The sequence below is a fragment of the Glycine max genome, chromosome 2 (genome assembly GCF_000004515.6).
Source record: "Glycine max cultivar Williams 82 chromosome 2, Glycine_max_v4.0, whole genome shotgun sequence".
NCBI classification, from domain to species: domain Eukaryota; kingdom Viridiplantae; phylum Streptophyta; class Magnoliopsida; order Fabales; family Fabaceae; genus Glycine; species Glycine max.
This window is the reverse complement of record NC_016089.4, coordinates 14,265,535-14,337,415: the sequence shown is the minus strand read 5'-3', so window position 1 is coordinate 14,337,415 and position 71,881 is coordinate 14,265,535. Positions and strand designations below refer to the sequence as shown.

At 32.7% G+C, this 71,881-nt stretch overlaps 9 protein-coding genes across 10 annotated transcripts; 7 read left to right on the top strand and 2 right to left on the bottom strand.

Annotated features, from left to right (window-relative positions):
• Nucleotides 1-2,408: 2,408 nt before the first annotated feature.
• On the bottom strand, nt 2,409-7,056 carry LOC100798089 (polyadenylate-binding protein RBP47). Its single transcript, XM_003518798.5, has 6 exons — nt 6,417-7,056; nt 5,365-5,848; nt 4,732-4,814; nt 4,522-4,652; nt 3,041-3,137; nt 2,409-2,790 (listed from the first exon to the last, which is right to left on the bottom strand). The coding sequence occupies exons 1-6, from the start codon at nt 6,789-6,791 to the stop codon at nt 2,665-2,667; spliced, it is 1,296 nt and encodes a 431-aa protein (XP_003518846.1). The 5' UTR covers nt 6,792-7,056; the 3' UTR covers nt 2,409-2,664.
• A 7,995-nt stretch (nt 7,057-15,051) lies between these two features.
• LOC100799665 (nodulation protein H) lies at nt 15,052-19,899 on the bottom strand. The gene is made up of 6 exons (XM_003518801.5): nt 19,453-19,899; nt 18,891-19,126; nt 18,535-18,793; nt 15,932-16,111; nt 15,606-15,761; nt 15,052-15,515 (listed from the first exon to the last, which is right to left on the bottom strand). Exons 1-6 carry the CDS (start codon nt 19,480-19,482, stop codon nt 15,342-15,344), a joined length of 1,035 nt encoding a protein of 344 aa, XP_003518849.1. The 5' UTR covers nt 19,483-19,899; the 3' UTR covers nt 15,052-15,341.
• Nucleotides 19,900-33,255: 13,356 nt separating this feature from the next.
• Nucleotides 33,256-34,508, top strand: LOC100800199 (probable carboxylesterase 2). The gene has a single exon (XM_003518802.5). The coding sequence runs from the start codon at nt 33,433-33,435 to the stop codon at nt 34,345-34,347; it is 915 nt and encodes a 304-aa protein (XP_003518850.1). The 5' UTR covers nt 33,256-33,432; the 3' UTR covers nt 34,348-34,508.
• A 1,075-nt stretch (nt 34,509-35,583) lies between these two features.
• Nucleotides 35,584-36,942, top strand: LOC100806608 (probable carboxylesterase 12). Its single transcript, XM_003520120.5, has one exon. The coding sequence runs from the start codon at nt 35,827-35,829 to the stop codon at nt 36,733-36,735; it is 909 nt and encodes a 302-aa protein (XP_003520168.1). The 5' UTR covers nt 35,584-35,826; the 3' UTR covers nt 36,736-36,942.
• Nucleotides 36,943-41,689: 4,747 nt separating this feature from the next.
• LOC100801816 (probable carboxylesterase 12) lies at nt 41,690-44,253 on the top strand. 2 transcript variants are annotated; one of them, XM_003518805.5, is made up of 3 exons: nt 41,690-42,420; nt 42,701-43,131; nt 43,630-44,253. In XM_003518805.5, the coding sequence occupies exons 1-3, from the start codon at nt 41,855-41,857 to the stop codon at nt 43,665-43,667; spliced, it is 1,035 nt and encodes a 344-aa protein (XP_003518853.2). In that variant the 5' UTR covers nt 41,690-41,854; the 3' UTR covers nt 43,668-44,253. The 2 variants fall into 2 exon arrangements, with proteins under 2 accessions (XP_003518853.2, XP_040862643.1); XM_041006709.1 differs by having other exon boundaries at nt 42,701-43,143; nt 43,630-43,766.
• A 3,427-nt stretch (nt 44,254-47,680) lies between these two features.
• LOC100801271 (probable carboxylesterase 2) lies at nt 47,681-49,000 on the top strand. Its single transcript, XM_041006711.1, has one exon. The coding sequence runs from the start codon at nt 47,892-47,894 to the stop codon at nt 48,858-48,860; it is 969 nt and encodes a 322-aa protein (XP_040862645.1). The 5' UTR covers nt 47,681-47,891; the 3' UTR covers nt 48,861-49,000.
• A 1,442-nt stretch (nt 49,001-50,442) lies between these two features.
• LOC100800733 (probable carboxylesterase 2) lies at nt 50,443-51,774 on the top strand. Its single transcript, XM_003518803.5, has one exon. The coding sequence runs from the start codon at nt 50,494-50,496 to the stop codon at nt 51,673-51,675; it is 1,182 nt and encodes a 393-aa protein (XP_003518851.1). The 5' UTR covers nt 50,443-50,493; the 3' UTR covers nt 51,676-51,774.
• An 11,616-nt stretch (nt 51,775-63,390) lies between these two features.
• Nucleotides 63,391-64,693, top strand: LOC100306496 (uncharacterized). The gene is made up of 4 exons (NM_001248949.2): nt 63,391-63,699; nt 63,843-63,898; nt 64,052-64,195; nt 64,359-64,693. Exons 1-4 carry the CDS (start codon nt 63,436-63,438, stop codon nt 64,423-64,425), a joined length of 531 nt encoding a protein of 176 aa, NP_001235878.1. The 5' UTR covers nt 63,391-63,435; the 3' UTR covers nt 64,426-64,693.
• Nucleotides 64,694-70,064: 5,371 nt separating this feature from the next.
• Nucleotides 70,065-70,418, top strand: LOC102659920 (purine permease 1-like). Its single transcript, XM_006575796.1, has one exon. It carries the CDS (start codon nt 70,065-70,067, stop codon nt 70,416-70,418), a length of 354 nt encoding a protein of 117 aa, XP_006575859.1.
• The last annotated feature ends 1,463 nt before the right edge of the window (nt 70,419-71,881 follow it).

Below are 71,881 nucleotides of genomic sequence, written 5' to 3'. Positions count from 1 at the left end.
AGTTAGATGGGCTAGACAGCCAAGGCCTAGCCAATGAAATATAAGACCAAATATTAGGGAACTGCTTGGGGCACCCACATTTTTGCTGAAAAATGCCCTTAGAGTATTTTCAGTTATAAATAGCAGATTAATTTTTTCATTTTTGCAGCGTCTCATTTTTGTAAAATCACACTTTCTTAGTGTAACCTGCTTCCGTTAACGTCCTTTTGTAAGTGTTTGTTGTTGCCAGTGGTGTACATGCGTTGTTTACAGATATACGGTGAAGTTCGATAATTTTTTATCGTCGGAGAAGAAGAGGTATGTATTAAAAAAATTCAAAAAAAATGAATTGACAATTCTTATGATTCATACGGTTTAATAATCCGTATGTTTTGAATTTTTCTTAAAAACTATAATTTTTATATTTTTTATATATTTAATTTATTTACACAATTTATAATTAAACAAATTTGATATTTAATTGAATGTTGTATTTAGATGTTTATTACACTAATTAATAGTTAAACAAATTTGATATTTAATTTAATGATGTATTTGAATATTTATTACCGTGATTAAAAATTATACAAATATGATATTTAATTGAATGATGTATTTAAATGTTTATTGCAACAATTGATAATTAAATAAATTTGATATTTTTTTACATATTTAAATTTTTATTAAACTTATGATTTTTATTTACAATTTATATATGTAAACAAATTAATTATTAGATAAAAATTAATTATCACAAAATTTATTATATAAATTTACATGTGCATTGAATATATATTAGAAATTTTAGTTTTATATATAGCGACATTAATTATTTTATAACAATTAATCTATTAGCTCAGTTGATTAGAACATTATGCTAATAACTATGAAAGTCATAGGTTCGATTCTTGCTTGGATCATTAATTTCAAATTAATTCATAAATTATAGTTTTGAAAGAAAAAGAAAATCCTATAGACCACTTATGGATGGACAAATTTCACATGTTAGCTGAGTACAAAAATGTTGGGTGCCACTATCAGTTTCCTAAAATGGAGTGTATATATTGAGCCATGTTATACTTCCCTTGGTGCATGCTTCCTTTAACTCAAGTTCATGTGGATGTCATAACCTGTCACTAGCACAAGTTCTTGCACCTTATTGACTACCACATTTCACTTTCTTCATCTCAAACATGCCAAACCAAGGAGTAGAGAAGTTGGGAAGTTCAAGCAAAGAACCAATGTATTGGATTTAACCACCAAATGGACAAGATGATTAAAGGGTGGATGAAAGGTGTCAATCTCAATTATTGCACAAGGGACTTTGTTGTTCGTCATGGAGTCAGCATCAAAGAGGCTATAGGTGTAACCTTCTGTAGTGATGACACCACTCTTGGCTTGTGATCAAACTTGTATTCATCCACTACTAGTCTTAATAGAAACGTAGATTCAAGATGGTCAAGTATCTTTCCATCACAATCAAGATCCCCATCATTGTCTTTCTATAATTGTGTTGCATTCGGTTTCATGGCAAAAAGAATGCTTATACCTTAGCAAACATCCTTGCCCCATGCTTGGTCCAGTTGTTCCAGCCGAATTTGAAGGTTTCATTGGCTAGAAATCTTGACATTAATTGTACTGGACACAAGATCTAAGTGATGGCGATGAATTCAGAAGTGAATGAGGCATGGATTTCATTGTTGTGCCTAAGACACTTGTTTTAAGGAGAACTAATCTCATTGTCTATGATAGTCCCTCTTCTGAAAGTATCTTCGTCTCCACACGAATGGTCATGAATTTAGTATTTTCCTCGTAACCTTTTTCAATGCTTTCTTCATCCATACGAAGATCAAAAGACTCTAATATCACAACAAAACTTTAAGAAAAGATATATGCTACCCCCACCTCCCCCCCCCCCCCCCCCCCCCCCCCCCAAAAAAAAAAAAAAGCTTAATTAGGTAATAACACTATAGAGCTCAAAATGGAAAAATGGACTTCCATAAAAGAATACAACTATTGGTTGAATGAAAATATATTGAAACAAGAAAAAACTCTAATATCATACCAAAACTTTAAGGTACATGCTACCCCCAACTTAATGAGGTCAAAACCCCATAGAGCTCAAAATAGAAAAGTGAACTTTCATAAATACCATTGTTATTGATTGAATGAGAAGTATTGAAAATAAAAGGAAAATACTTACATTTTTTTCTACCGCTTAAGCAGCATACACAGTTGTTAATTTAAAAAAAATAATTTTTATTGTCTTTTACTTCAAACTATGATTTTAATTATTTCTCCTTCAAAAAATGATTTAAATTATTTCACAATTATATATATTGGAATCGTATTCATAGATGCCAGTGAGAAACTAGGAATTAAAATCAGTTTCAGATTCAGCCTCTATGTAGTTTTTGCAAGCAGTAACATTGTACTGTAAAGATAAGTATTTAAATAATCTTAGCTGTCTGCTACCAATATGTTTTGAGGGTTTAAAAAAAAAACAAAAATACCCGAATCATATATTATATGGTCGGGTTCAATCCAAAATTTCAGACATTTTAATACAATCTTAAGAACCTGGCATACCTTAACCCAGCTACAAATTTAAAAATAATACTACAGTTTAGGGGAGAGCAATAAAATCCATCCTACTTCAACACACAGTTCTGCTAATAAGCCCCGTTAGGAAGCACCTTGAATTGCAGCAGCAGGTTGCATGGCTATATCCTGATTCTGTCTCACAGCAAATCCATGGCCACCATAACCCTGATGACCACCATAATGGCCTCCATTGGAATCAGATCTCCACTGCGTCATCCCAAGAAATTAAATTTGAGATGGATTTCAATAATGAAATTAGAAATTTTATTAGAAATGCCATTTTTTCTTCCCTTGAATAATGCGAGATTTCATTTTGGTGCCTTCAAAATCTAAATATAGATTAAAAAAGAAAAATGCTAAAAAGAGAATGCCATACAAGCAATTTTCCCACTATATAGACAAAGGTAAGTAAAATATAGTATTAAACAATTAAGTGAAACCACAAAAACAAACTCACATGCTTATTTCCTGGACTGCGACCCCAAGAAAGACGCACTGTCTGCTTCCCAATTACTGTCCCATTCAATCCCTGAATTGCTTCCTCAGCATTCTTTCTGTTACAGAGACAGCATGTAGCATAAAACATAGTTAATTCACTCAGAAACCAAAAATAAGACAGCATTATTTATGTTGGCAATGGCAATCAGAATCAAAAAATTATATGTACTGGTCCTCAGAAACTTTATAAGATATTTGTATCCACGGATGATTTCAAAAGCATTAGAAGTTGGCATATTCGAGGATTCCTTACCCATCATAAGAATACATATGTATCCTTAGCAGCAGTGTTATTAGTATCGCACAATTCATGATACAATACATACAATTCGATACAATTCAAGTAACTGGCAATAGGAATCAGTGAGCAAATCGTTTTGGTGCTTGAATCGCATCACGAATCACATGAATTGAACCTGAATCGTGACCTTAAGAAGAATCACATGATTCTTGCATAGATTCTATGCAGCCTCAGAAGGAGTTGTGGCACCTTGCCGCTCCTCCAAGGACTATCACAGCTGGAGCAGGGCTCCTCCAATGGCAGCCAGAACAGGCAAATCACCGCAATCCAGTTCTAACTTCTGTTCTGCCCATGGCTGCACTTGTATCTAGCTGTGGTCATCAGAGAAGAGAGATGACCGAATTCACAACCCTAACCCTAAATGACATTTTTTTTACTTTAGCAACTTTTGTGTTTTAGTTGCAACACAGACTCTGTTTCAGCTTTGGACCATCAGTTTTAACTATTGACGTGATATTTAAGTATTGTCTAATATCGAATAAAAAATATTTAATTGATGTGATAATTCTTTTGTATCAATTACTGTTTAATATCTTTTTATCATACAATCTATTATAAAACACTGTAAATTCTGTTATAGATTTTCAAAATCAATCTTATAGCAAAATATTTATTATAAATTTTAACATTATTCTATATTAACAAATTTTAACCGAACTCATGCATCTCAGGCTCCTCCTAGAGTTATTTTTAGTTATTGGTCATAAATATGTGTTTTAATGTCTTTGTTAGTTGCATATTCGATGTTTATTGTGAATCTTTAAATTCACGGTACAATTCAATTTGCAATTCCGAAAATGGGTATTCTGATACACAATTTGAATCCTGATTCTACTAACATGATGATCCTTAGGGCCTATTTGGATAAACTTCTTATAGGAGAAGAGAATAAGGAAAAATGAAATAAACTTCTACAAGTGTTTATTTAGAAGTTTATCCAAACAAACGTTTAGATGATTTCAAAAGCATAGAAGTTGGCATATCCAAGGATTCCTATCCTTACCCATCATAAGAATACAAATGCCACTTCCCATTTCACAGGAAACCACCCACAACACAGCAGAGGGGCAGCGGTTTCACTAGCATGAAAATTATAATCTATGACATCATTTTAAGAGATACTACCAAGAGTAAAGTACCTGTCAGCAAATTGAACAAATCCACACCCTTTACCAACTGGAATTTTCACAGAGACAACCTCACCAAATTGCAAAAATGGTTGTCTGAGATCCTCATCACTGGTATCAGAATCAAGCCCTCCAACAAATATCTACAGCAGAGATCAGTTACTGAGATGTGAACAAAGCAAGGTGATTAACATGTGCAAAAAATTACAAAATCAGACTCACAGTAGTGTTGTTTATATCCCCTTCAGAATGGGAACCTTGGGCCACAGCACCATTAGCTGAGTGTCCCCCAGCCAATACCACAGCTAGTTTAAAGAAATAAAAGATCAGATTTTGAGGTTTCTAATTGGAAGCATGATAAATAATTCATTCCAGTGAGAACCTTCTGGTGTTATTAAACATAAGCAAGCCTGGCAATATATACATTTTAAAACAATGAACAATGAATATTACTACCTTATTCTGGATTCAAGTTTCTAAATTGTAAAAATATATCTACCAATTGAAATGCAATGATAATTGAAGTGGGTGAGAAACAACAGACTTGTGACTTAGTATTGGCTAACATGAAATGGGCAGGGGAATAGAACAAAGAGCAAAAGCCTGTCAGTTAATCTATGTATAATCTGCAATGAGCAACTGCCAACAAAAACAAGAAAGAAAGCCCATTCAAGCTGAAACAAGAAAAATTTTAGGGATTTCCTTTCAGTTAACAGTAAAGATTAGAGGTAGATGCAGAATATAAGATGGATGCTGGTTTAAGTGGCACTGATAAATTACAAACTGAACATTAAGATAGCATAATTGAATAAACTACTTCACAAGAACTCATAATAAGAATTACAAATGACAAACCTTGAGAAGAATATTGTTGTTGGAAGCCATAAGTTTTCTTGGGAGTTGCAACACCTATTCGCATGGGCCTACTAGAACAATAAACGCCATTCATTTCGGTCATTGCCCTCGTTCTCTCGTTTTCATCACCAAACCTAACAAAACCATAGCCTTTTGAGCGGCCAGTATTAGAATCAATGACAACTTTTGCTCCCTTAATAGACGAATATCGGCCAGCAAAAGTATCCTGCAGCATAGCATCGGTAACATCAATGGCCAAGTCCCCAACAAATATAGAGAGATCCGAAGTAGCATCGGAGGAACGTCTTTCCCCGGCACTGAATGTGGCCCAATTCAGACGGAATGCCTGATCTGTATTGGGCATCATCGTGCCATTATAGTTCTGCAAGACTTTCTCAGCCGTCCCTCGCGAATAGAACTCCACGAATCCATATCCCTCGGACTGACCAGTTTGCTTATTCCGAATGACCTTGGCCGAAACAACCTGCATATAAGGCAACACATCATCAAAAAGCAACATGGAAGCTCACAAGCAAAAAGGTTCAAACTTCACAAATGCCCGTAAATTGAATCGGCTGATTGTCAACGAGGGATCTTCAAGATGCAAATATTTTTTTTTTAAAAAAAAAAAAAGGACAGGTTTTATTAGCCGCTTTTTTCCAGTGTACAATTGAGAGATCTTGAATGTATTAATTTGATGAAAATTAGGTCAACAGTGATGAACCCTCAGATTAGGGGACCACTTAGGCCGCCCAAAGTACTGCCTCCTTCGATTCGCAATCCCAAGGATAGAAATTTGAAACAGAAAACTCACTTTATTATAGCATCAATTTCAGTTCATCAAAACCCAAATCACACACACACATACACAAAAGAGAGAGAGAGAGATCAAGGAACTTCAGATGCCACCCTAAGTAACCGGTAATTAATCATGAGAAGTAACTTCCAGCTACAAATCAAGCTTATTCAAACTAAAAAAACACATTCAAGCTGGTAAAATTAATCATGCTAATTCGCATCTTATTGAAAAAGTATCAGAATTTGCAAGGTACCTCGCCGGTGTGAGCAAAGCAGTTGTGGAGGTAGTTCTCGTCCATCCAATGGTGGAGGTCGCCGAGCCAGACGGTCCTGATCTCGTCGGAGGAGGCCGCGGCCTGTTTGTGGTGGTGGTGGTGGTGGGAGGAGGGAGGAGGCGGCGGCGGCGGCGGGTAATGAGGGTGAGCATAGGGCATATAATGCTGCGGGTACATCAACATCTGTTGCTGCATCATGGCCATGGCGGTGGCCGGGTACTGCATAGCCATCCATTGCTGCTGATACTGATGCGGCTGCGCCGCCGCCGCCCACTGACCCTGCTGCTGTTGTTGCTGAACCTGACCCTGCTGCTGGTTATTATTCAGATCCCCGTTGGAACTGGGTTGAGCCATGTCTTACTATTAAAAGCTTAATGTTAGTTGTTTTTTTTTTTCTTTTTTCTCTTTCTCTCTAGAGAGAGAGAGGACCTGGTCTAAGCAGGGTGGTGGGTGGTGGTGCTGCGGAGATGCCAAGACCAGGCGAAGAGAGAAAGAGAAAAAGAGCAAAGAGAAGAGCGCAAATTGGTAGGGTTGGTTCTATATAATAAGGGAACGCGACACACGCCACCACACTGCTAAAAAACGCAAGTGTGTGTGTGTGTGTGTGTCGACACAACTACGCAAATGGGTTGGATCTGGGGGGTAAAAGCGTAAAAAACTATATATAAAAATAAAAATAAAAATAACGAAAACCTTCTTTGCAAGTTTGCAAATTGCAACCCTTCCTTCCTTGGCCGTCCGTGACTATCTCTTCTCGTGCTCTGGGACCCACCTCACTGCATCAACGGTTCTCGCTAACCCTGCACTTCTCTTCCCACTTGCCTTAACCCTTCCCACTCGCACTCATTGTTTTTATTCACGCTTACTATTTTATTGCTTTTTCTTTTTTATAAACAAATCTTTTTAATATGACAATTATCGTTTGTAATTTACTATTTTCTTTTTCCTGATTACTACACTCTTCTCCAAAATTTATTTTTCCTTTTTTATAATATTTTTTTCTAAATATTAGTAAAAAATAATTAAGTGAATAGAGAGATTAAAAAAGATAAGTTTGAAATGATAGTATAAATAATTAAAATTAGTAATATAATTAATTCAATTAATTATTTTTTTTAAGTGACGTAATTAGAAATGAAAAAAATACATGTTTGTTTGGTTTAAATTGTTAACTTAATGATGTAGTACTTTATTATGAATTTAAAGTTAAGGGCAGGTTATATTGTATGGTCAGATCTTTTTATTGTGGCATTTTGTATGGTCAGATCTAATTGTGCGCGTTCAATGAAATTCTTTAATAAGCTTTTCATGAATTACTTAAGATTCTAAATCTTATTTAAGTAATTATTGTCAATATTGATAAGATAATTATGTAATTTCCTAATTTAAAATAGATTTTAATCAGTTATTCATGTTTGCCACCCCATGTGCGTGTATACATTTAAGACTGACTAGTCGGTTTCTTTTTCAATATAGTTGTTTTAATAAAAATTAAATGATGCTGAAAAAAAGTATTAAATAGTATTAATTATTTTTTAAAAATTTGTATTAATTATTAATCCTCCTTTTTCTTTAACAAAAATTAATAAAGACAGAGTAATATTTATTTACAATGTTTTTAAGAATAAGAAATGTTGGTACTTGGATTGGTTTCTTCGGGCAAGTGGTTGATCTCAACATGGTCAACCATGGAGGAAGTGATTTGATTTACTACACTCTAAGACAAATTTTACATGGATTCAAAATCTAACAAAGTCGTCATTATTGGTAGAAGTTTAACAAAACCATCAATGTCAAAGGTCTGAATCTTAGGATATCTGATCAATACTTTGAGAAATAGTTTACTTAATCCTTATTTTTAATTTAAAAGTTTAGTCTCACAATTCTATTTGTGTAAAATACTAAGACAGTGACAAAAAAATTAACTTCTTTGAATTGTAACTGTGTATGATATATATTAAAAGACATATAAACTGGGAAACATAATATATAAATAGTTGAATCATAACACTTTTGTTTATTCACTGTTTAGTGATTAATATACAACGCAAGTAATTTTAGAGGTGAAACAGGGGATCGTACTAACTACAAATTTCATTGAACTTGCTGGTTCCTCTAATTAGTTGATGTTAATAAGGTTTGATTAAATTGATGAGTATATTTGACTTTTTGTTTGCGCTGTGGCTGTTATAAAAGTTCACCCTCTAATTAGTTTATCGTATAACAAATATTTAGACTTCTGTTTTGTAATTTTCTCTTTTGTTTTGTTTTATCTCACAATACTTTTGAAGTCAAAACGAGATGAAAGAAGTACTTTTATGTTGTTGAATCTTTTATTTATTTATTTTTCTAACAAACCAGTCGGAACGAAGTTAAATACTAACTCAACCCTCTTTCTTGAAAGAATATTTTAAGAATTTGATTTTCATATTTTTATATTGGTAACTGTGGCGTCCCCAAAATAATGACTGGTTTAATAGTAATGATTTAATTAACAAAAATCATGGTAAAATTTTTTTTTTCTTCTTTTTCTTTTTCATTTCTTTCTCTTTTCACCAAAACAAGGTTTCGAAGGAAAATCCTCACTACAGAGTCTTGAATGGCCAGTTCACAACTCTATTCGGAGTCATTTCTTTCTTACCGCTCATAATTCTCTAAATTATTTTGCTGTTTCAAAAGGAAGAATATACTAGCCATTACTTTAGGTCGTCACGTGAAAAAAAAGGGTAAAATACAGTCGATAAACTCTTTTACAAATAAAGTTGCTAATGATTTCTTTTCAGATAACAAGATCGATCATAAATGCATTCATCATTTAAAGCTGTCCAAAATATGGGAGTTTTACAAAATATATAGTGTCATCCAGAGCAAAGGTGTCCATAGTGGTGGCTTCAGCCACAAGTATACAATCATCAAATTCCTATACATCAGGTCTACCCATACAAAACAAAAGAGTAAACCTAACAGTCAGTCCTAAATACACCCACCCTAAAAAATACACAAAACTAATCCAAGGAGTTGTCCACTCCACCGTGCGCTGAAGCGTCCGTGCAGGTTCATCTGGATGCACCAAAGAAGTAGCCGTGAATCGAATGGTGCCCCGAAATCGGCACCTCGTGTTGCCTTTGAGGGTCTCCCAAGCTCCCTCTAAGCACTCCATCTCTACTCGATCACGGATTAGCTGCGCCGCCATCACGATCTACAAGAAAGAAAAGAAAGGGGTAGACTCTTTCACAAGAATCTAGCTATGCCGCTACACAATGCATCTCATAACCACTACATGCAATTAAAAGGGGTATTTTAAGGCTTTTCATCTCTGGTAATCGATTACACAGCCTTGGTAATCGATTACCAGAGGCTAAACTTGAATTACACAGCCTCAGGACATGAAATATGCAATAATGCACTGTGTAATCGATTACACATGCCTGGTAATCGATTACCAGTGACCCATTCCTCTGTGTAATCGATTACACAGGCTGGTAATCGATTACCAGAGGCTTCCACCATCTCCCAGTTCCCTTTTTAAGCCTGGTAATCGATTACACCCCTTGGTAATCGATTACCAGAGGCTTCCTTAGCTTCCTGACCTCGTTTTCAAGCCTGGTAATCGATTACACCCCGTGGTAATCGATTACCAGAGACCATCCTAGTCTCCTGTCTTCATTTTTAAGCCTTGTAATCGATTACCCACCCTTGGTAATCGATTACCAGAGGCCATACTCCACATATCACACAAAATTCACAGCTGGCCAGCCACCACAAGCCTCCTTGCTTTGTGGTCTTGTTTTCCTTTTATCTGTTGACTGCCAGGAGCTCGCCTGCTTAGGTACATCACAGGTTCTCACTGACCGACTATGCCCGGGTTGGGTCGGGATTGGTCAAGCTTGGTTTTGGGCAATAGCACCCCACCTGACGTCCCCAAGGTCTCCTGACCCCCGCGACATATCTCCAGGTACCACTCTGTGGTCAACAATAAAAGCAGGAAGTTTCACCCTTCAACACTTCCTCATCTCAAGCTTGTAGGATTATGGGGTACCCATCACATGTGGTACTAGGTGGCGGTCGGGCGATGGTGCACAACAAGTTTTCCACATCCACAATGCGCGCATAAACCCACCATCCCCTGTTGCCCACCTCCAACTGAGCTCACGCACTCCCACGTAGCCCATATCCTCGTTTCTCTCAACACCGGGTCCCCATCAATCCTCCCAAGCTTCCACAACATCCAAGCAAAACAACATTCAAACAGCACAAGCTATCACAGCCAAGCAAAACAGAGCAAAGGCAGAGAACTCTGCTCAACACATCAACCAAAATCACAGCTTTTCTCACTTAAAGACCACAGTAACAATTCCTTCGATCCAATTCGTTAACCGTTGGATCGACTCCAAAATTTTACTGGAAGTCTCTAGTGCATAAGCCTACATTTTGACCGTTGGGATCTACTAGCAAACATCCAGAACTCATTCTGCACTGCTCTTTCCACAACCAGCAAATGCCTAGTATTTTTCTGCACTTGTGCAAAATCCTGCTGCACAATTTCACAGCAAAAATCTGCACAAAATGCAGATTTCGAAAACCACACTTCCCCTCATCCAATCTTGCCCAAATCAAATCCTACAAGTCCCAAATCATGTATCAATCATGTCTAAACCAAGGTCAAGCTTCAAACCACAGCAACAAAAAATCTAGGTGTCCAAAACCCCTCAATTCAATGGGTTTTCTAGGTTTGAAAAGTGAAATTTAGAATGAGGTAAATTTGAGGCAAACTCTCACCTCACACCAGTCCATAACATCCATTTAGACTTGTTCAAACTGGATTTACACCTAAAATCTCACCGAATCAAAATTTGACTCTTCAACACCCAAATTTGCCCTAGCAATGGCTCTTTGTTCACTTTGGTCATTTGTTTTTCTCTCTAGCTCAGCCTAACCTTTCTCACATGTTCTAAATGACATTTCAAGCTAGTATTAACTCACTCTAACCTCCATTTACCACAGAATTCAGACTTAGCCTTCCAACTCTCAAAGTCTCACTCTTTTTCCACTCATAACATCACATTCTCACTTTCTAACCTTGGGTTAGTTCTACCCTTCATCTCTAACAGATTTCCATCAGCAATTTCAGCATATAAACATCACAAACATCATCACAAAAACCCTAAAACAGAATGGGTATGTCTAACTCACCCAAACATGGCAATTTCGACAAGCTTTCAACAAATGTCTTCACAAATAATCATCACACAACAGAAAACTAACAAAACTACCCCTCATATCTCCCAAAACCCCATACCCACGAAAATCAAGAGGGAAAGAAGTCCACCCAAACCTGAAATTTCGAAGTCCCACTCGTAGCCACGCACTTCACGACTCCAAAAATGCTCTCCTTTCACGATTTGGGGCAGAAATGGTGGCCAAAGGTTGAAGCTTTGCTTGAAGCTTCAATGGAGAATGAAGAAGAAGAAAGCTACGTGAGAGAGGGAGAGAAAAGGCTTCTGAATTTCTGCTTTGGCTGAGTGAGGAGAGAGAAAAGCTTTTTGGTTTTAAAAATAAAAAGGGTTTTCCCTTTTTTCCATTATTTTATTCAAGCTCTGCCACATGTCCCTATTTGATTGGAGCAAAAAGGGCCCACTTTCTCTTTTTGACTGTGACCCATACTCAGTCACAAAAGTGAGGAAAATCTGACCTTTGAAACGCTAGAAATCCTGCCTCGGTTTGCATGTCGTTTCTCTGATTCCAGTTTCTCGCGTTTCTCTGCGTCCGCCGGGGCCAGTTTTCGAAAGCAAGCAATATATATATCAAAACGCTCAGAATGAAACCCCGAGCGTGGTTTAGAGGTTTGTTTCGTTAAATTTTAAGTCGCACGCAAAACGATGATTTTTAAACTAATTAATTAGGAATTAACCCATAACCTCCCAGTTATGGATTTCTCCTCCTTAATTAGCCTAACCCGCATATCTTGCCCCCACTATTCCTACTTCTACCAAGAACATATAGGCATAGACACTGAATAATACTTATATATAATCATTCAAAATACATCGTTTCCAAAAATTCCGGGTAGTAATTTCCAGGATGTTACAGTAACTAATTATATATCACCTTCATATGACTTTTTAAGTAAAAACTTAATTTCTTAAAAAAAAGTAAAAACTTAATTAGAAAACACTTGCTCAAAGTTTTAACACAATCATCTATTATATATTTTTACTAAACTAGTTTATAAGCTAACCAAAATAGCTTATAATTAAGTTACTAGAGTGATTTATGAAACACTTTTATCATGAGATTATTAGCTTTTGCAAAAGGAGATTTTCAATTAGTTTGTCACAAAAAAAAATCTTTATTTGAAAAATAAAGTCTTAATGCAATTATAACAATAATTTAATTAGAATGAATTGATCTAATAGTTCTGTAAATGTATTTTACCATCATTTAATTATAAGTTATCTTATATAATAAGATTATTGACTTTTGTGATATATAATTTTTTTAAAAGTCTTACCTAAATAATTTCTAGTTAGTTGATATTAATTGTAAAAAAAAATGATAGTACATGAAAAATAAATTTCTAGTACAAAATTTAATAATCTTACTGCATATAACAATTTATAATTAGATGACAACATAAAAAAATATAGTTATAATGCATTCTAATTAAATTAAATTTCTTTGCCTAAAAAACTAAATTTAAATTCTAAACAAACAAATTAGGATATATTTTTATTAACAAACAAAACACGTGTCTATCTCATACATGATGCAACATGTAGATTGCTAAGATTTGTATCCCCTTGTTAAATAATAATATAATAAAATTTAATCTCCAATTCAAATATGGATCGCTGAATATAATTCTACTCAGCAAAAAAAAAAAAGCTGAGTATAATTCTATTAAAAGCAATGAAAGATATGAAGGTTGTGAATGAATTCAATCATTTGTTCACAGAATTTAATTAATTTAATTAATCAAATAAATTCAAGTATGCTTTGTACGTCGACTTCACTCTTCATCCTACTCCACAAAATTCATAGGCTACATTCCAAACGAAAAGCTCGATACAAGACAACTTCGGCTCCAGTTCAAAATATTAGCTGGTTATAATAATATTATTCCACAGGAATACATTAATTGATAAATCCTTTTGATGAATGATGACGCATAAATACAACTTGCTTTTATAAAAAAAAGTTTATAAAGTGGCTCTGATTTAAGGGTTCAATTTGCATCATTTAATTCAATTCAAAGGGTGCCTTGGTTCTAAATCTTATTGCAATGACTATAATCCATGTTTTTGAAAAGCAATAGTTGCGTTTGGTGGTGGCTTGGAACGTTGCACTTGCATATATTTGCATGATGTTTAAGAACGAGACCATGTCAAAACCTGTGAGAGATATTGAAGCCACCGTGTCACGTTTTGCCAGTCAACTTCGTACTTCTGGCCGGAAATTTTAGACTTTTAGCCTTTTAGTTAGGTGCTTCCCCCCTGACGCGGAAATTTGCCTACTTTATTTTTTACCTTATTTTAAATAATTTATCATCTTAAAAGTTAATATAGTAAACATTTAATTTTATTCTTATTTTAAAACTATTATTAAATGAAATGACATACATCAAAATAAGTGAATAATATGGTCATAATTTATTACTTTAGAAATTAATTGGCTTGTAGTACGTGTTTATGATTGACTAAGAAAATTTAAAAAAAAAATGATCATGAATTTATTCATTAAATAAATCATTTTTTAAATATAAACACAACGAGATATTCCCAACTACATCAATTTTATGGATCAAATGAGATACACAAATTTGTTGTAATGTTGATGATTTTATATTTTTATACTGTATTATAAAAAATAGTATCTTATTTGTCTTAGCAAACCCACTCAACACCGTTTTTGACAACATTTTTCTTTTTAAGGTCAACTTTTCTGTCGACTATCATGCACGAAATAGCCGAATATGATAGCCCATAGACTACACCGCGATTTCTGATAGATACTACAATACAACTCACTGACTCCGTTCTTTGTTTAAGGTGGTCATGACGAAAGTACCAGACTGTTTGAAATTGAGTACATAAATAATTATAGTATGTAATAAAAAACACGTGGTAGCGTGTGCCCACCTAAATTTTTTCAGGTCCAGCTGTTAGCAGCTAAACATATAACACTACCATTAATCTAAGAACAGTGATAAACGTTGAACAACTTGCAAGTAACTTTAATGATATACCCTTCAATTACTTTAAAAGACATTTGTGCTATCGTTTGACAATTTTAACTAGTACATTCGACGGACTCACTTTTTTTCAACTCATTTTTTAAATGCCTATATTAGTCTATCATAGGAAACAGTTTACACTCGATAAATATAATTTAATTAACAATACACACGAGAGAAAATCTGAGTTCAATCCCTGTAAAATACACTCTTACATAAAGATGAATAACTTTAAGTGTGACTAAACCCCAAATCGAAGATTAGTCTCATAATCCATCTAAACGACCAAAACTTATGGAAATATCTTATAATTCACCATGGAACCAAATATACAAAAGAAAAAAAAAAGAACAATTTACAATTAGATCTAAAAAAAATATCTTGCAGTTGAAATTGCAAATTTCCTTGATGCGCCAATACAAAGTGTTACTACCACACAACATGGTAGTTGCACGAGTACAAAGAATGAATTAAATATCAATTGAATGGGGAAGACAAAAAAAAAAATAGCATGAACTGAGTACAAAAATGAGAGAGAGGGCCGTGGCCAAAATTTCAACAGGGAGGTTGTATGTACTGTTGGCTCTTGCAGTAGTGACTTGTCAACAAAAGATTAGAGGGATGTTAAAAGGGAAAAAGGCAAAACGTGGTGTATGTACATACCCACCAGTTTACCTACGATAATCTTCATGGATGAAACTTTCATATGGTGTTCCTGTTAGCGCCTTGCTTATATCATTCCAATTCTCAACTTGGCTAGATAAGGACCCTTTGTGTATCTTCACTTGACGACTCTTTAACTTCATTTGAGGAACCCTTAGAAAATCCTGAACGTCCCTTAATTTCTGAAAACAAGAGAGACAATTGAAATGCCAAGATCCCTTTAAGGCATAAGATGAAGCATACATCATGCAACAACAAGTAGTGTGACTTACGGTGCGATTCTTGACGACGTCTTCGTAGTACAGGAGAATGTGCCGAGTGCTCTTGAAATATTCCAAAGCTTTGGTGGTGGTTTCATTCACTTGTTTAAGTTGTGCAATCAACAATGTTGAATTGATTGTTGGCTTGTATTTTGCAAGTATTTCTGCCTGAAAGCATAATCAGAATCCAGTAACATGAGTTGTTTTTAACTGTCTTTAGTAGGATAATACATCAACTAACTTGGGCATCTTGCATCACAATGAAGCACTCATGCAAATGTTCAACCATGAACATTCAAACTCAAAACAAGTACACATGCACAAAGAAAAATAAAGACCTCCTGGGGTGAATGCACATGAGATTTGTGAGTTCCATTCAATATCTTAGCATTCCTATCATATTCATTTGCAAGTACAGAAACCATCCGGCGCAAAAGATTCCTTCTGAAAAGAAATATGAGCGAAACACCATGTATTCTGAAGTACTCTGCAATTTGTTCATGATGCTGCATCAATCCCTGCATTGAAGTACGGATATTGTGATTATGTGATATCCTCGGGTCCTTATACGATTAAAAAAGTCAAAACTTACATGTTAGATATTGTTCGGTATGTACAAAATAAATAAATGCATTATATTGCAGGGGTGGCTTGTGATAGGCTTGTTTCTACTTTCTAGGTTGTTTTTTGTTTTCCTGGTATTAGTCCTATTTATATACCAAAAATTTCTTAACAATTGCAAGAAAGAAAAGACAAATATAGGTAACCACATGAACTAGCCTCGTATATTAAAATTTAATTTAGCATTATCAAGTGTCCTTTACAAAGAATGGGCAACATACATACAATAGTTGAGCAAGTGAAAAGGTATCAGTAGAGATTGATAAAACATAAGAAAATTGTGTTCACCAAACTGTATTGACGAACGTGGACTATACTTATCTTTATGTTTTCAAATATATGAGCTTATTTGAAAATCAACTTGCAGTAAGGAATATTTTTAGGAACTTAATAAGCAACTACACAAGAGATAAGTTCGAACTTAATTCTTAACCAAGTTCCACTGTTATACTTTCTTCTAATGTGGCTGTAGAATGATTCATATACTCTAGAGCTTTCTACCAACTTTCAAAGAAACTCCCAGAACCATCCATCTTATGCAAAAGCATTCAACTACAGAAAAGAACATCAATCTTCATTGAATCTTCATCAATATACGTTATGTCCAAATTTGTAAACACACACAAATCATCTAGGAAGCAGTAATAAAAAAAAACATGGCAAATACCAGAAGTAAAATTGGCACTGAAAAACTCAGCCAGCCAACCTGAGCTGATCCTTTATAACAGCAACAGCTTGATAAGAACAAATAGAAAAATGATATAAAGTAAACAACTTCATCTTGTACAGCATAACTCGTGTCTGTGCGACAAGTGAGAGATGATCATTCTTCTCCCTTACAACATATTTCTGTGATCCTTCAAAAACAATGGCAAACACATGCCTTCATCTCTCATAAGCAACAGTTTAGACCGTGAAAATGAATCACCTCCCTCTAAATTCCATATAAGTCAATAGATACATCAGTCAACTACTAGTTTGAAAGATACTGATAGGTTCTGGCAGGCACAAGCAATTAATGAATTGCATTCCAAATCATCATATTATTCTTCATTTAATCCATTACAAATTTTGGTAAGTTTCCTATCCGAAAGTTGCACCGAAAACACAACACAGGGAAATCAAACATAAATTACCCATCCCATATCTTGAATTTCTTGCATAGATGATAACTAACAAAATCATATCTAAAAGCTAGACTTCACCTGGGAAAATCCTCAATACCTGATACCCCACACCTTCTCCCATATCCCACAAGTTTTTTTACCACCATTTAAAGATAGTGTTACTCTAAATTAAAGTTTCCAATTCCATATTTCATTAGACTTATTCCAAGTAAATAATTTAAATAAGATTGCATTCCATTCTATCAATGACATTGATGAGATTATGGGGCCTGATAGTGTGACGGAGAGTAAGGGCCCAACAGAAGCAGCTTAGCCATGGCCCTAAGATATGGAAGGTATATTCAAAGAAACGGGAAAGAGGGACACATGGGAGAGTCGGTTATGCTCAATGGAAAAGGTGTGGGGTCCAATAGCAAGGAAAGGAGGAAGGTGATTATGAAAAGGGGAGGAACATGAATTGAGGGGGAATGGAGAAAAATACTCTGGTTTATGGTTCGACCTTTTGGCTTGGGCAAGGAGTAGCAATCATTAGCTTCTTCTTGTAGTCTTATTTTGTTTTGTCATCCTCGACATTTTGTTGTTTCTTCCATTACTGTTACATTTTCAGTTTAATAAAGTGTGTTTCTCTTTTAGCTGTGAGTATAATTTTGAACTGGCCCTGCATCATAATGTTCATTACTTTTTCATAATAAACCTTCTTATTGCACACTAGTTTAGTTTAGCTAGATCACCCCCAACAAGGCCGCAGTTTGTCTAAGAGGAACAAGGGGAAGTCACCAATCTAGGTAGGCAACCATAGCTTTATTGAAAATAACTTATAACGACATGGAGTTAATATACAATTTGGTCCTTCAAAATGACAACTAGGGTTGCTTGAATTTTTTAATATATACAAATTAGTACTTTGAGGGATGAAAATTGTTTACATGTTGACAACTTGATAGGGGAAAATTGTAAGCAAGTTGAGCCTTTTGGAGATCTATTACCATAGATGAGCATATTATGGGACTCAAGCGACACAAGTTGTCACCTTCAAGGACCAAATTGTATATTAACTCTAACAATCCTTTTGACACAAAAACAAAAATCGACTGTTGTCAGAAGGCGAAAGGGATACAAAAATGACTGTCAGGTAAGATAAATATTTATTAAAATAAACGGGCATCCATAACATAAATAAAAACAAACTTTACCTGATTAAGCATCCATTTCAAACCAACAGCAGTGGTGCACTCATTTTTCGAAGCACTACTTAGCCAGTCTAGATTATAAATTGTATCAAGAGTCTCTGTTATTGTTGACATGTTACTCCTTCTCACCTTAACCGAAAAGATTTCTCCATTCGAGCTTATGTTAGCGTGACTGTTCAAAAACGTCTCAAACCATCCACTCCCAGATCTCTGCATTGACAAAATAGCGAAATAGCGCACAGGGTGGCAAGCACATTCCGCCCTAACAAAGACATACCAAATGAAGCAATATAAATAAAATTCAAACAGATTCTGCAAAAATAACCTTAAATTTAAGCAGCAGTATATTATAATTTCACCTGCTGTAAGTTTTGGGGTTAGGGTAGTGCACATAAGGAATCTCCCAAGGTTCAATATTAGGTTCTGGACATGGCTTTTGAACAACCTTGATATCTAGAAAACCAATCTTGCTGCTAGTGCCTATCTGCTTCAGACAAATTGAACATATATACACGCCACATACCATTGCAAGGGTCAAAACAACAAGCCTCCACACCAAAGTGGAACTCTTCAAACCCTTCACAAGCAAAACATCCTGTAACCACAGATTTTAAATCGATTTTTATATTTATATAACAAAACACATAAAAACAAGTTGATCCAGCACATGAATAAGTTGAAACCCCACAGAATCTTACATCTCAAGGAAGCTACCCAATCAAATGCCAAATACCCATTGACCTCAAAAGCACACATATTCGTTGGGGTTATTTTAAGCAACCAGATCGGACAATTTCACGTGCCACCCCATGTTAAAACAAAATCAAAAATAGAATCTTCTACCCCATGTTTTGAGAGATTTGAAGGAACAAGACAACATGGCACATTTGAAAGGTAAAAAAAAAAAATAGAAAAACTTACCTTGGCTAAGGAAGAGAGATCATCGGCCATTGTAGACGAGCTCAAAAGGAATACGGATGAAAAGGCATTTTTCAGATACCCTTTTGAATTTCTTTCTCCGTTTTTTTTATTCTAAAGCTTATGTTTCAGCTCTCATTGCTGCAACCAGCAACGACCCAGGAAAAAAAATGTTTTTTTGAAGGAAAAAAGCAAAAGGGGTTCGATGATGCCTGTGCGTGACACTGAGCTTTTTCTTTTCTTTTTTTCTCCCTTTTTATATTTTTTTGAATTATTTTTCGGCCTCGTGAAGAACGAAATGATTTGAGGCTTCTAATATTAGACCGTTGCTTTCAGATAAACATAAATACTGCATTTTTTGCTATGCCATACTCTCTCTTCGTTTTGGAAGAGTTTCGTTTTTTCGAGTATCGTTCGGAGTAAGAAGGATTTGAGTACGACCAAATAAAAACGACGTCATTATGAGTGCGCTCCATGCCGCTTAAAACGACATGATCGTGACTTCCTTTGCAATCCATAGATCCAAACAAGTCTACACTAAATGAAAATACAAATTTTAATTACTTATATCTTATTTAATGAATTTTTTTTAAAAAAATATTTTTTATTTAATAAAAAAAATTATGTTTAATATCAAATTCAAATGAATGAAAAAAATATTTATTTTTAACTCAAAATAAATTTATTTAAGTTAACTAATTTTTTAATAAGTATGATCAATTCTATTGATTTCACACCCACGTGTCAGGTGCAGTCTTTTAAACCATTCAATTGATAGAGCGTACGGGTTATTAATAAACGTGTTTGAACTTTATAAGTATTGACATTTGTTTCTTGACTTTGGAGAAATAATTATTATCCATATGTTTTTTTCTTTTTTCAAATAAGCTATCATAACAATTAGGATGCTACGCTAAGTAAAAATGAGGTTAATTTGGTAGGGAATCCGTAACCAACTAACCATCGTGTTACTTTGTAGGACATTGATTTTTTTAAAGTGAATAAAAAAGGAATTTTTCTTGTTCTAAATTTTTTTATAAATCGTTAATATAACTGTTAAATGAAAATTTGAAGTATAAATATAAATCAATCATTGATCAAATTTTAAAATGAAAATTAACTTGTATAATTGTCAATAAAAAATAATCTAGGGTAGTTATCCCATTACTTGATTATCGGTGAATGTAACCAAAAAGATAGCTCAAGGATGAATTATTATTGTCCATGTTGATTTATTGACTTATCGACCTTTTGATTAGTGAGATAAATGCCAAGTTTCTTTGTATTCAATCAAACCAACCATATGCTTTATCTGCTTTTTTTTTCATGGCCATTGATTACTTTATCAGTTTTTAATGATGACAATCGATAATGTTCTGTAATTTTGCTTTTCTTTTCGTCTGAATTAATTTCTTTCCTACGCGAGTTTTTCTTTAACTTTGGAACCCTTGTTGTCTTGTTGATTTACATAAACTACGGATTCAGGATTTTCGTTCACTGAAGTTTGCATTTGTACCTTTCTTTATAGTCACGATACTGAGGATTGAATTTAGAAACTCGTGTGAATTAGTACTTAAATATCTTACTATTAATCTGACTTTACTTGTTCTATGAAGTTTGTATAATATTAAAACCTGCATGTTGTGCCTTTCAACTTTAAAATATATGAAGAATAATAAAATGAAATTTGTACCCGAACAACTCATGATCGGTCTTAAAGCATTTTTGCCTTCTAAGCTTCAGACTATAGAATTGTATATCCTCATAGGACGATTCATGGCTTGTCTGAAGCCTTCACGTTAAAAGATATACATTAAAAACCACGATAAAATATTTAATAAAAAGTTTATTGTTCAAGATTCATGATAAATGATTAATTTTTATTTTAAATTCTTAATAATTTTTTGTTATTTTGAATATTTGATATTAATTTTTTTTTTGAGTCTCAATCATCAAATGATGATATATCATCTTATAAATTGATTTTTTTCAACACTATCAACTGATGTGATGTATCATGTCATCACTTAATTCAGGGTTAAGACTCAAAATAAAAATTTAAATATATCAAAGACTTAAAATAACAAAAAAATTATCAAGAATCTAGAATAAAATTTAATTATTTTTATAGACCTTAAACATATTTAAACCAATTTTTTATTAACTATTTATCATGATTTTAAAGAAAAGGGATTCAAAACAAAAGTTTGAATATATTAGGGGAATTCATGACAACGAAATTTTTTATTAGGAATCTAACACAAAATTTGGTCATTTATTTGAGACCTTAAACATATTTAAGTTAAAAAAAAATTATAAAAATATAAGGTTGTTCTAATGATGAAGAGAGAAGTAAAGGAGAAAAGATGACATGCTTAAATCCCCAGGCTAACAAAAAATAACAATATTAAAAGCTAACACATTTATTGATAAAAAAAGGATTATTTTTTAATTTGTTAATTAATACGTTATATTCAAATATGTGAACAATATTGTGCTAAAAAAATCTTAAATTACTATTGGGAATAAATTTGTATATCCACGATCCAAGTCATGTAATCAATTCTAATTTTAATAATAAAGTATTATTTTATTTTCATTGTCATATTTCACCATTTGATAATATCCTTAATTAAAATTAAAGACTTGTTATTATAATAGAAATTATAATAATGAAAAACAAGTTTGTTCTAATTTTAATCTAAATTGTTCTTGATCATTGGATTATTGTAAATAGGATATTAATAATTCAGATAGATTAATATATATGTGATAGTATTTATTGGATAAATATTAATAGATCTCATTTATTAATTTGCATATATAGATGAGTCACATGTTGATGTGATCATTGAACTGACTCAATTGAAATTTTCTAATGGTTAAAATTTATCATAAACTGTCAATAGAAAATTTTCAAGAAGAGATATAATAGCTTTCTTTAACCTGAGATTGTCATGATAAATAATAGATTATTTGTTGTATTTTGATTCCAGACACCTAATGTTTTAGAACACTTGTTGAATGGATATTGAATATGATTAAATACTTGTAGAATTAATGATTAATCAAGAAGGAATCTATCAACTCTTTTAATAATGAGTTTGAGCTCTATGAATAAAATTATATTCTGGCCAGAAAAATTAAATGAAAGAAGAAATGAGTTTTTTAAGTCATTATGAGTTAACTCAAAAGGGTTTAACAATAATATCATACCCTGAAGTTAACCCCCTTAAGATGGAAGAAATTGTTACATTACTCTTTTAATTGCTATCCAGACGTTGACGTTGTGGAGTGTTGCTAGACGCTTACCTTGATTAATATATTAATTTGATTAATATATTACTGGCCTAGTATTGAACCTACAGGATCACACACAAACGAGTGTTTTGATATCTGTTAAAGAAATTATTTTAATATTTAATGATTGATTAAATTAGAGAATTTAATAAAATCAAATGATTAATTGATTTCAAAAAGGTGGAATATTATTATATTTTTGCTAGCACTGAAAATATAAATAATATTGAAAGATTTGGTGAAATAAGAGAAACAAATATGTATAATTTTGTATTTGGAATTTGGGTTGAAAAGACGGCTAGATACAAATTTGACTTGGTCAATTATTATTTCAATTTTAACTATTAATAAAAGATAACAAGAAATAATATAACTTAAAAAAGGATATTATCAATAATGATTTCATCAAAAATTTGGTATCCTTAGCGTGCTATAAATAGAGTCTTGTGCTACACGTTGAAAGAACCCTAATATTACTTATATATTCTTATTTTTTCACTTGTCAAAGTTGTTAGACTAATATAAGTCACTCTCGATGTGAATACGTGTAGAGTCTTCACACCATTGAAGAATTTTTATGTTTCAAGAATTCATCAACATATACATCATTTTAACATGTCATCTATTTATCATATAATTTAAATATAAAATAGATGATTTTATTTAGTAATGTATATTTTTGAACACCTTTTTTTCCTACGGTTACAATCTTAAATATACCCTCTATTTGAAATAGGTTAATGAGCACAAACTAAAAATATTGTTTTGCTTTCATTAAAATATCATTATTAGCTTATTATTGGTAATTAAAAGGGAGGGAAAAAGTATTAGCAAAAGAAAAAACCGATACGTGCAAAAAAAAGTCATAAGTCAAGAAAAAAAATACTCTAGAATTATAAAATTATAAAAGTTACTATGAAGAAAAAAAAATTAAAATGGAAGAAATGGGATGTAAACAAAATTATGCGCAGACTGCAGAAAGACAAAAGTGATGCGCACACAGTGCATTATTGAATATTGATTATTGTTTATTCCAGAAGTTGCCGTCCGCAGTATCAGTAGCACACTTGTGGATTCCTGAAGTTGCCCCACTTGCCATTGCCATTGCCATTGTCACTGAAAAACTTAAAACTTATCAGTGATCATTATTCTTGAAAGTGGTGAACCACGATTCCCCCACCCTAGCTGTCGGAATTATATTATTTTATTAATTAATTATAACATTTATAAATATCATAAGCATGGAGAGAAAAAATAAAATAAAAAAAAGCAAAATTAAACATAGTTAAAAACAAGGAGGGTTTGCTATACTTTGTAAAGAAGATCATGGGGGTGTGATCCTATGATCAAACATTAGCGCTGAAGCCTAAATTGCATTTTTGAGAAGATCACAATCCAATGACCATGATCACGCAGTGTGAGCCAGCGTGACCATATTTTATGCTTTGTTATTTTTATTTCTATTTTGTAATTGGACATTATAAACTTTTAGCCCATAACTTAAAATAGATTTTAGACTCTTGACTCTTGAGGGTCCGAACATTGACGCATTGACAACATAAAGCAATAGCAAAGGAATCCTCATTTCCCTTCTCTCTTTATTCCAGTTTGATATTCTTTCTTTTTCCTTTTTTAGTTTTCAAGTAATCATTCTTGTTCTGGGATTAGGATGTATTCCTTTATATTTGTTTAGTAACTCAAATTATTCAATATTGGTTGATATAAGTAAAAAAACACTGGAATAAAATAATAAAATGAAAAATATTATTCATGAATTGGAGGTGTTATATGTGAAATTTTCTCATATATTTGTTTCAAAAGACATAATTTGATTCTTATATAATTTAAACATAAAATATTGATTAAACTTAATCTACTAATAAATTTTTTCAAACGATTATAATTTTTATACGGAATAATTCATTTGAATAATAGGAATATTTATGAGTTGGATTTAACTAAATTCGTTATTTAATTCGATAAAAAATTTACAAGTTGGGTTTGTACAATTTTTTCCACACCCAATCCAAACCAATCCGGTCATAAATGGGTTGAACGACTTTAAGTTAATTAGATTTGGATATTATAAAATTATTTTCTTAGATCCATACTTTGTTTTTGTCTAAAGTTTTGTAAATGTATAATGACTAAATGTATTCAAAAGATATCAAACTCTGACTAACTGAATTAATTATTTCAATGTTAATATGATATTTTTTATTTTAAATAGAAATAAAATATTACATTAGTATGAGAAAATATAAACAAAATTAAGATAGAGATAAAAACATTAACTTAAAAAAGAAAAAAAATCATTGGTGGTTTAATTTAATAAACTATGTAAACTAAAAAGAATGTATTTTATATTTAATAATTAATTTATATATAATAATAAATTTAATTATATGGAATGAATTGGATCGGGTTAAAATGAATAAAACTCATTATCTAACCCATATATGATTAAGTCTTAATTGAATTGGTCGAATTTGACCCAAACATTTAAAAAATTCAACCCAATATAATTGGGTTGGTTTGGGTGACAAATATATCTAGTCGTGAACACCTTTAATGAATAACAAACTTTCTCTCTAGATATTTAATACAATTGCATACTCACAACTTGAATTCATCCCTGAATAAGTTAAAAAAATTGTTTTTGTAAATAATAAGAACTCTTATACTTTAATTTTTAATATATATAATTTATTAATGACAATATTTTAAATAATGAAAAATAATCCAATAATATTTTCAAAAATAGGCTAAAATATTTTTTCAGTCCCTATAAATATGGAAAAATTTAGAATTTGTCCCTACAAAATTTTGTGTACATTTTCTGTCCTTGCAAAATTTAAATGTATTGTTTTTTGGCTCGAAGCTAGGCTTGGGTTATCCTAACTTATGTGGCAATTTTTAAAACAGTTTATAAAAAAAAAAAGACGATTACACAAGGGACATCTGAAATGTGTTGTTTTTCATCCATCTTCTTCACCTTCATCTTTTTTTACCTTCACCTTTCATCTTTTCTCGTGTAAAGTTTCATCCAAACTGTGACCCTCCAATGGACAGATTTGTAGCTCATCGGTGATGGGATGGTCCAATTTTGTCGGCGTCTTCATCTACAACAAAATAGGAGTGTCCATGCAAACTACCCATGTTGTTGTTGACTTCAAGGAGCGTCGACAACCCTAGAAGACTTTTTTGGAGATGTCAGAATTGGGAGGTGAGTGCTCTAATTGTTGTATTTTTTTGTTCTTCATGTCCATGTTCTCTTTTTATGTTCTTCATGATCCTGCAACTTTTTTAGAATCCAAGTACCTGCAACTTTTTTGACTAGGCTAAAGGTCTTGTCAATATTAGAGGAGCAAATGTTGATTGAAGGAAAACGGTTGTTGCTTATCCAAGCCAAGGCATATTTCATAGGATAGAACACCAATTGGAGTAGCAGTTAGAGGAGGCTCAAAGAAAGATTATTAAATTGCAGAAGAAAATTGTTGGTGAAAGAAGGAATGTGTATTTTTTTTTTTTTGGGTTTGTTGGTGATGTGTTTGTCCATGTTAGGGGCATTGATTTTCATTTTTCTGTTGGAATATAATTGCTGAATGTAATGGGTTGATGTTGTTGTTAGCAATGACCAAGTTGTTCTTTCGTATTAATGGAGTTTTACATACTTCATCTTTAAATACTTCAGTTTTTGGTCATTAATGAAGTTTTACATATTTTATTTTTAAATACTTCATTTTTAATTTTACAAATTACAACATTCTCTTTAAAGAGTCCTTGTAAATACTTCAATTTACCATGTATTAATTTAGTTTTACATTAAATCATTTTTAAATACTTGAGTAAAGCATTCCTGTAAAAAAGGCAGTAAAGCGTTTATTTGTGTATTGAATGAAACAACAAAGTTTATGTAAAATATAGAAAATGAAGTTTAATATTGATATGGATAGTCTTTAATAATCACATAATATTATAACCATTGTCTGATAAAAAAAAGCAGTAACAAATAGTGTTTAGTACTTTGGATTCCATCAAAAGACTACACAAAAGATTCCTATTGTTTAATTAAACCAAAAAAAATCCCACCCACTTAGCAAATACATCCAAAAAACTCTCATTAGTATTGTCCATCACACATCAGCACCCAACTTAATTCCCTTACACATCTATTGATCCAAAAATAGACCCTTCATTCCCTTGTTCTTCTTTTGGTTCATCATCTTTTGATTCATAATCTTTGTTAGCAATTGTGCTGGAGTATAATTTGCAAGGAATTCCTTTTCTTTGTTGATATCCTTCATGCTTGGGGCAGAACATGTCTTCTCCTTTGCCAGTATGAGTAAACATGTTTAGAATACAAATTAGTAAGAAGTAGAACAAAGTGTAGCAATTTTTACCTTTTGTTTTGGTTGCTTTTTTCTAGACTTACTCCCACTCGAGTTAGACGTCCCAACTTGAGATGCCAGTGTTAGAATATCAGATTCAGTAGATGTTGCAATAGTGTTTCCTATAGGAATTATAGATCCAAGACCTTCCACTAGAGATTCAACATCTGCAACATTGTTTCTTGCTACTGGAATTTCATATCCAGTAGCTTGTGCCTTAGATCCATCAGGTGCAATAGTGTTTTTTACTGCTAAAATTTCATATCCAGAAGCTGATGCCTTAGATCCACTAGCTGCAATAGTGTTTCGTATTGCTAGAATTTCAGATCCAGCAGTTGCCACAGGTCACTCTTAGCAAGTTCGAGTGTTGTGTCTATATTGAACTCGTACATCTTTTTGGTATTTTTTCTTCTCAGTTTAGTTGGTCTTGTCTCTTCATCATGTTCTCTTCTTGATTTTTTTGGTCTTTCAAGCCCAACCTTATAGATTAGAGGTAGAATTGGATTAGTAGTATCTTTTGGCCATCTGTCTTCACCATTTATAGGACTCATTGTGTGGTTGTAGCATTTAGCATAGGTCTCCCTATGGTACTAGGCATGAACATAGTCTTCTGGTCTCTCTCTGTTTTGTTGTATAGCAAAAACATGTCTACAAGGTATGCCTACCAATGTCCATAAATTACAAGAACAAGTCCTAGATGCAGTGTGTGCGTGACCTCATACAACATGTTTCCACCACATTCAGCAAACTAATTTTTTTATTTTTCAATCTCCCATTCTAACCTTTTCATGGGTCTTGGCATTATTTTACCTTGAATTTTTTCCAACTTTTCCCACATAACATTAAATCTAGTCATCAAATAAGTCATAATCTAGTCTAGCATAACTATTATTAGTTTACCTCTGGCAAACAAAATTACACTGTTAAAAGACTCACATAAGTTATTAATTACAACATCACACTTGGTGTAAGTAGTATATGCATGCTTACACTGCCTTTTTGGGAAATTCTTCTCTCAACCAGTCATGAGCCTTGTTGTTAATTTCTTTGATCTGATTCATTTTCTCTTCATAATCCTCCAAATAAGTTGCTTTTGAAGTATCCATCACTAAGTCCTTTAACAGAGCTTCTCTTCCATTTTTTTTAAAAAAATTAGCAATATGCCTTATAAAGAATGTGTTCAATTCTAGCGTCCAACTCATAAAATGCATTTACATGTCCCTACACAAAAAAAAAAAAACATTTTGTTTGTCACAAATTATGCAAATTACATAATATAACATTACATAATAACATAATAAACTTGATTACCTTTAGCCTGTCAAAAATGAAAACTCATTTATGGGTTTTAGAATCTCCAATGTTAGCCAACAACTCATTTCAGAACCATTTCCAACTCTATTTGTTCTCAATCTCAACAACAACAAATGTTATAGGATAGTACTGGTCATTAGCATCTTTGGCCATAACTACAAGCATCTGCCTTCCATATTATGTCTTAAGGTGACAATCATCTACTCCAACAAAAGGTCAACAACCTTCTACAAAACCTTTTTTGCAAGCATTGATACACATGTAAAAAGACTCAAATCGTAGTGGCAACATAGGAACAGGTTTGTTCACACGAATCTTATAGTTGTTGTTTGGATTTTTGGATATGAGTTCACTAATGAAGTGTCTGAGCAATATGTATTATTTAATTGCATCACCTTCAATTTGATGCAATGTTAGTTTCCTAGTAGAAATTGCACAAGATCTAGTTATTCCTACAACATAAGTGGATTTCATATCTTGCATGATTTGTGGCAATGTGAACCTTTCACATGTTCTGAACTTGTCAAGTAGCACCTTTGCAACCTACGTTAGATTGACATTTTTATTATAAAAAAACTCTGGCACGTGTATGGTTCAATTCCAGTGTTTTCAATTGAAAGGTAGTGCTCTCACCAACCCTAAATACATATGTTGTGAAAGGACACTCCTTTGTCTTACACATAACCTTCACCCTTGTATGGTCATTTTTTGGGAAACAGACCTGATAACCATTCAAGACAGAATACTCCATCATGCCTTCCTTAAAATCTTGAAAACATGTGAACTTCATTCCTAATGTCCACTTGAAATCCTTGGACATAGTTTACTTCCTAAACATTGGAAACCTTTTTCCAAGCTTTGTAGTGTCATCCTCAGATTCAACATCACTATACATCTCCTCAATTTCATAGCCAGTCTCCAAATCATGCATCTCCTTAAAATTTGTATAAGGTTCCTCATAGGGTGGATCAGGTATACTATCATCATCCATCTCATTTGGGTCTTCATCACACTAACTAGCATTTTCAATAGAAGGATCTTCATATACAACAACCTTTTGTTTTCCTTTGTTGCTCACTTTACTTTTCACTTTGGGCTCATTTTACTTCTTGGATGACTCACCGTTGTCATTAAATGCCATGGCACTATCCCAATCAAACAAATCATCTACACCATGGTCAAACACTACAATTTGTTCATTGAACAACTCCCACCCCCAGTAAGTTCACACCCATATTAACTTCATCCCCAGTAATTTCTTCATGATCACTCACCCCAAACACCACATACATATCAACTTCAAACTTATTACTAAGCATACCTTGCCAAGTCCATGGCATCTTGATCATTGGAAAAATCCCTTACGGTTTCATAATCAACATTAGACCCTTTCCACCACATTTTAAGCCCACCAATAACAAAGTACTCAAGATCGTGTATTAGGTCGACAACTTCAAGGAAGGATCATGTGTCAATATCTAAGTCGTGATAGGCATTCTCCTTTTTCCCCTCCCATTTCAATGTTGGGTTCATAACCCATGAGCCCATGGAGTGAATAGCAACTGGAAACCCCATACCTGATGAAAAATCAAACACAAATCAGTCAACAATGACCAAAATACCTAATCCAATTTGAAAATATCAAATCCCCAACTACCATAACCTAAATCGCACCCACAAAAAATGTGACCTAGTTCGCATTCGGGTCAACACGCCTATGAACACAAATTATTTGCTCACTTCAAACCCAAATGAAACCAAACATTACCTACTTTGATCCCAAAGGAACTTTAACCATGAACAACACAAATGAATAACCTAGCCCTAAACAGAATGAAAGAGTCAAAAAGTTAAATAAAATTACCTTATTGTTTGGGACGACAACCACATTCGAGTTCGAACTACCATGTACTTCGAGTTTCGACCACCATCACCACCTTCAAGTACTCCAATAATGGACGATGTGCCTTCTCACAATGCCTCTCTGTGAATAATCACTCAAATTCTGAATGGGGTAACAAACCACTAAATAGAGAAAGGGGTAATAGTCAAAAGGACATCATTGAAGACTATAAAGCCACTAAAAACGACACCAACCTCATCTTCAACGTGCACCCAAAAGATAGCCAACAAGAACTTGACATGTGGCGAGCTCCAATTCACCTGTTGATGTATTGACCTCTGACACGTAGGTTCGAATAACCCAAGCCTAGCTTCGGGCCAAAAAACAGCACATTTAAATTTTGCGAGGACGAAAAATGTATCCAAAATTTTGCAAAATGGATTTCAAACTTTTTCATATTTATATGGTCTGGAAACATATTTTAGCCTTAAAAATATTTAGTGCAAGAAAATTTAGTCAATTATAATTAAATTCCTTCCAAAAAATTAAATAATTAATTAACTTATATGATTTAATAATTTAGTTGATTGACTCATTCATTTGTTACTTTAAAACTTTGCAAAAACTGAAAATGTTTAAGGTAAAAAAAAAAAAAAAGACACAAGGTGAACTAATTCAAACATGAATGAGAGAGTATGAGACAACCCAAGCCCTCGCCAGTTCTATATTATTGGGAATTACCTCTTGCATCACTATTTTACTTCCTACACCCCCAAAAAGTCTCAAACAATTAAACATGCCCTAACCTTAGCACCTCCTTTTCCTTGTCAATATTCGTATTTTGTATTGAGAGTTGGATCTCTTTATGGTTTTGGTGGTGCTTGGACGGCATAGAGCATGTCACTCACAACTACACTAAAAGCCCTAATTAATATTGGCAAAGTAAAAGTATGAAGAAGAGTTCAATTATGGAAAGATGAAATGAAAAGGCATGGGATCGCAAAAAGGATAATCGTAGATGCTTGTCTCAGGAATGTCCTCATCATGGGATCTCATATGGCTCCTGCTATTCGTATTTTTTGTGTTCATTTTGACTATTGGATTGCACACATTGTTGACGAACACAACAAGCATGTATTTTGAGGTTGATGCCACTTTCAAACGGGAAATAAGAACAACACCACCACTACTTTATGTCCCGCCTTCTCATGGACAATTCTATTTGCATCATTTTGTTGCAATATGGACAACAAGAAGTATTTGCGATGCAAATATGTTCGATAATGGTTCGTCTATTTCAATACCTAACATTTTGCAACCTTATTTTGAAAAAGGTATTCCAAAATACGAATTTTCATATTCCAAAAAGGTATTTAAGAATAAGTATCTGGATTACTTATCTTCCATAATATCTATTTCAGAATAGGATACTCTTTCGGAAGAGTGAGTGACCATTTCGTAATTGGCAGTGCCTGGGAGAAGGGTATTAATGTATGTTTGAGTCTTTCCAAAGGTGCATGCAGCCAAAAAGGTGTATGAGAAGTAAAAGCCTACATTGTTATACTAAAACGGGCCTTGATTGATAGGACTTAGGAGAGCCTATGTCCATTGGAGCCTTTTTTGGAGGTGCATATATTCTTAAATAAATTATATATTAAGTTATTAATTATATTTTAATTTAAAAAATATATAAAATAATAAATAACAAAAAATTAAATAAAATAATATTTTATGTTTATTGTAATTATTTTTATGATTTAAATTATTTAACTATTAAATTAATTAACTTATATATATATATATATATATATTTTTTTTTTTTTATAATTACATATCCATTTTACAGCGAGGGAGTGAATTCCCAATACAAAACGGAAAGGAGGTTTTATTTTGTATAGCTTCACGATGCAAAACAAAAACTATAGTTTTGGTTGTATTGGGAACGCACACCCTATTACCAAAATGAAAACACATTTTTATTTTGTATTGTAAACAATGAAAATGTTTTTTCGTGAAGGATATTTTTGTTGAAAATATTATACTTAAACAAGAAGTATACTTAACATCCAAGCCCAAAAATAAGGCCCTTTTACCTGTTTAGCCATCCAATTTACCATTAAATTTAATTAAAATATAATATTTTAATATTCTCATCCAAGGATTGATATATATATATATATATATATATATATATATATATATATATATATATATATATATATATATATAATAAATTTGTTGATTTTGATAGGAATTATTTTAAAAATCATTTTTGTTTAACTCTCGAATTACTATTAAATTTAATTAAGAATGTATTACTTTAATATTATCATCTAATCAGATATTGATATGTATAATTAGGAGTAAGAATGGATTGAACTTTTTGATAGGGTCTACGACTTATTATGTTATCAAAAAAATCTATCATGTTACGTTTTTTTGGGTAAATTATTTTTTAAAAATATCTTTATAACTCGTATGATATTATATTAATTGTTATGGCAAAATTAATTAGAGCCTCATTAATATATTCTTGATGAAGTCTGAATCACTTAGTATATAATGTTTTTCTTCACTTAGTTTGAATTAAGAAAACAAATAAGAGATAATGTTTTAAATTTCATCATCATATTATTTATTACATTATTAAATATTATGAAAAGTGTCTCCCTTTTTCCTCCTTCCATGTCTAAAATGATTTAGTCCAACACCTTTCCACTACTGATTCACAAAGGATAACGAATACTAGCATTATTTTAAATTGTTAAAACAACAATTTTTTGTTCTTCTTTAAAACTGTAATTAAAATGAAATAGGAACAAACGGTGCCTCTGTGCATGTAAATATGTTAGTAATAAAGAAGTAGTAATTATTTGACGGTTAAAAAAATGGTGATTGGTGAGTAACCTCAACACTGGAAAGGAAAAGGCAAGATGATTCAGACAAGATATTAAGGATTGGTGTAAATTTTAGGAAGGAGTTAAACTGTTCATCATTATGGTCTTGTCTTTCTCCAACAACCGTTTCATTAGCTTCTGCCTACCCTTTCTCTTTTATTCATAACTCACCACCCACTCTCTCTCACATCATCTTCATCTTTCTCACACATCACAATCACATCATTACATTACAACAATGGACTCAACAACCGCCGCCAACGAGGTTGTCCACGAGTTTCTCCCCCTCCTCCGCGTCTACAAAGACGGCCGCATCGAGCGCCTTCTAGGCACCGAAACCACCCCTTCCGGCACGGACCCCCGCACCACCGTCCAATCCAAAGACGTCACCATCAACGCCCAAACCGGCGTCGCCGTCCGCCTCTACCTCCCACCCGCCGCCGCTTCCTCCGCCACAAAAAAACTCCCCCTTTTGATATACATCCACGGCGGCGCGTTCTGCGTATGCACCCCCTACAACCCCGCCTACCACCACCACCTCAACGCCGTCTCCGCCGCCGCCAACGTCGTCGTCGCCTCCGTTCACTACCGCCTCGCCCCGGAACACCCCCTCCCTGCTGCCTACGAAGACGCCTGGGAGGTCCTCCAGTGGGCCGCCGCCGGCCCGGAGCCATGGCTTAACTCCCACGCCGATCTAAACACCGTCTTCCTCGCCGGCGACAGCGCCGGCGCCAACATTGCCCACAACGTCGCCATGCGAGGAACCATGGAAGGCTTCACAGGGCTAACCCTCCAAGGCATGGTCTTGCTCCACCCGTACTTCGGGAGTGATAAAAAAGATGAGCTTTTGGAATTTCTTTACCCTTCCTACGGAGGGTTCGAGGACTTTAAGATACACTCTCAGCAGGATCCGAAACTGTCGGAACTGGGGTGTCCGAGGATGCTGATCTTCTTGTCGGAGAAGGATTTTCTGCGTGAGAGAGGGCGCAGCTATTACGAGGCGCTGAAGAATAGTGGGTGGAAGGGGAAGGTGGAGATGGTGGAGTTCGAGGGCGAGGACCATGTGTTTCATTTGTTCGACCCTACTAAGGATAAATCTGTGGACCTCGTTAAGCAGTTTGTCGCTTTCATCAGCCAAAGGAGTCAATTGTAAACTTTTTTTTATATCTTCGATTACTATCAATAAAAAAATATAAAACATAATTATCTATCATCAACGTTATTGTTATGAACTTTTATGGTTTCTTTTTTATTGAGTTATTACTTTGGTTTTGTTACTTTTGTAGCTTTGAGAAATGGAATTGAGTTACGTGGAACTGAGCTGAGCCAATTTTTTCTCTTTTCTGAATTCCAATCATCTTGTTCTGTGTTTTTGTCAGAATTCAAGTGCAAAGAGAAATGGGTAAATGGCGTCGCTCAATCTGTCCAGCTTCTGTTTGTCGTTTCATATTTTGAGTAATTGCTTTTGCCTCTGCGTTTCTGATTCTTATTCAATATTCTTGATGCATTTTTTAATTACATTTTTTTATTCTTAACTTTTTAATTTTTTATCAATTTTACTCTCAATTTTTTAAATTGACACATTTCTTTAAAAACACATACATACGTAATAGACTAAGCAGGTACTATATGAAATATTTTAAAAATAGAGAATCGAATGAAAGAAAATCATCAGATTTCAGATTCAGATGCAAACAAGCTATAAGAATTTGAGACCAACATGTTTTGATGGCACAGTTGATTAATAGCGCTTCGAAACTACCGCACGAAACATGATAAATTTTGAACTTCGGATCTATTTCTTTCGTTAGTATTATGTTGTCTTTTACGTACGTAAGAAAAAGTGAAACCCCTCAGGCCCTCACCATATTAGGAAACTACCATACTAGAGTGAGAACCTGATTTATTTACTTCCCAAATGTGTAAATGATATAATTGGAAAAAAAAATGTGTAAATGATGAAATGGAATAGTGCGTCTCGTTTTTCGGTTGCGTGTACATAAGACTTTAAATTGTAATGGTGTTTTTTTTAAAGTAATTGTAATGGTGTTGATAGTGGATTTAGCTTCGAAAATGTATCTTGGATTTACTTTTGACTTGAAATCTCTATATATTTTCATTTAACATGTAATTTTTGTATTTTCTTGTATAACGGGTTGATTGGTCCTATGCTATTTGACTCTGATTGTACTGTTCTACTTGTTGTAATTTTATACTTAAAATTAACAGTTTTTAATTAACGTTGGTAATTTGAGCTTGGTTGGATAAAGTTGACTTGGATTTTTAGAAACAAAATATGAAAAAAAAGAAGCATATTCGGCTCGGCCCATTAATAGTATAGCAAATGTAAAATTTAATCATTTTAAATAATAAAATAATAAATAAACCAAACTTAATTGGATAGATGTTTATATGTTACACTTAGTGCAGTTCTCATATGGGAGAAAAACTAAGATTTATTTTCATTCTTTGTCCTGAATTTCTAAATGCAAATAGGTTGGCACATGGAAGAAGAAATGAAGAATAGTAGAAACTATTTACATAAATAAGCAATGACCAAACCTATATCTCTCACCATCAAAATCTCACTTCACAATTTCACTTCCCACAGCATCAAAAACAAGAAAAAAAAATGGCCGCAAAAGAGAACGAGGTAACCCACAAGTTTCGCTTTTTCCGCGTTTACAAAGACGGCACAGTGGAGCTTTACAAACCCACCATCCAAAAGGTTGCCCCTTTCGATGACCCAATCACCGGCGTTCGCTCCAAAGACGCGGTCGTTTCAACCCACCCACCCGTTTCCGTTCGGATCTTTTTACCTCCAATATCCGACCCGACCCGAAAATTCCCGATCTTTTTCTATATCCACGGCGGCGGGTACTGCATGCAATCCGCTTTCTCCCCAGACTACCACAGTCTCGTCGCCACCACTGCCGCCGAAGCAAACGTCATTGCAGTCTCCGTGGAATACGGGTTGTTCCCGACCCGACCCATACCCGCTTGCTACGAGGATTCCTGGACCGCGCTCAAGTGGGTCGCGGCGCACGCAACTGGAAACGGATCCGAGCAATGGCTCAACAACCACGCCGATCCAGACCGTGTTTTCATCTCCGGCGACAGCGCCGGCGGCAACATAACCCACACACTGCTAACTCGGGTCGGGAAGTTCGGGTTACCGGGCGCCAGGGTTGTCGGGGCGGTTCTGGTGCACCCGTATTTCGCGGGCGTGACAAAGGACGATGAGATGTGGATGTACATGTGTCCGGGGAACGAGGGTTCGGAGGATCCTAGGATGAAACCGGGCGCAGAGGATCTGGCTCGGCTTGGGTGTGAGAAAGTGTTGGTTTTTGCGGCTGAGAAGGACGAATTGTTCCAATGTGGGAGGAACTACGCTGAGGAGCTTAAGAAGAGTGGGTGGGATGGAAGCGTTGACCTTGTTGAGAATTGGGGTTTGGGACACTGCTTTCATGTTTTCAAGCCCCAACATGAGAAGGCAAAGGAGATGTTGCAAAAGATTGTTACCTTCATCCAACAAGACTAGATTTCTTAAAATTGAAGGTACCTTGATTTTTTAGGTTGTTGTTATGTTTTGTAACTCTAGTTTGGCATGCTTTTTTTTTTTTTATTCGTAAAAATTGGATACAATATCATATGAATTTGCAATAACTAAAAAGGTTTATCATTGCACTCAACCAATTGAGTAAATCCTCTTTTGATTGTTTAACGTATGATTCTCTGTTCTTTGGCTCATGCGGAGTAAGACCGTGATGAAATAAGTATAAGAGGGAAAAGGTGAAAATAAATTTGGGAGTTGGAGTTTAAATTTGATATGTTCTAATGATTAGTATTTTACTGCAACTTTTGGCAATGAAATCAGATTTGAATCACTTGCATATTACGAATTAAATATAAGTATGACGATGATATGTTTTGTTTTGATTTTGTTATTTTAATATTATGGATGATTAATGAGTCCTCTAATTAATTTATTTCCTCGTGTTGTCTCGTGGGTTATATGTTACATTATTTGCTTTGCCTTTGCTGATATGGACACTGGAGTAATAAGGTAATGTTTAATCGTGGGTTATATGCTACAAACAGAGACAAAGCATCTCAAGTGTGAATGCATGTAACAAAGTTGAGATGGAAAATGAATGTATTTAAGTTTAAAAGTTAGGGTGAGGCATTGTTTTCTCTCTAGAAAGGTTAATCGAGTAACAAATCAACTCTCAGAAGCCAAACAAAAATGCATACTTCATGCAATCAACCCCCCTACAAAATTCATAACAAGTCATGTAAGCCCATTTTTTTAAAATAAATTAAAAAGATTTTTTTAGTTAACAATAAATAGAGTTTTAGAAAAAAATGGTAAGATTTTTATAATTAAATAAATAAGAGGAAATAACTTTATTAAAATAATGATTTGAAGGAATATAAAAGAAATACTTTGATTTATTCATTTAATATGAAATAAAATAGAATATTTCTTTATAAAATAATAAATAAAAAAAATAGAGTACATAATAGGTTGGAAATACTTAGCTATACATAGAGACATGTTAAGTCAGTTTTCATACTGGTGATAGTTTCTCTGACGGTTTCTTCTCTTCTCAATTTCGTTTTTTCCTTCTCCTTCTTCCAAAACTCTCTTTTTAATGTCTCAATAAAACAACGATTTTAAACTCGTTAACCGTTGTATCGTTGTGAAATTGAGCACCATGTTTGGAACTCATTTCCTAACATTCTTAGTGTTGAAATTTGCGAAAGAATGTTGAAGGTGAGAGAAATTTCCTTCGTATTATAGTTTTCTCTTTTTCCGCAGAGATTCAAAACTTGTCCTAGTAAACTTACGATCTCGGAGTCATTAACCGTTGGATCGTTGTGAAACTTGGACACCACCTTTGAAATCCATTTTCACACATCTCCATCATTGGGATTTACAAAATAATATCCACAAAAAGAGAAACGTCCCTTGTACCTTCACAGTAAAATGAAGGCTACAATCTTTTCTCCTTTTCTCCAACACTTGAAAATCCTAATAGAACAAATAGAGGAAAAGCTTGAAGAATCTTAGAGAATTGCTAGAGACCCAACTATCATTGTCGGACTACACACGTGAGCCCGCTTAGAGGTAAGTGATGAATTTATCACAATTAGGGTTAGAATGAACATATATAGGGATCCTTAGAAGATTAAATTGAGTTTATTTTGGGATGTTTATTAAATTATAATTTTTCCTTTATGATTATAAATATGATATTGTTGTGTTTGACGAATCAATTGATGTCCTGATGCGAATTGGTTGATAAATTGAGTGCTCTTGGTGTTTTCGTATTTTTTTACCTATAATTTTGATTCCTTGATTTTTATATGATTATGTAATATTGTTTGAGGGGTTTTACTCTTCGTGTTTTGAGAAACATTTTTGTATAAATTATTTTTATTTTGGATAAGATTCATTAGGTGAGCATGATAAATTGTAATATTTAGAGCATGAAATTGTGATTAAAATTGTGTGTAAATAATAAATTGAATATGTGATGAATTGCGAGATAACATGTTTTGAGATTATAATATTGTTATTGAGATTGAGTATAAGTGTAAAGTTGAACACGTGTTAATTTGTGAAATACATGTAAACATGTGATGATGAATTGTGACATTATGAGATATTAAATTGTGGACATGAAATTTGATTGTGAATAAGTGTGTGATTAATACTTGATGTGACAATTCTTTGTGTTGTGAGTTGAGAATTATATAATAACCTCGCTGGTGTTTATCTTGAGAAAAGTGTTTATGCGCAATGTTAAAGGAAAAGTGTAGGTTTCCTAGTTAGGAACCAATGTTAAATTGTAGTGTAATGTGTTAAACATGTTTGAAACATGAGTGTAAGGTCATGAGTATTGTATAATTCATGAACATTGTCTGCGTGCAAAAAATTGTTTTAGGGATTGGACTTGAATCAGGAAGGTGAGATCCTAACGGATTTTTTGGAGTTGAGGCCTTGGAGGTAAAGACACTCGGTTTGAGTGCTCCTTTAAGCCTGTGTTGATATCATATGATTAAAGCATTCTCGTAACACAGAGTGACCCTGGTTACCTTATGATTTTACTTAATGAGAGTGACCCGACATACCCATTGTATGATGTGTCTTGCTACGTACTCCTATGCGTCCCAAAGTGATTTTTTACTGACATGGTACTACATTGCATATAGTATTGAGTCTTAGTATAATTGTTGCATAATGCTTGCTAATTGTTTATTATGAAATTGATGGGTGTTATTACATCTTGACCTGAGTGTGTGATTCATGTGTAATGTGATGGACGATTGAAAAATGAATTTTAAATGATAAAGTAGTGAAATGATGTAAGTTGTATTAAGTTGAGCTATGTTATAAATACTTCTATAATTTATTTGGATTCCGTCTTTGTTTATTTGTATTTTTTAAATGTGATAATTCACTTCCCGTGTGTTATTTGTATTTAGATCTTGTGATGATCTCGAACCTTGTGTTCGTGGGAGCAAATGACTAGGTGGATGACTTTAAAAAACCTCGTGATAGAAGACGTTGAGACACAATGCTATGATAGGATGTGAAATTGAGGACGAATTTTTATTTTAATCGCATGATGTTATTTTGTTTTATTTTACTCCACTCATTTAACAAAATTTTTTTGTAAACTTTGACAGTTTTATTTCGAGGCGAATATGTATTTTTATAAGTTTTATTTGATAATATTAAAACGAATGTGAGCTTTTTATCCTTTTGAAATGTTTTTATTTAAATATTTTTAAAAATTATTAATTAATTCCACAGTTTTATTCCTTTTATTATTAGTATATATATATATATGTGTGTGTGTGTGTGTGTGTGTGTGTGTGTGTGTGTGTGTATGAGATAAACGGTGTCACAATTTGATTGACACAATCTACACATGCATTGTAACTAAATGTCAATGAGAAGGGGAATTGCACGGGATAGAAAAAAAAAGATAAAATTATAAATTTGGTCCCTCACAATTAGACATTGAGTGACTACTACATGTCATGTTTTTATTGGATGATGACTGTCATGTGTCATGTTTTGATTGGTCAATGAAAACAACAATGTATTTCATCTTCCATGGAGTTGACTTCCAATCAGAACATGACACGTGACAATCATCATCCAATAAAAACGTGACACGTGACAGTCAACAGTCCTTTGTAACAGTGAACGTCCAATTGTGGGGCAGGGGATCAACATTGCGTGATTTGATTAAATACGAGGATAAAATTTGTGAATAATTTTACCGGAAGACAAAAATCCGAAATTAAAGACAAAATGAAGGACAAAAATACAATTTTACCAAAAAAAAAAAACAAAATATGTTTCGCCCTTTTGCAGACTGACTTAAATACAAGAATCATACTAATGATTCGCAGCATTTTTTATTACCCACGGTTTACTGCAACCCTCGAAAATGCACGCAGAACTTCCCGGTGGTTTTTCACCCTTGCACTTTTCAGGGGTTTACTTACTGCTGTTAATAACATAGACACTACCTGCGGTTTTTGTACTCCACGAACAAAAACCCGTTAATGTCAATTTTTTTTTCTAAAAAAAAAAACTACTGTTCGGGATTTTATTGTGTACAAGCTTGTACACATATAAATTAATTAATGACCTAATCCATTAGAAATCTCGTTAATTAACAAAAACCACTAAAATGTCAAAATGTTAAAGCAAATGAAGATCTTAACATGGTAAGTAAAAGAATCACCGAACTTTATAATGGTAGTCGCATGTGAAATGCATATTTTATTATATAACATCTGTACAAAATTTATCTTCTCAACCTAGCTACCAACAAAATTTAAAACGAGAAAAACAAAAAAAATTAGTCAGGATTACATGGGCCATTTTCCCCCTTTGCATTAAAGCACAATGTTCATGCCTATGTAGGTATCACTTTTATTGACTATATACATTAAAGTACCATTGCTAGACATGCACCATTTGTTTCTTCAACCAACACTGAAACAACGAAATTGGAAGGTAAATAGAAACCTTAATTCCAAGAGTGAATAAAATCCAAATTAGGAGATCTTCAAAAATTGGCAACCGATAAATCATATTTTTTTCAAAAAAAATTCCTGAAAGCAATAATTAACAAAACTGAAATACTTCTTTCCCAATTCTCTTTTTTCAAAGTATAAATGTTTCTTTCTTTCTTTTTATTATTACAACTAAAATAAGGGATGATACCCATTTATTACCTGCAAAGGTCAGCATAACCCAATAACAGGACAAGCTTCATCAGTTTTTTTTCAAGCCCGCAATATCAGACATTACGCAAGTCACGCATACAAGACCAAGACGGCATCGAACGGAAATTTATATACTATATAATATAATAGTAGTAGTATTATAATAATAATAAAATAAAATTTATAAACATTTCGAAATAATTATATATTTTACAAGTCTACAAAGTAGAAGTCGAGGCACGTCACGTGAATGACCGTTGACTTACATTTTTAGGCATAGCCATTGAAACTTTGGAAGTCACGATCTTCTCACCAACCAAAGTTTGCCATTTATGTATGATTAATTGCATATCCTTCTCTAAATCACAACACAACCAAAACTTACATTAATTTCTTCACTCACCATGGATTCCACCTCCAGCGAAGTAGCCATCGATCTCTCACCCCTTCTCAAACTCTACAAAGACGGTCACGTCGAGAGACTCATAGGCTGCGACGTCGTTCCGCCGGGTCACGACCCCGCAACAAACGTTGAATCCAAAGACATCGTAATCTCCAAAGACAACGACGTATCGGCCAGAATCTATATTCCCAAACTCACCGATCAGACCCAAAAGCTTCCACTTTTCCTTTACTTCCACGGTGGAGGTTTCTGCATAGAGACACCGTCTTCATCCACTTACCACAAATTCCTCAACTCAATCGTTTCAAAAGCCAACGTAATCGGCGTCTCTGTTCATTACCGAAGAGCCCCAGAGCACCCTGTTCCCATCGCACACGAAGATTCATGGACTTCGTTGAAATGGGTCGCGTCCCATTTCAACGGAAACGGCCCCGAAGAGTGGCTCAACCGCCACGTGGATTTCGGGAAAGTGTTTTTCGGTGGGGACAGTGCCGGAGCGAACATCGCACACCACATGGCCATTCGGGTCGGGTCCCACGGACTTCCTGGTGCAGACCCGATTCAAGGGTAAAACGCCTAAAGTTTTGAGTTTTAGAGCCACTAATAAAAAGTTATTTCTTATTACTCTCGCTCTTGATTATAAAAAAAAAATGACATGATTGATTAAATAATTAAAATTTGTTTATATTTTAAAAAAATAAGAATAATTTATTGTTTATATTCGAGATTAATATTATTTTTTTTTAAAATAAAAAATGTTATATATGCAAACTTTTAACTAAAAGGCTTATGGCACCTCACTCTTTTGTTCAAAGTTATTATTTTTTTCTTCTTATTTTTACTTTAGGTCTGAATTTCTGTTGGAGCGACCCTGTGCGGGTGTGAACTTTAAAGGAATGGTTTTGGTGCATCCTTACTTTTGGGGCGTGGAGCGAGTTGGATCCGAGGCCCGAAAACCCGAGCATGTTGCCCTTGTGGAGAATCTGTGGCGTTTTACATGCCCGACAACGGTTGGATCCGACGATCCGTTGATGAACCCGGAAAAGGATCCGAATCTGGGGAAGCTGGCTTGCGAGAGAGTGATGGTTTTTGTTGCTGAGAATGATTTGCTGAAAGATAGGGGTTGGTATTACAAGGAATTGCTCGAGAAGTGTGGGTGGAACGGTGTTGTGGAGGTTATAGAGGCAAAGGGAGAGGGACACGTGTTTCATTTGTTGAATCCAGATTGTGACAATGCTGTTTCCTTGCTCGATCGAGTTGCTTCCTTTATCAACCATAGTTAAGGATACAGTTATGAGTTTCTATGTGATATGTCTGTTTGCACTTGTTACTTGTTACTTGTTAGTAACATCCTTCCTTTACTTGAGGTTATTTATGAGAATCTGCACTTTCTGTTTGATGTAGCGTATGTCACTCACACTGACTATGTATGTTGAGCAATTCTAGCATCTGCTTGAAAATATGTTCTATTGAAAACGCTATATACATGGAACGAAACACTCCAATTAGACCTTCTTTTTTGGTACAAAGAAGAAATTAGCTTTAACTAATTATACTTAATGACTACGTGCATGTGTAAAAATTGCTCTGGACTGCCAAACTATTTTACTTCAGCAAAAATCAACGAAATGGTGTGTTAGTAATATAAAATTAAAAGAATAAAGCATCAAGAACCATTTTCCTAATCACTGCAAAACTACGTGCATGTTAGTAATATATATATACCTTCCTTTTCTCTGCATCACAGAAACTAACCCAGTTTCTTCACCATGGCAGAAGAAGCCATTGATATGTCACCCCGTCTCAAAATCTAGAAAGACGGTCGCGTGGAGAGACTCAGAGGCTGCGACGTCGTTCCGCCGGGTCACGATCCCGCAACAAACGCCATCTCCAAAGACGTAGTGATTTCCAAAAACGACGACGTATCAGCGAACATCGCACAGCACATGGGTATTCTCGGGCCGGGGCCCACGGGCTTCCGGGTGTGAACGTTGAGGGAATTGTTTTTGGTGCATCCTTACTTTTGGGAAGTGGAGAGAATTGGGTCTGAGGCTTGCTTGCAATTGCGTGTTGGTTTTTGTTGCTGAGAATGATGTGCTGAAGGATATGAAGGACGCGTTCTTCATTTGTTGAAGAATCCAGATTGTGAAAACGCTGTTTCCTTGCTCCATCGAATTGCTTCCTTCATCAACCATGTTGACTCCTATGGGTTACTTCCCAATTATGAGATTAGCTATTAAGATCACTCTAATATTGTCGTTGCTTTTTAATTAATTAAACTTAGTACAATGTGATTGTCAAAAAGTTGCTCAGGATTTCCAGACTTTTTACTTCAGCAAAAATCAATTAAACTGAGTATTAGTGACATTTTTCTTTATAAAAAAAATGTAGGTCTATTAACCATTTTCGTGATCACTGCCAAATTGGTCATTAGGGATAATTTTGTATTGCCTAATGATGATCAGTGAGATTGATTCACCTATCCTCCACTGCAGGGAGGTCTCATTTTTATCCCACGATGCATGCTCTCGGGTTAGAACACCATTAGACATATGAATAATTGAACGATTGGTTGGAGTACCTCAGCCACGTCCACGAGTGAAAAAATGGTATCTCCATTCCTGTTGTTGAAACAAATCCTCACTCTGAAAATAGTATTATTTCTCCTAATCCACATAGACCACAAAATTCACCACCAGATGTATGGCTTTTTTTACCACAATGGGCAATTTTTTTCAGTAATTTTCAAATTATTTCATGAAAGCAAGTAAGCCTTAAGAGATACTATAACTTTTGAGTTAAAAATGGTAATATTTATTACTTATATTTTTTACTTTTTTTAATTGAAGTTGTTAAACTATTTACGACTTCAATGTAATCTTTTTTTCTTACGATTTTAAAGTCGTAAAGTTTTTTTATGTTACGACTTCAAAATAGTAAGTTTTTATTTTTTTAAAATTTTATAAAGTCATAAGTCTTTTTTTTTTTTTACGAGTTTGAAGTTGTTATTTTTTTTATAGTTACAATTTTTAATTTTAGAATTTTTTATTTACTTATATTTTCTTTTTTGTTTTGTTTTTAATTTTTAAAAAAGATTGTAAATATTTTTATTTATTTAATTATTAAATAAACATTTTATTTTTTCATTTTAAAAAATAAAATTCAATAACATTATTAAAAGATTATCTAAATTTTAAATATATTAAATAAAAAATATTAAAGAATATAATATATTTTAAATAAAAAACATTAAAAAATATATAACATATTAAATAAAACCATAAAAAATATGCAGCATATTAAATAAAACTAATAGCAAATAAAATTAAAGATATTTATTTAATAATTAAATAAATATAATTGTTTACAATTTTTCAAAAATTGAAAACAAAACAAAATAAAATAGAAACAAACAAAATAAAAAGGGATGAGTTAAATTATCTGTAATGACATTTATTTACATTTAAAATGATTATTTACACTCATGCTAAATATTTGAAGAGAAAATTTTGTTATTCATAATAAATACATTACTTCTAGACTAGTTATTGAAATGGTCTAGATTGGACCATGTGATACAACATATTAAATAAAATTAATAATAAGTAAAATTTAAAATATTTATTTAATAATTAAATAAACAAAATTATTTACAATTTTTTTAAAAAAAATTGAAAACAAAACAAAAAAAATATAAGCAAATAAAAAATTCAAAAATAAAAAACTTTAAACGTTAAGAAAAACAAAACGAATTCAAAGTTGTAAAAAAAAACTTATAATTTTGAAGTGATAAGTTAAATAAAAAAATTTACAATTTTAAAGTCCTAAAATAAAATAAAAAATAACTTAACAACTTTGAAGTCATAAATAATATTAGCACTTCAGTTAAAAAAAAAAATCATCATAGATATTACGACTTTTAATTTTCAGAAGTCATAACACATGTTATAACTTAATAAATTTTGGAAAATAATTTGAAAAGTAACTAATGAAAAAAAAAACTGCCCCTTAATGAGAAAAAAACCCATATGTATCTCCATTTCTTTGATTAACTCCTTTGTTGTAAGATATAACATGATGTTGCCAGAAATGCATAATAGGTAGTGTTGTCGGCAAAGCAGTTGTGATGTTCAACCAACCATAACAATGATTCCAAACTGCACTCACCATTCTGTAAGTGAAGAGCCCATGGGATAAAGATTCATCATCCTCCTTGCAAAAGGGACATTTACCATCCATCTCCGATGTCAGCAAATTTATCTTCCTCAAATTATCCGCAGTAGGCATTCTGTTTCTGAACACCCTCCAAATAAATATGTTGATCTTTGATGGAACATTGATTCTCCAAATCTCTTGAAAATCGACATCAAAATAGTTGCCAAAAATCTTGCCATGCAAATGCAAATATGTTGCCTTCCCTGAAAATTCCCCATTCATGCTCCCCTTCCACCTCCGCACATCAGATTCTTCTTTTTGTAATATAACCCTCCTAAGTTCACCACCTAACCCTTCGGGTATGTTTGGATTGATGGCAAGGGGTGGAATGGACCTAAAGTCCATTCTTTGGATTATAAAATAAAGAATGGAACATAATGGGAAGTGATAGAGTTCATTCCATTTTATTCCATCAATTTTAAGACTCTTTTCTTATCCCTCAAATCGGGGTACACTTGATGAAAAGGTTTCTCTCATTCTCTATTTAATAATAATTTGTCATTTTATTCCTTTTACCTAAACAGAATATAAATAGAACAAAGATGTGGATGAGTTGTGGCTTTTGTGGCAAAGAAAAGGATGATATGCATAGTTAGGTGGTGATGGGATTCGATGGTCTCGGAAGTGAAAATTACAATTTTGATCATGACTCAAATGATGATCTGACTCTATTAATGACAAATTGATTCTATGTGGTTTTTTGTCTAAGGCTAACACATGGAAGAGGTTTATGGTGAGTGTGGCACAACAAAAATTGTGATTAGACTTCAATTGTGGCACAGTGACTAGTGAATGCGAGGGTTTAAACTTAAAAGGGATAAAGGGTGGATGGCAAATGCTCTTATGAAATTGATGTTGGATAACATTTTCTACAAAGGCCAATCTCGTAGGCTTGAACTGTTATGGATTTTATATTTCTTAGATAAGGGTGATATAGAAACATAAAAGTAATAATTTATTCCATTTCATTTTTTTTCCAAACAATAAAATGATATTTTTAATCCATTTCATTCCAATCTATTCTATTCCATTATGTTTTGGTCCATTCCGCTCCTTCCCTCTCCCATACAGAACACTCTGTTCTCCACTCAAGCCTCCAACCCCACTCATCTCTCTCCCATTCTCCCATATTTCCAATGAATTCATCTTTTTTGAAGGAAATTAAGAAATAATCTTGGGTACTTGCCAAAAATTGTTCCCTACCCAATAAATCCTCCCAAAATTTAATTTTATCTCGTCTGCCCACTTTCCACTCCAACAATTTGAGTACATATTCATCAATCATCATATCGTTGATTAAGTAAATTCCTGAAAGTATTATAAGTAAGTGCTGTACAAATATTTTTCTTCTCCTCCTCTCTGTCCTTTTCCTCCCTCCCAATTCATCCAAAAAGGGATAGACATTTACCATTTTTATTATATGTATTATTCTCGTAACATTATTATTTTTTCTTTTTATTTATTAACTGCAGTATGTCATTCTTCTTTACACACGTTTCTTGCTCTTTCTATCATTCTATGTATCTCATTTTTAATATGCATAAAATGCAGTTCACAAACATTTAACCGACAATTACTTTCCTTTGGCCTTTATAAATAGGTGATAGAGTATTGATTGCGACTATGGGAGTCTTTAGAAGAAGATATGATAAGGTGCTCAAGCTTCAGTGGACACCAACCAACCACTAACAAAACCAAACTTCCCATCATCGAAGAACTTGATTACCCATCCCTTCCTTCCATCATCCCTTCCCCTTAAACCACATAGCCCTCTTCTAATCCCTTCTCACAAACTCAAAAAACCCTTACACTCATTTCCCTTAATGGATTCGAGTACAACAACCTCCACAGACAGTGAAGTAGCCTATGACATCCCACCCATCCTCAAAGTCTACAAAAACGGTCGCATAGAGAGGCTAGAAGGCGTCGAGGTTGCTCCTCCGGGTCTCGATCCTGAAACCAACGTGGAATCGAAAGACATCGTAATCTCCGAAAAAGACGGCTTATCCGCCAGGCTTTACATTCCCAAAACCACTTACGCGCCGCAGCAAAAGCTTCCTCTTTTAGTTTACTTCCATGGCGGCGCCTTCATAATCGAAACACCGTTTTCTCCGAACTACCACAACCTCCTCAACAACATTGTTTCAAAGGCTAATGTGATTGGTGTTTCCGTACACTACAGGAGGGCACCGGAGCACCCGGTTCCCGTCGCCCACGAAGATTCGTGGAGTGCCCTCAAATGGGTCGCTTCTCACGTGGGCGAAAACGGTGTTGAAGAGTGGCTGAAGAACCATGCAGATTTTGAAAAAGTGTTCTTCGCCGGCGACAGCGCCGGCGCCAACATTGCGAGCTATTTGGGCATTCGGGTCGGGTTAGAAGGGTTACCCGGGTTGAAGCTCGAAGGGGTTGTTTTGGTGCATCCTTATTTCTGGGGTACGGAGCCGCTCGAGTGTGAGGTGGAGCAGGCTGAAGGCGCTGCCAAGGTGCACCAGCTGTGGCGGTTTACGTGCCCCACCACAACGGGATCCGACGACCCGATTATCAACCCGGGTCAGGATCCGAATCTGGGCAAGCTGGCCTCTGGGAGAGTGCTTGTTTTTGTGGCGGAGAAGGATTTGCTGAAGGGCAGAGGTTTGTACTATAAGGAGTTGCTTGAGAAGAGTGACTGGTCTGGAGTTGTGGATGTGGTTGAGACTAAGGACGAGGGTCACGTCTTTCATATGTTGGATCCGAACTGTGAAAATGCTAAGGCTTTGCTTAACCAGATTGTTTCATTTATCAAACAGGATTGAACGTTGTTATGTGTGTGCTCTCTGTCTTTTTTATGTGTTTTAATTATCCTTTTTAGTTGTCAATGTAATTGTGTATGCATTCTATCTTGTATCGTATGATCGTATCAATCAAGTTAAAGAAAAGTTGAGTATTTAGTTGATTGGAAGTGTGATTGAGAGTCATGTGTGCATTGTTATCATATGTTTACCTCCACTGTTATTATCATATATACGCTGCCAATTCAAAAGTATAAATTTATATACTGTAATGCTATTTAGTAGTAGCACTTAATACGTGGAAATCCTTACAAAATTAAGTATGAACCAGTAGGATACTAATAAAGGATGATCTAGGTATGTTTAAACTCATTATAATTAAGGATCTAAGTTTTAATTAATTCCTCTTATGTAAGTACGTATCTTCTTGATGAGATATAAGGATTTTGTTGAAGAGTGATCTATCAATTATAACCAATTTAATATAAATTGAAGATTAATAAAGTCATTGATTGAAAATATAATCATTTAAAGCCTTTAAAATAGCAATAACAAATTATAAAAGCAAAAATAATATTAATAAATAAATAATACTTAAATATTTTGTCTATACAAAAATAATAATACAATTATTTGCACCATGCAAATTATAAATAAAAGAAATAAAATATTTATCTGAAAAAGAAAATATCATTATTTTTACAATAAAATTATAAAAACAAAATAAACTATTATCAAAAATAAAAAATAACATTGAATACTATTTTTTTCAAAATGAAATTCCATCAAAGAAAAATGATCACCTGACTTTGAAATAGCAAAAAATTAAGGATATACACATAAGTTCGTCTCCCTCGGTCATTATAGTATTAACTATTGTTAATGTGATATAAGTCTTCTAGGAAGCTTATAATAAGATCTTTGGACTAGCTTATAAATTATAATATTTTAACTAGTTCTAAACATCACATTGATTTCTAACTAATCAATGTGTTGCTGGACATGTTATGTTATATATATATATACTTAAAAAATAGTACAATATTTTTTTTAATTCAATTGTTATTAAAGACTGGTAAATTAAAAGTTGATGGTTTTATTTATATTCTTTAAAATTAATTTTTTAATAAACTTATATGATTTAAAATTATTAATTACTATTTAAATAAATTTTAATAATAGTACCGTAACAACGGATGAAGTAGCGGTGACAATTGACAATTGTCCGGTGAGAAGAGTGATAAAATAAGTAAAATGAATTTTAAATTAACAAAAAACTTCAAATAAATTAATGAGATTAAAACTAAAAAAAATAACTTACAACTTAAAAGCTAGCTTATTTTTATAAGCTAATAAATGTATTTACGAGTTACATCAACTTATAAAAATAAGCTATAAATTTTTAAAATAATATGCCAAATACATTAAATAGTTTGTTTGGTATATTGGCGAATGCTAAGTTCTATATACGGTAACATTTAGAGAGAAAGAAAATTATATATATCACTTATGATAAAAATAAAAAAAATAAAAAATTGTTATTATATTATTTAATATTACGAGATATTTATATTTCTCGACCCATCACACATTTCTCTTTCCCCTTAATATATATAGTGGAAAAAAAAAAGCACTGAGAAAATTGTTAGACGACAATATGATAAGGTGCTCAAGCTTGGGTGCACACCATCCATTGACACTCAAATACCTTAACATCCCAAAAAAGTCAAACCTCCCATTCGTGAATTTGACCAGCAATTCCTTCCTTCTTCCATCTCTTCCCCCTAAAGCACACAACAACCCTCTTCAAATCCCTTCACAGAAGCTTGCAAAACCCTTAAACTCTACACCACCCTCATCGATCATGGCTTCAACTACCACAGAAGACGACAGCGAAGTAACCTACGACCTTTCCCCGGTCCTCAAAGTCTACAAAAGCGGTCGCATAGAGAGGCTTGCTGGCACAGCGGTTCTTCCTGCGGGCCTCGACCCCGAAACCAACGTGGAATCGAAAGACATCGTAATCTCCGAAGAAAACGGAATATACGCGCGGCTTTTCGTTCCCAAAAGAACCACCTTTTCCCCGCCGCCGCAGCAAAAGCTCCCTCTCCTTGTTTACACCCACGGCGGCGCCTTCTGCATCGAAACCCCGTTTTCTCCGAACTACCACAACCTCCTCAACAAGGTTGTTTCCAAGGCTAATGTTGTCGCTGTCTCCGTCCACTACCGGCGGGCACCGGAGCACCCGGTTCCCACCGGCCACGAAGATTCGTGGATTGCACTCAAATGGGTGGCTTCTCACGTGGGTGGAAACGGCGTTGATGAGTGGCTGAACGAACACGTAGATTTTGAGAAAGTGTTCCTCGCCGGTGACAGCGCCGGCGCCAACATTGCGAGCTATTTGGGTATTCGGGTTGGAACAGAAGGGTTGCTTGGTGTGAAGCTTGAAGGGGTTGTTTTGGTGCATCCCTTTTTCTGGGGAGAGGAACCGTTTGGGTGTGAAGCAAACAGGCCTGAACAAGCGAAGAAGATACACGATTTGTGGCGGTTTGCGTGCCCTAGTGAGAGTGGATCCGATGACCCGATTATTAACCCGAGTAAGGATCCGAAGCTGGGGAAGTTAGCTTGTGAAAGATTGCTTCTTTGTGTTGCGGAGAAGGATTTGGTGAGGGACAGGGGTTTGTACTATAAGGAGTTGCTTGAGAAGAATGGGTGGTCTGGTGTTGCGGAAGTGGTGGAGACGAAGGATGAGGACCATGTTTTTCATTTGTTCAAACCGAATTGTGAGAATGCTCAGGTTTTGATCGACCAGATTGTTTCCTTTCTCAAACAGGATTGAACATTATTATGTGTGTATGCTTTATTTTGTTTGTGTTTAAATTGTCCTTTTTAGTTCTCAGTTGTATGATAGTTTATGCATTCTACCTTTTATATATTATATATTGTATCCTATTAAAGAAAAAAATATTTAACTATTTTTTTTTGTCTTGAATTTACCCCTCCAAATGTGAGGATGTTTCTGCAGAAGAATCACTTCTAGTTCCCTGTTGCTGTTAGTCTATTACTGGGTGAGTTTCATGAATACAGGAAGACTAGTAGTATTTAATCAGGAAATTTGATTCATTTGTATGTAACTATGATGAATCAATGACGGAATTATTAAGCCGTGGAGCATAAAAATAAAAGGTAGAAATGAATATAAGAAAAGGCTGAAAGCTTTTGGGAGTAGGCACATGTAGTAAAGCGTGTCTAACTCGAAGTCATATCAGAATTTTTGTTGGCGTTTTGCTAGAACCGTGGAGTGCAATAAACAAGATTGAAGGTAACAGGATAATTATGAGGCTCACTTTAATTACTCTGAAAGAATGGCTAAATAAGTGTACCCAAAAATAAAGGACCCATATATCATTGTATAGTCGTATACATGGATCTTACATTATTGTTCTCACTTCTCATTTGATTCCAATGTCATAGATCGGTCTTTATCGTGGGACAGTAGGAGGAATAGTCATGTAGTTGAGAATGCTTCAACGTTCATTTTCATGTGTCTGTCCTTAGTTTACTCCCCAACAAGTTAAAAATCTCCTCGCTAACCTTGCGTGTTGTATTTGCTAAAGTAAATAGAAAAAATGGAGAGTAAGAGAGAAAAGTTATTCATATATATCAATACTCAATCAGTTTCAGATGGGAAAACAAGACAATGACATGCTAGTGTGGAATTCGTTTAAAATTAGGAGAGGATTACTACATAGTCTCTGTCGTAATCATCACTCAGTTTAGATACGTTTCGAACTCAAAATACCTCAACTATAACAAAGTAAATTTGGAGAAATTATGAACCATTTTCTCCCATTTGGGCCATACGGTGATTGGTTTAGCGGTTGCGGGTCTTGGGCCTTATAAATATGAACCGAGACAAACCTTATGGCTTGATACAAATTTCTGAGTTAAGAATTTTCAAAATACCTTTTTTATATATTTAAATTGAACTGATTCTACAAACATGCGTTGAGCCATTTATTCTTCTAGTTAAGATACATTTATAACTAGCTCAAAGCTTAAATTTTCATTTGCTCATAATAGCACAAAGTGACATAACTAATCAAATTTGAAATTAATGAAAATTTGAAAACTATACTTTAACATATATATATCGGGGATGGCTTAATTTTTTTTTTTTTTATCGGGGATCAATGATGTCATCAAAATAAAGTTTTATTGGTATTTAGAATGGTTCCTAAATATTTATGATACATTTTCTTCATCTCTAAACACATAACACTAAAAATAGAATAAGTGATCACATAGAACTTAAGAAAACTACACCAGTTTTCAAAAAATAAATGAAAAACTAAAAAGAAAAAAAAATGTAAAACCTGATATATTTTCTACTTTTAAAAACTAAATTAAATAACGGTTTTAAAAAATATTTTTAAATAAAAAATTATTTTAATAGTGATTAGTCCACTTTTTATTTGTAGTTAGGACAAATATGAATAACACATTATAAATTTCCCTCCTCAGATGAGGTCATAACAGGTCGGACTTTTTCCACATAATTATTTGAGCCGTTTTTTTATATAAAATTGGAGCCATTTAATTACAAACTTACAACGATATTTCATATTATTCTGATTTGAAATAACTAAAAAGTTATATAATTGTATTATTTTGTCTTACATTTGACATGGACAAGATGATAATAAGATAAGGTGTTTAAAACTATAAGTATTATTCAGACTCCTCCTTACTTCGTGAGGCTATGGGTCTGCCGCCGCTGACTCGTAAGCAAGCATTTATAATTGTAACAGTTATTTTTTTAGCATGAATATGTTAACAACCCGCACCTCCATGTTTTTCTGATAATATTTAGTTATAGTTTGTTAACACATTCATATTATAAAAATAAGAGTGTACATTTGCACATCTCACAACTATTCATTAATGTTCACATTCTTATTTTTTTAATATAAGTATATTAACAAAATATAAGTATATTAACAAACTTTAAACCTTATGTATTTTAAGATATTTTTTAATTATAATTTAATACAAAGATGTTAAATGGATATATAACATGTTAACAAAATTCATATATATATATATATATATATATATATATATATATATATTCCTTTTTCCTTTTCTTTGAGATCCTTTTCTACACAATCAAAGTCACCCATAATACACTACTTCTCTACATTAATTACTTGCATCCTTTGTCATTTTCAACTCCTCCCACAATTTTCTTTTATGGTTCATGTCACAAGGACAATAGAGATTTAACGAAGTGGAGCTAGGAGAAAACAAATTGATTTTCACTACAAAAAAAATGTCGCCTAGCCGAAAGGCACGGGAGGCCCATCCCCAACGTGTCAGATTGTGTCCTAAAGGATTGGGCAATATTGTCTTTCCAACGAGGTGGGGGCTTTGTAGTTTCAAATTAAACGAATAACGATTCCAAAGTTTTAATTTGTTTTTGACAGTTAAATGGTTAAGAATGCAGAACGCAAAAATAAAAAAAATAAAAAATGTATACTTTAGTTTAATTCATGAATGGGGCAGTTTCAAATTTGAGAATATGTTGTGTTGTTACCATATACGTGAATGTGAACTCATATAAAATACTACTAGCAGAACCCTATGCACTGAATAAGGAGAAAATTTATAAACAGCGATGACTGATGAGTAGCTGTGTGCACCAGTAACTTATCAGTGTAGTAAGCCAATGCTGCATCACCATCAGTAACTGCATGGAACCATCAGAGTCATCGTAGCCATGTACGAACACTTCCGAGTGACATGTAATATTTATATGAATCAGGTAACAGGTGATGCCATAAATATACGGAACAACACATAAGGGTAGTAGATCAAATTTGAATAACATATGTGTTTAATATTGAATCACTGTACTATTAATCTTCTTTTTTTTTTCACTCCACCCTTCAAATTAACTTCTTTTTCTGATGCATGGCAGAAGTAGTTTATATATATATATATATATATATATATATATATATATATATATATATATATATATATATATATATATATATAAATTCTTATTTATATAATTTTTAAGGTAATTATTATAACATTTAACAAATTAACCATACAAGAAAAATTTATGGTTTCTTTTACACTGTGCATGTATATACTATTTACACTATGGATGTGTACACAAAATTTTATGATAATGACGGTGATAGACATATAAACTCTAGCTAGGATAATTCTATAATCTCAGCTATATTTTTTTTTCAAATGTTTCCTATTGTACCTGTATCTCAAACACATGAGGCACAATATCTACAGCTATCTTTTCCCAATTTAGAAACAAAACACAACTAATAATTTGGGTACATCATACGGTAGAATAACAATTCCCCTTTGATTAATTACTTACAACAAAAGACAAAAGGCGGAGGAATCCAACACTTGAAAATTACTTCCTTTGCTATTAATAATAGGGTACACGATAGTGAGTTAAAATACTATAATATAATGAAACATATCAATCCCTCTCCAAATAAAATCCTGTAACAGTCCTTGAATTGGAGAAAGATAAATTTTCACTAACTTAGAAAAGGGGCAGAAGATTAAGAAATACTAGACTGAAGTAAATAATGACAATGATCGAAAAGTGAATCAAAAGCTTGCTATTCTGTCGTCCTTTTGAATGTTTTGATACATGTAAATATGCAATGTGGGAACCTCCAATATAGAGCTTGTTACTGTGAGGACATGCATGAGGATTGTGGAATCATCGTTTGTCTTTTTCTTTAACACTTTTTTTTGGCTCTTTTGTCCTCAACACTGGAAGTAGTAATGCCAGCCAGCCACCAACGTGGTTTGCGTGTTTGCCCATTTTTTGTTCATTGGCCCCTTTAATTTACCTTCAACTACTTTAGGAGATGGATATTCATTCATGCAATGCAAGTACAAAAGCACAAAGCCCCAACACTCCTCATTAGTCTTCAAATCCTCTATAGTACCACCTTTTTTTCTTTTTGTGAAAAATTTAGGTGAGTTAGATATCTAAGCTTACTAAAATCATGACGAACATTTATAAAAATACTTACAAATCTTCACTAATAAGATCCTCACATTGCAACAGAATTCAAATCATTTTTCTTATGGGATATAAATCTTATCCTTATCGACCTTTGTTGACTATACCACCTCAATTTTGAAACATCATTGGCCTTGATATTTGCATTGCAATATTGTTCTTTAGGCTTGGGTTGTCCATGGACATAATGATATATAACTACACAAATTGAATCCAAATTGATATCCTCTCCTGGTATATAGCATGATAGTCTCCGTGCAAAAAACAAACCAAATGATGGTACGGTGTAATAAATAGCAGTTAACGCTTATGATGTGTTAGATCAAAGTCCTTCATTTCATTAGACACTGCAATATATAAGCCAAATGAATATGATACCCATTCACATCACTGTTACTATCCACCCCTTTCATTGGAAGCAGTGTCCATCTATTGTTCCCACTATCTGTAACATACTGCATATCTACTTTCTGTAAACAATAAGCTTACAATTTAATCATTAGCAGGGTACTTTCTCTGCTTCTTTTCCTTTCTTTCCTTTTTCCTATCTGTCTCTGTATTGTTTGGATTAAAGCACAGATAGTTTTTTTTTTTCCTTAGCAATAGTGCTTCGGGCACAATTTTAGGCTTTCAGCTTTACATTACTTCACTGTTGGCTGCAAAACTAGAGTCTGCATATTTAAAATAATGTAATTTATAATAAAAACAATATAAATATAAAATGTTGTGCAAGTAGTAATTTCCTGAATGTTTGCACAGAACATTTGTTTCTCTGAAAATATATAATTTGAATGTGTTAATTTGTATAGACCTCGGTTGAGACCATAGACAACAAATGATAGTTATGAACTATTTAATAATTTCTTCCATACAAGATTAAGAAATGCAATCAACATAGTGTGAATTTATAATGAAACCATATTTCGCCTACCAATAATAGAAAATTCGGAATAAAATTCAAATCATAACTAGTTTAAGTGAGAAACTCATCCAATGCATCATCAATTCTTATTTGCAAAATCAAACAAGTAATACGACAAAAAAAAAAAGATCTACAATGAAAAAAGTATTGTAAAAACTTAAAAGGAGAATATAGTATTATTTATGTAGAGAAGTAGTATAATTAGTTTTGATGAGTGTTACCTTACTAATTCATAAACTTTATTGCATGCATATCATCATGTACATAATTTACCTTCCACCAAAAGTAACGGAAGCAAAGGTACTTACGTTACCTACCCTTATTTACCACCATGAATTTTTCCGTTTGAGTCCATCTACTTTCTGCCAGTAATAAAGCTGTTCCAAAATATAAGCTGCCACACTTCTTGAGATTAAAGCTGATTGAAAGCTTTCTCAGGGAAACCTAAAACTTATCCAAATTTTCTTCCACTTTAAACTACATGCAATTAATAAGGAGGCGTGACTAACTTACCTGCACAAGTTGGAATGAGTGATATATCTTGATCAAGTACTCAGCAACGGTCTTTTCCAATTTCTAATAATAGAGTCACAGCCAGTGGTCCATTCCAATGTTGTGATGTACATGGGCATAAAACAGTAGTGCTCAATTTAATATACAAGATTTGAATCTGAACCTAGAATCCCAAGTGTTGATGTAGTCCCCACTAACAATTTAATCTTTAATATTCAGATAAAAGCTAATAGTCGGAGCCATGCATGGTCCTATAATTTTTGCTCAGTGTGTGCAAATATGGCAGTCCAAATGGGAGGGGGAAAGAAGAGAAAGAAAGCTTGAAAGTGGAATGCCAACGCAGAGAAGCCTATGAGGGGATTAGCTACAAAAAATACAAGGTCAAAATAAAATGAATTAAATCTCACATGCGGTTTATGTATTGAAGATAGAAATAGTTCACGATAATTATGGAAATTTAAAAACGTGCATTCAACTAGAGAAACCTTATTTTTTCGATTTCATCCTAAATCCAAATCTTAATCAACTTAAAATTTTAAACCACAAAATCACAAATTTAGAAATTAAAATTATTAACTTAAAATCAACAAATTTCTTAACCGATTAATTTCAAATTCAAATCCTCATTAGTCCAAACCAATTTATGCACTTGAAAACATAAGAGTCAGAAAAACAACAGCAACCAAACCAAACAAAAGAAAAGAAAAAAATGGAACATCTTCAATCAATGGATGGTTGTTGTCGGTTACCCAGGTAGGAGTGGAGTTGAAGAAGCCTTATCATGAGTCATAGAGAGGGGGAAGAACCACTAAGTTTCCGTGATTTCCTTGATCATTTTCATGAGAGACAGTTGAAGAAGACTTGACTATTAATACATTTATATATTTATGGGATAAATTGATCATTTTCATGGTTCATAAATGAAATTGCCAGTGACAAAATCCAAGGAATAAAGTAAACATTTATATTTTTAAAGTATTTCATTTTTTAGATTTATCAATGAAAACATATTTTTGGTGATTTGGTCTTGAATTTTTGTTTTGTATTGATTGATATATTCTGAATATTTTTCATTAAGTTAGCATTAATTCCTTTTAAGTATGAGATATGAGTTGTTATAAATTTTGATATTTATCTTTTAAGTCTTACGGATTAAAAAATAATTAACACCTTTGAGTTACTCAAGTCTATCTAAGAAGTTTATATCTTTTAGAAAATAATTTTTTTATATTTATTTTTTAAGAGAAGACACTGTGCACGCTATCTTTCTTTCATGCGCGTCTGTCCTTCATCCTAAATAGTCATGTTGATAAAATAAATTAATTCATTTAAAGGGTTCACTTCTAACAAATACTCTATCATATTTGTTTCAAAAAAGTGAGTGATGTTATCTTAATTTCTTTTGTGTGACATCCTTCGTGCTAAAATAGCACTATCGTGTTATCAGAAAGAAAAAAAATAGCACTTTCCATAAAATAAATTAACCAAGAATATCAAGAAGTTTCTGTATTTCAATTTTTTTTTGTCAATTATTATATTCATATGCATTGTACATCCCCAAAATGAATTTCTTCGAGGTCACCTGCTAAAGAGATAGATGGCATATACTGTTGATGATCCTACATACGTGACATATGCCTAATACAACAACTGACATGTAAATATCTAGTTGCCGGGGAGAGATGGAAACAGAATTAGGTATGGAGGAAAAAAAAAACTGACATGTAGCACACATTAATCGGAATCGAATTAAATCAATAAATTAATTGCTTATTTAAATTAACTTAAATTTAGTTATAAATATAGTTGCTTATTTTTATTAACTTCATCGGGCTTTTTTCTTTCACCTTCCATCTTGATTTTAATCGCGATTCTATGATTAATTAATTGAATATCAATAGTTGTTAAAAACGCACATATACTTCAATTTCCACATCAAATATTGGATAAATGCATATATAAGTTACTGAAAATAGCTTCGAAACAGTGACAGATCACACTCATTCATATATGATATATGTGTAACCAAAACATATGCCAAGTGCCAAAAGAGAACTTTTAAGAATATATATATATATATATATATATATATATATATATATATAGTGAAGAATTCAGATTAAATTTTATCTGAGTTTAGTTGATAAAAGAAAAATGGTTTAAATATGTTTTTTTATTTATGAAAAATAGGTCATTTTTAATTTACTACTACAAGTTCACTTTTGGTCAATTACGTATCTCTGAAAAAAATTATGTTTCAACGTAATATTTATCATTAGTCTAATTTTGTTAAGTGATGTGATAAAGTGATAGACACACTGTCACGTCATCAGACTTAATTACTAATGTGTATCCAAGGCTTAATTACTAATACGTATCCAAAATTTTTTCGTCATTAACGCCTAATCACTCTCTCTTTCCCCTCTTCTTCTTCTTCCTTGTGTGTTGCAGTTGTAGTAATTACCCAAATCAATATTCATACTCACTTCTCCTTCTTCCTAGGCCTTACCCATGGATTCTCTTCCCAAATTGCGCCACCCTTCTCCATTTCCCACTCCCATATCCCCTTCCCTCTTTATCGCCACCCCATTTTCCTTCGTTGTCATTTAGGTTATCCTTCATTAGAACTTCTTCCTCCTCCTCACAAAACAACCTCGCATTTTGTACCCCAAGAAAGACACCTCCTTTCTCTCCTCAAAACCACCTGCATCGTCATCGCCGATATTGCCTTCTTCTTCATGCGCTTCCACCACACGCTCGCCATCATCGTTGCCTAGCTCACTTCCTCGTCGTGGAAACTGACACCTCCTTCACCAAGGAGGAAGCCGGGAGGATTCTCAAAGAGTGTCTCAGCACCAACCCGTGTGATACTGACGCGCTCCACACACTCATGGAGGTCAAAATCAAACCACGTAAGATGGACGAAGTGTTCGGGGTTTTGGACCGTCTGATTGAGCTCGAACCGGAGAAGTAAGAGTGGTCCACAACTCTTGTACCAATCCTGGCAATAAGCTTGTTCATGGAGAAACAGAAGAAGGAGAATTAATTTTTTTTAAATAATGCAATACTGATGTATTAGTGATTAGACTTGATGACGTGACACTTCATCTACTACATCGTCATTTAACAAGATGAAATTAACGATATGTATTATTTGAAACATAAAAAGTTTTCAAGTATGTAATTGACCAAAAATGAATTTGAGGTAATAATCTAAAAATGACTTATTTTTCAAATATGAAAAATATATTTAACTAAAGAGAATATACGAACATTATAAATAAAACGCAACAATACACTTTACACATGAAATCTACACAAGTATATTGACATTGAAATAAACTATCTATCCTCAATCAAGCATAACGATCAAAATATTTTTTATATCGACTTTATTTTCACTTTTACCATATTTTTTCGTTTTCTTTCTACCAAATCATCAAGTTTATGCTTAATTAAGCTATATTTGGAATTTTTCAGTTTTAAAATTGAAATACTTCACGTGAAACAAACTATTAATAAAGAGAAAAATAATTATGCACTCATGATGTAAAAGATTAGACACTATCATTCAATTACAATCAATTATATATAATAAGATTATTGATTTTTATGATAATTATCTTAAAATTTATATTAATAATAATTTATAATTAGATAACGACAAAATCGTGTAAGCTACTAAGCAGTCTAGGCATTGGCCTTAGGCCTCGTAATTTTATCAATTATTAGTCTACACTTGATATAACTCATAATAGCTATTGTTCTTGACATTAATTATTATTAGCCTTAGTGTTGTGATTATTTTAATGCTGAAATAAATTAAGAAAATCAAAAGTTATTTTAATATACCTATAATATTACAAAGAAAATCAAAAGTTATTTTAATGTACCTACATTATTGCAATCAATCGAATACAATTAATTTATCTGTTTAAGTAAAATCATTATGCAATCAAAAGCTATTTTATTTTAATGTGCCTGTAAAATCAAAAACTTCTTTTTTTTCATTTTTCTTATTTTTTATTTACTTTGAAAAGTTATTTTATTTGAATACTTATTATTGCCTTTTATTTTATATATTATATTTTGTAGTAATAAAAAATGTCAACTAAAAAATTATGAATTTGGTCTTAAAAAATAAAGATTTTTTTTAAATATTGATCCAGTCTTAATTTTTACTATTTGTAAAAAAATACAAAAATCAGTTCAATTAATGAAAAAATATAAATCAATTACATCTAAAAAAATTGAATATACTAATATTCCTAGAAAGTTGCAAAATTATACTATTAATATAAAAAACAATAATTTATATTATGTCTCTATAAAAAATTTACCTAAAATCCTAAATTTTCTAGACACAATTCTAAATAATGGTGTAAAATTATTTTACACATCATCATTAAACTCATTTATAAATACTATCAACGTATAATTTATTAGTCATGAAACATATATATATATATATATATATATATATATATATATATATATATATATATATATATATATATATATATATATATATATATATATATATATATATATATATATATACATGATTCATAAACTAAATAATTCTAAAACAAATTTATTCGTAAATATTAGAATTCATTTATAATCTGGATAAGTTACTCGATTTTAAAGCTTAAAGATTCCAAACGTTAGGGGTAAATTAAGTCTCCATAAAAACTATTCTGAAACGGAATTATAATTCGCTTTTATCACATGACAGTTGAAATTCAATAAAATTCACCCTAAACTTTATTTATAACTTAGCTTATTGTAATTTTAATTGTGTATTAATTATCACATTATTTATCTTTTAATGATTCTCGTAAGATTTTATGATATTTATCTTTTTATCATTTGATGATATATACAATGTGTTGTAAAAAGAATTTATTAAAAAATATTTTCATTGATAAAGTTTTAAATATATATTCAGTACGTCTTCTTTATTTTTTATTGATAAATGGTTTTCATAAAATTTTAGATTTTAACCTTATTGCCGTATACCAAGGAAAAAAAATTCTAAATAAAAAAAATGAATAACACCTATATCATTACATATATAAGAAAACACCTATATCACATTTCGTTATGTGTTTATTTTATATTAGCAAATCCATTTTAACTCAGCCAATAAGCGTTGTTGGATCTTATTTTAATCATCCAGTTAAAAACCTTTTTGAATTCATTGTACTTATACTCTGCATGGTGAAAGTAAGATCTAGTTTAAATAGGTATCTCCATAAATATTTTTGGAAAAGAAAATAAGAAAAAAAATCTTATAAATTAAAATTAGGTTATAGGAGAATGTTTAAATTAAATAGATCCAAAAAGAAAAAAAAACTGATTTTAACCTAGGATAGAGTTAATGGAAGAATTCTATTTTATTTTTTTATAAATATATATGAAAAAGTTCGTCAAAGATTCCAAATAGAACCTACATAATTTGTTTATATAAAAAGCAAAAAGAACTTTATCTTTTTTAATAAAAAAAAATAATGGGGGAGAAAAAGCTCAAACAAAAATTGACCCTTGTAAAGGTATAGTGCATACATAGAAGGAAGCGTCTCACATGGGATGTTGCAAATCGGCATAGGAACAGCTAACAGCTTCGCATTTTCATCGTGTCGATATTTGCCCTAGCTTGGCCCCACCGGTGACGGAAAAAAAAACCTTTAATTCTATAATTTCAATATGTGAGTGATTGATTTATTTGTAAAAAATAATTCAACGAGCAAACTTATTTGTAAAAAAAAGAAAAGAAGGTATTTTTATTTACTGATTTCAAATTATTCTGTAATTTTGGTCATAAAAATCTAAAACTGAACATAAGTTTATTATTATTTAGAAGAGAGAAGAAGAGGCTAAAAGGGAGAGTAGCAGTAGCAATGATCGTAACGATGTCGTTTAGCGGGTACTGTAGCTGGAGAAAGACAAGAGGGACCATCCACGAATCGATTCACTGCGCTCAGTAAATATTCCTCTGCGATCACTCTCTTTTTAAGCTCCCTCCACCTCTCTCCCTAAGCCTAGCCCATCTCAAAATAGAAACACAACACAACACAACACAGAGAATGGGTGAGTGTAAACGCTGCTCTCTCACAATTGCCGCCATAGAACAACCTTCTTCAAGCCAACATTCCATTTCCAAGAAAAGAAAAACCACCGCTTCCTTCCAGTTACGCTCTTCCGATACGCAGTTTCCCGACACTATCGTCTCGCCGGAAGCTTCCGTCAGTTCTACCGGCACGGTTGTTTCCGGCGATTTTTGCTCCGATCGCTCTTGCTGCAGCTCCAGCCACTTTAAGGACCTCCACTCCGTGCCGTCAGATCTGCAGGTTCGCTCCTCGAAATTCTGAATTATTATTATGAATTGTTAATTTACTTTCGTAATTTTCCGAGTTATAACCTGTCCAAATTTTCCTGTGTTTAATTTCTTTATATCTATTTATTTATTGATATTCCTCGCCGATTAATGCAGACCAAGGGTTTCCAAACGGTAGAGGACTCAACCAACCGCTACTTCAAGCCGTTCAGGTTTTTATTCTACTTATTTTTTGTTCGAGTTCTTTCTCATGTACGCGCACACGATCAATCTTCTAACGAAACGTTGCCACCGAAACACTGCGTATACATACATTTATTTTATTTTATTTTATTTATTTATTTGCTTCGGTTTTGGTTGTTCAGTTTGTTGAGTGAGTTTTCTGGAGACTCGGAGGAATCGGCGAAGTCTTCCGCGGCAGTGCGGAAATTGAAGACGCCACCACAAGCAGAGATCGAAGAGTTTTTCGCGATGGCGGAAAAGTACGAGCGAAAACGGTTCACAGAGAAGTAAGTAGTGTAGTGTATATAGTTGATGGCAACATTAAGCTAAGAGTGTTTTATTTTAATTTTTTATTTCGCGCGACACAGAATAAGGAATGTGAGCCAGCTCACACTCAAGCGGTGCCAGAAATCGAACCCTAACTGACTAACAACTTTCCCTTGCGTGCAGGTACAACTTTGATATTGTTAGAGATTTGCCGTTGGAGGGTCGCTACCAGTGGGTTCGTTTACATTGAATGCCTTCAATGAAAGAGAGAGAGAGAGAGAGAGAGTTTGCATTTTTTAGTTTTAGAGAGAGAAATGGAGGTTGATGAGTTTGTAGTGTTTAGTCATTTGAGTACACTGGTAAGGAAGCTAACCTGACACGAGGTAAAACGAAAACGAGCGTGCAACTTTTTCTGGTTGCTTTGAAAAAGACGGTGGTGGTGGTGGGTTGGTTTACGTATAGCTAACTGTTTTCTCTTTCTCTTTATGTTGGATACAACAAGCTAGCTTTTTCTGCAATCTCTGCACTCTGATAGAAGTAGTAGAACCTTCTTTGTGAGGTGATGAAGAAAAACAAAAAACAAAATTGGGTTTTGTGGGAAATATACAAAGAACACAAGAATTTCCGCTATGAATATTGGTGATCTAAAATATGTTAATGTAATTGAGAGTTTGAGACCGTCTCCTTCAGTGTTTCCAGAACAATAAGGGGGTTCAGCTAATTCATGCGGCTGTTTTTTTTTAAAAAATAATTATTCATTATCAGAAGAATTCATGGATAGAAGAATATTAATTGTTATTTGGTTACTAATTTTCTATGAAAAGTGTCTTTTCTTCGACCTTCCCCTCTTGCCTGCATGTTTCCTTTTCAGCTTTCCGTAGCTTCATTCAATTACCTTTTTTTATGTCTGGCATTCTTTTTTCCTTTAGGCCATTTGGAATATCCTCTCCATCCCAAGCTATGATTCCCCTATTTGGTGTGGGGACCACGTGTGGGTACTTAACAAATCTGCATAAACTAATTAATTAAAGTCTTCTTCATTTCATACGCGGGTTGATGATTAAAGAAGGTATACACTATATATGATTAGCATTACCAACATGCACAAAATTAACAACCACATACAATGACAACCGAACCTACAACCTACACCATTTAATATAGAAAAAAAAATAAAAAGGAGTAATGGCTCTACAAACCCATGGACCTACCCTACATGCCTATATTTATGGATTTGCTCGGTTAATAATGGAAACCATGTTCTCCTTCTCATTGTTTTCTTATAATCACTTTTTTAAAATGAATATAAGAGAATCTGGTCCATTTTGCAAGTGTTATTGTCTTTTTGGGGTAGATCCTTCAATTATTGAAGTTGCTAAATATGTTTTTCATCATTTAAAGAAGATCAAAAGTGCCGAGGAGCCATTGCATGGCTTTAAATTGAAAGTGAACGCTTAACGGTTCACATGATCACAATCGTCGTCATAGTGTATCAATGAAGCAAACTGGCAATTGCTACTGGCTGCATATACTATACATATCTCCTAGCTTAATTGAGCAAATAGGCAAAAAGGAAAGTAGCTTTTAATCTCAATTTTGTATGTTTCCTTTTCTCTTTGGCATCTGGCTTAACGGTTGTTCAGTAAAGGATACATGGACGTGACATAATATTCGTTATGAATCACAGAGAAGCAAGAATTAATATGAGAAAGCCTTCGTGAGTCATGACACTGACAGAGTGAATTGTCAAAAAAAAAAAAAATGTTACATGAAAATCTATTGGACTATTAATTTAATACCCAGATAAAAGGAAGAACAAATATAAACATAATAATATTTATGATATGATAAAAAAATTAAAGAAATATTTAAAATAATAAATGTTTGTGTAATGTGATTTTTATCAAATACCAAAAGGCATGGGGTCCATTGCTCCCTCCCATGTACAATGTCATCATTACACACGTGTCCAAAATGGCACTACCATCACCATTATCCATGTTATCATGGATCCAAATGTGCACTTTCCAGCCTTCGAGTGTCCATCTTCCTTTTTTCAAATATGATGGAACCAAAAAACGATATAAGATAAATGATGAAGGTAGAAGACTTGCACGTGGTGTGGTGCATTAATATCGCCAGGTTTAATTTGCTTCGGATCTGGTGCCGTTTTAAAAATAGAGAATGAACACCACGCAAGAGAGATATGCAGGATTTTTAACGTGCAATGTTAAATTACGAGAGAGAAAAAAAAATTGTAACAAAATTTATTATCATTTGTCCGGTCAGGTATGTTTATTTTTTCCTCTTATATACTAGTCCATATATTTAATTTAATCATTATTTTTTTTAGTATTTTACATGTATAAATTGTTTTTTTAAAGAGTATGTCGTGAAGTTTTAAATAACAAAGATGCATAGTCCAAATCACATAACGTTGAAAGCATTTTATTTTTATTTTTATTTTTATAATTTTATACTTTAACACTATAAGTGTCAAAATTAAATGTGTAATTATGTAAATAGCAAAATGCTTACGGGATGTTAACTAATTCAAACTTTATTTATCTTCCTTTTATAGTGTTTTTTATAATATGGCATTGCTATTTTGTTAAATATATTCAGAAGATTATAAACGTTGTCGAGAATAGTAAGGCAATCTGAAGGATAAGAAAGAAAATGCAAGGTACATCGGATCTTAGCAGCGCAGATGGTGGGAGTGGAATGTTGCTTATTTAATGAAAGGTAGACAAATACTATTGGTGTCTGATTTTCATGTAATTAGTCGTAATTTTTTAAAACGATTTGATTAATTAGGTTTTAATTGCATTTTTTGTTCTCTTACGTACAATTATCATTTTACAAATTTGGCCCTTTTATTAATTAATTTCCTACTATTTTAATTGTATAATTTAGTTTATTTATTAATTAAATATATAATATTTAACACAAATATTGACATAGTAGTGTAGTAAAATGTTATGTTAGTTTGAACAGAATCATGCCTAGAAATTTCGAAGCCTTTGACAAAATTTATATTCAAAGTTAAATTTAATATAACTTGTCAATTCTTATGTTATTTTTTTATCGATTACAAAATTTATTGATAAAAAATTTTATAATTATTTTTTTTTAACATTTCAGTGTTAATATATGACATGGAAAATTCGTTCATTTAGTATATTCTTTAACATAGGATTATATATAGAGAGAGAGCACATCAAAAGAAATTTGAAAAAAATAGATGATATATCTTTAAGAAATTAGAGACCATACAATTTCTTTTCTTTTCTTTTTTTAAAAAAAGAAAGAAAAAATGGATAAAATATACAAAATACAAAGGATGAAAACAAGAGAACTATCAATGTTATATATACCAGCAAAAATACAAATGTTATCGTGCTTGTGTGTTTACATTTTTATTATATTATTATTATTTAAAAAATTTGATATATATTTACCACTTTAATAGATTAATGATGAATTTCATGAGGATTGAGTTCTTTTGCATGGTGTGTTACTTTTTTACCATTTTAGTGGGTTATGTAATTACAAAATTTAAAAATTAGTGTGTTACTTCCTTGGTTACTTTTTATCTTGAGAGGAAGTTTAATTAAGTGATATATATTTTTTATGGTAAATAATCACTTTTGTCTCTAAATGTGTAAGTCGTTAATAAATGTATTTTTGAAAGATGAAAATACAAACTTTAGTCCTTGAAAGTTTAAGAAGTGCGATAAATATATCCGGTCGTTAACTTTCGTTCGTCACCATTAATAAAATAACTTATGTTAAACAGAGAAACGAATTTGTCATTGAAATAATTGTCAACATAGTCATCTCTAATTGCCAGCATAGAGACATATTTGTCTTATAATATTTTTTTTTTTACTTTTCGTCCTCCCACTCCACGGACAAATGCAAAATTTAATTCTTGAAAGTGTAAAAAGTGTAACAAATATATTCGAACATTAATAATAGACTCTGACTAATTATTATAATTTTGAAAATTTTATAATAATTGCAACAAAATTTTGGGAGAGTTATATCACACCAATAAGTGTCTGTTTCCGTTATATAATTTTTAAACTTCATTAACGATTAAGACATGCATAAAATATTACTAATAGAAGTGAATTTTTGTTGCTTTGGCGAATTCTTCTTACTTTTTTCAACTACAAAAAAAAAATTAATCATTTGATTGTTAACTCTTGAATAAATGTTATCAATATAAAAAAAAAAGAAATTTTAGTCTAAAACGATAAGAAAATCATTGTTTCTGTTTAATTAAATATTATTTATTTAATTTTTTTTATAAATATTTCATAATAAAATATGAATGTTTATTAATATATGCGATGATATCAAATTATAATAAAAATTTGTTGATTTTTAAATTATTTTTTAAATCATGTACAATTATTTAAATCATAACCTTAAAAAAAATCATTCCAAAGGAGGTGAGTGTTTTTTACAAATTAAAAGCGTCATTGTAATTGCAATTTTTCCTAAAAATTATTCATGGATCTAATTTAACTATAATGCTTTACAATAAGTATTTTTTTTTTACTTGAACCTTTTCATCAAACATGAGAATGTAAAAAATTATTTATAGGTTATAATATGAGTATTCTTTTTTCTTTTAGACTCAATTTAATTTACGAGTTTGTTAAAAAAAATTGTCACAATCATTATAAATTTTTTCAAATTATAATGATTAATCACAACCTACTCTGAACGTTTGGATATATTTGTTGTATTTTTTACACTTTTGGAGACTAAACATCTTTGAATGACGCATTTATTAGCGGAGTGAGAAGACGAAAAGTAAAAAAAATAGTATATGACAAATATGCCCCTATGGTGGAAATTAGAAATGACCACGTTGATAATCGTTAAACAAAAGTTAACAGCCGAATATATTTGTTCCACTTTTTAGACTTTCAGGAATTAAATTTTGTATTTTCATCTTTCAGGAATGCATTTGTCGGTGAATTACACATTTAAGGACAAAAGTGATTATTTATCTTATTTTTTATATTAATAGCAGAGACATTGGTGCTCTCGTTATATATATGCTATTAATATAATTATAATATAAAGTAGTTTGAAAATGCATTCTAGAGTAAGTAAATAAATAAAAGCATATGAAGAAGATAATTAAAAAGTTTATAAAATATAAGAGGTTTTTTATTTATCTTGTATCTTTTAATTTTTCTTTTTAGATTAAAGAGTTTTTTGTCAACACAACACCATACATCTTTTTACCATCATGGAATATTAGAAAATTATATATTTTTATGACTTCTTTTGCCTAAAGACATAAAAATGAAAATAAAATTTTAAAAAAAACTTATAACATGTAAATGAGATAAAGAAAAAATCATTTAATATAAAATGATTGACATTATATAGGAAATTATTGATCAATTTGTTCAAAGAATTTGACTGAAATGAAAAACACGAAAACAATTAATTGATAACGATTTTTTTTTCTAAATAAGAAAAAAAGGAGAAGAAGATCAAGAAAAAAACTTTAAATGCTTTGATGCAAGATAATAACATAATACTACCCGCATTATAACCATATTTTTCCTCTGTTGTATGTTAATTTCATCCTTACAAATGTAATAAAAAATAAATTTATATTGAAAAAATTATACATGAAAAATAAAATTAAAGAAGAAGAGAAAAAAAAGTAAATAGAAAAAAATTACATATAAAAACTTGAAGTAATAAACGAAATTATAAAATGAAAATATGATATTGAATTTAAGTGTTGTTATTAGAAGGTCCATTATTGGCACCAAGTTAGCAGCAGGGGAGAAGAATCAGATTTGAGAAGGCATGGCTGAAGGAAGAAGATAAGAAGACAAAGATGACAGAACCATGAAGCGCCTTCTTCACATGACAAACTGTCTCTTACTCACCATTGGCACCTCCGCTGGCTCCCTCGTCATGCGTCTCTACTTCCTCCACGGCGGCCACCGCGTCTGGCTCTCCAGCTTCCTCAAAACCGCCGGCTTCCCCCTCGCCGTCTCCTACCTCCGCCACCGGAACCGCCAACCAAAATTAATCTCAATGAAGCCCTCTGTCCTCGCCGCCTCCGCCTTCGTCGGAATCTTCACCGGCCTCGACGACTACCTCTACGCCTACGGCGTGGCGCGACTTCCGGTCTCCACTTCCGCCCTCATCTTCGCAACGCAACTCGGCTTCACCGCGTTCCTTCAAGTGAAGCAATGAGAAATTAAGAACAAATATAGTCTTATTAATATATTAATATATATATATATATAAAGATCAATAATAAATAATTCATTAAAATCGTAAAAAAAATTAAGATCTTAAATAATTTGGCACCTAAGACAACTGTTTCAATTCAATGGTCTTGTAGTTATTACAACCTTCATATGTGGTAACATGACTTTATAATATAGCCTCATGTTAGTATTTATGTTTTTTTTTTTAAGAGAAAAAACTTAAGACATTTTATTCATAATAATAGAAAAAATAAAAGATGACATACGATTAATATATATATAATAATTTCTAACATACAATTTTAACGCTCTTACAAAAGAATGAGTGGTATGATTTATTTGAATCCATATATAACTTAACTCCGAATTGTTAAAACTAGAAAACAAATGTCTAGCTCTACATTTGGCTGGAATAAGATGAAGCCTAGAAAAACCATAAATTTTTTTCAACATAGCATCTCAAGGATGACATTGTTCATATGAATCTCCTGTAAGAGCATGTAAGAGACCACATGCATGCTTCGGGTTCTATTGATGTTAGTATTATGTTAAATATTGATTTTTTTTTATTTTTTTACAGAAAATGTTGAAAAGATGCATGTTTTCAATGTTTCTTGTAACAAAATAAATATTCTTAATATTTCCTGTACAAAATCATTAAAAATAGGAAACATATTTAAAATAAAATGACAATTTTGTAACTAAAAAGTGATGATGTTTGTGTTTTTTTTTTTTCCTTATGCATATTGACCTATATGAAACTGAAATTCGTGCTTACAAAGAAGGACTGTATTATCGTGGTATGTACTTTGTAAAATATAAATCCCATTAATTACCACTAATCTTGAGAATTTCACACATGTCTCCGATTTTAGGACAGGATAATGTAATTGAGTTTTTAAATTTCATTATAGTTTTGGGATCATGAAAATTAATTCCTTTTCAAGCAACATTCATTGTCGAATATAGTGCAAGAAACTCGGTTGGGTTTTTTTTTATATATATAAGACAAATTAAGAAATTATTAAATAAGCCACAATAGAATTATCCACATGATGACGAAACTTTCTCCAAGGATTTATATCGAGACCCCCTTAGGCAAAGAATGCAAGCAATAAATTGGAGTAAGATACTACACACAAAATGAAAAACAAGCAGCTATATATTCTTCGGATATGATCTAACCAGTGTATTTAGTAAGGCTTTTAGGTAGCTTATAAATAGTGCGTTCGGATAATATTACAAAATGAATTCTGCTCTAAAAAATTACGGAAATATCATGAAAAAATAAAAACATTATTTATTTTTTTTTCTCTATGATAAAAAATGATTAATTAATTCTGATAATAAATATAATCCAAACACACTTCTCTTTTTACTAGTTTATAAGCTATTTTACCAAACATCGTATTCAAACTTTAATTAGTGCCTAAACCATATCATGAT

What these genes read in the sequence shown, in the direction of transcription:
- LOC100798089 (XM_003518798.5), bottom strand. Translation starts at nt 6,791, where the DNA reads ATGGCTCAACCCAGTTCCAACGGGGATCTGAATAATAACCAGCAGCAG. An exon ending in ACAACAATATTCTTCTCAAG is followed by an intron (nt 4,815 to 5,364) that starts GTTTGTCATTTG and finishes TCTTTAAACTAG; the next exon opens with CTGTGGTATTGGCTGGGGGA. An exon ending in GGGATATAAACAACACTACT is followed by an intron (nt 4,653 to 4,731) that starts GTGAGTCTGATT and finishes TCTCTGCTGTAG; the next exon opens with ATATTTGTTGGAGGGCTTGA.
- LOC100799665 (XM_003518801.5), bottom strand. Translation starts at nt 19,482, where the DNA reads ATGGCCGATGATCTCTCTTCCTTAGCCAAG. An exon ending in ATCTCTCTTCCTTAGCCAAG is followed by an intron (nt 19,127 to 19,452) that starts GTAAGTTTTTCT and finishes CTGTGGTTACAG; the next exon opens with GATGTTTTGCTTGTGAAGGG. An exon ending in AACCCCAAAACTTACAGCAG is followed by an intron (nt 18,794 to 18,890) that starts GTGAAATTATAA and finishes TGTCTTTGTTAG; the next exon opens with GGCGGAATGTGCTTGCCACC.
- LOC100800199 (XM_003518802.5), top strand. Translation starts at nt 33,433, where the DNA reads ATGGACTCAACAACCGCCGCCAACGAGGTTGTCCACGAGTTTCTCCCC.
- LOC100806608 (XM_003520120.5), top strand. Translation starts at nt 35,827, where the DNA reads ATGGCCGCAAAAGAGAACGAGGTAACCCACAAGTTTCGCTTTTTCCGC.
- LOC100801816 (XM_003518805.5), top strand. Translation starts at nt 41,855, where the DNA reads ATGGATTCCACCTCCAGCGAAGTAGCCATCGATCTCTCACCCCTTCTC. An exon ending in GGTGCAGACCCGATTCAAGG is followed by an intron (nt 42,421 to 42,700) that starts GTAAAACGCCTA and finishes TTTTTACTTTAG; the next exon opens with GTCTGAATTTCTGTTGGAGC. An exon ending in TGCTTCCTTTATCAACCATA is followed by an intron (nt 43,132 to 43,629) that starts GTTAAGGATACA and finishes TCACCATGGCAG; the next exon opens with AAGAAGCCATTGATATGTCA.
- LOC100801271 (XM_041006711.1), top strand. Translation starts at nt 47,892, where the DNA reads ATGGATTCGAGTACAACAACCTCCACAGACAGTGAAGTAGCCTATGAC.
- LOC100800733 (XM_003518803.5), top strand. Translation starts at nt 50,494, where the DNA reads ATGATAAGGTGCTCAAGCTTGGGTGCACACCATCCATTGACACTCAAA.
- LOC100306496 (NM_001248949.2), top strand. Translation starts at nt 63,436, where the DNA reads ATGGGTGAGTGTAAACGCTGCTCTCTCACAATTGCCGCCATAGAACAA. An exon ending in CCGTGCCGTCAGATCTGCAG is followed by an intron (nt 63,700 to 63,842) that starts GTTCGCTCCTCG and finishes CGATTAATGCAG; the next exon opens with ACCAAGGGTTTCCAAACGGT. An exon ending in CGAAAACGGTTCACAGAGAA is followed by an intron (nt 64,196 to 64,358) that starts GTAAGTAGTGTA and finishes CCTTGCGTGCAG; the next exon opens with GTACAACTTTGATATTGTTA.
- LOC102659920 (XM_006575796.1), top strand. Translation starts at nt 70,065, where the DNA reads ATGAAGCGCCTTCTTCACATGACAAACTGTCTCTTACTCACCATTGGC.